Raw genomic sequence first — 60,853 nt, forward strand, 5'->3', positions numbered from 1 at the left:
CGCCACTGCGGATTTCCAAGGACCCAAGTCCTGAACACCAGGGCTTGGGTTTGCCGGAGCCACCCTGACTTGTTTCTGCTGATGGCAGGAGAAATAAATTGAAACTCAGTGATTTGAAGATTCAGCTATTAGAGTAAATTATTATGGGATTGAGGTCATCAAGCGAGAGAAAAATCTGCTCCCTTAGAACGCTAGAACTGAAGTCATATTTTCTAAGAAACAAACGGGCGGTGTTTGTAACCAAGTTTTTCCGAAACGAAGCCCGGCTAATGTTCACGGAGGAGATGTATAAGCGATGGGGCGTGCAGTATCTAGGTAAAGGCTGAGAATGACAGAGGGTGGGAATGTACCATCTGAGCACTGCTGCACACAATCTGTGGTGTTCTGTCCCTTCCATCAGGTGAGCAATTTCTAGAACCCCATCTCTGTTCTCTCCACACTGTGTGGTGATCACGAACAGACTGTCATTGAGGGCAGTGATTCTCAAACTATAATGCACATGTGAATTGTCTGGGGAATCTTGTTAGAATAAAGAATCTGGCTCAGCAGTGCTGGGCTGGGCCTCAGATTCTGCATTTCTAACAAGCTCCCAGGTGATGCTGATGCTCCTAGTCCCTAGACCACACCTTGAGGATCAAGTGTCTAGACCAGTCTGGACAATAAAGAAATGCTTCCCCTTTTAACACTCATGTTCCCAAAGACAGCCAAATGAGAGGCTCTGGTACCATAGGAACCTGGACCTGTACAGACTCCTCCTATTGGCCTTTTAGGCTCAGCTGAAATATCTCCCCTCCACCAGGAAGCCTTCCTTGATTCCTCTGAGGGGAATCAGTGCACCCTCAGGGCTTCATGCGAGACTTTGTTGCAGAGCATGTTGCTTTAAGTACACGTGTGCATTTTTCTCTCCCTCCCAGACCATGCGACCCTGGAATGCTGGATCATCTTTGCATCTCTGCTGGCTGGCTCAGTGCCTGGCTCATAGAAAGTTTTAGTTTTCTATTGCTGCTGCGATAAATTGCCACAAATGTAGTGGCTTAAAACAACACAAACTTAGTACCTTATAGTTCTGTAGGTTAGAAGTCTAACACAGGTCTGAGAATCTCCTTTTCCAACAACTAGAGGCTACCCACATTCCTTGGCTTGTAGCCCCTTCCTCTATCATCAGTTGGTGTGTTAAGTTCTTCTCACATTGCTTCACTCCAACCTCTCCTTCACCTGCTTCCACTTTTAAGGACCCTTGTCATTATGTTGGACCCATCTGGATAATCCAGGATAATCTCCTTATCTTACAGTGATTAGCAACCAATTCCATCTGCCACCTTAATTTCCCTTTGCCAGGTAAGGTGACCTATTCACAGGTTCTTGGCATTAGGACATGGACACCTCTTGGGGGGGGTGGTGGTCGTTATTCTGTCTCCAACAATGCTGGGCTAATGTTTACCGAGTGAATTTATGCCTATGGTTGGCCCTATGGGCACGGCTCTCAGCAGAGGGGTTTTGAAGGGCAGAGAAGTCTACAGCTCTGGACGTCCAGTGGCCCCTTGTGTGGCATTTTTTGGTTATTTTTCATTCAGCCAGAATCACGTCTGACCACTGACATCTCAGAAAACATTGGCAGCCTCTTGATTCTAGGCATACACACGTGGGCAAGGTCTACGCAAAACCAAAGAATTCAGTTCACCTCAGTGAGCGTTATGTGGGTTTTGGTTTCCATTCTGGGTCAAGACCCAGGAATGGGAAGATGGTTACTCTCTCGGGGCTCGCTGTGAGTATCTTTCTGGTGGCGGAGGATGGATCCCTAGGCAAGCGATGGGCTCAGCTGGGGCGTGCGCCTGGCTGTGTAGGACGTCCAAGGCAGCTGTCTGGAGAACCAGTGGTCTCGTTACATAGATGGTCTCCGTAGAAGACGTTTGTAGCACTGCTAACGGTGTATGCACTTTACCCAGGATTTAAGCCAAATTTGAGCTGATACACGCTTTAGCTTGTGACCAGGACGGAGAAGTGTGTTGAGAGAAGCACATTTATTTATTTGCTTTTTTAGTTTAATTTTTTATTTTTCAGTTGTGGTAAAATATACACCATAAACTTTACCATCTTAGCCATTTGTAAGTGTAGAGCTCAGCAGTGTTCAGTCTATTCACATGGTCGTGCAGCCACACTCCAGAGCTCTAAGGAAGCACATTTCTTAAAGGCCACCCTCTCAAATGATTGAAGTTCTAAGTTGACTTCCTAAGGGGCTAGCTCGAACCTTATCCCAGCAGGTAATGAAAACAAAGCCCAGTATCAACACCCCTCAACTTTCCCAGATGTAATGTCTCTGGCTGTAAATTTGAGTGAAAATTGTAAAATACAACAACCAAGTACCCAAAGATGCTTGTTTGCACCATGAGCAAGTGTCCAAAGACTACTTGTCAAAACTATCCCCTGGTAGTGCAGTGGTTGAGTTTGCATCCTCCACTTCAGCGGCCTGGGATTTTCAGGTTTCAGATAAACATAGATCTACACATCGCTTATCAAGCCATGCTGTGGTGGCATCCCACATAGAAGAACTAGAAGGATATACAACTAGGATATACAACTATGCGCTGGGGCTGTGGGGAGAAGAAAAAAGAGGAAGATTGGCAACAGATGTTAGCTCATGGCGAATCTTCCTCACCAAAAAAAACAAAAACAAAAACCCTAATCTGGGTAATATCTGGGGGTCCCTGCAAACAGCTTTCCAGTAAATAAAAATGTGAGCAGTAAAAGTTTACCATGTGTTTTTGTCTCACAGTCATCCTCAAAGCAGGCTGATGACTCCTTTTGTGGAGTCTCCTGAAGGCATTTCAAAAAAGAGATTTCTTTGAAACTGATTTGCGTCTATGAAAACTTTAAATTTCAAAAGTTGGTTTGCTTGTGAAAGATTCTTTATATACATGCGAAGTTCTAAAGTGCTGCAAAAATGTATAATTTGTACAGTTTTTGGAAAGAGTTCTGTTCCTTGAGCTAAAATGTAGACTCTGACAGCGTTACTGTCTTTTGTTCCCGTTATGCCTCCACTCTCTCAACCCCACCTCCAAGTGTCAGAGCAGGCGCCGACACCCTCATGCTCACCTCAGTCTTCTTGACTTGTGTGTCTGGGGCCTGGGGTTGATTGACCAGAATCAGCCTGCCACTGATCATGCAAAATGATGACAATGACCAGGACAGAGGACTTTTCAGCCTGGTTGTCTGTCAAGAGACAGAACCAGTTGGAGCATTTTCCAAAATGGCTCTTTATGGGAATCACGTTCTGGCTAACTCCATTTATATCCATGTTTCAGATTTGCTAGATTTCTCTAGGAAATATCTGCACCCACTCTTATCACATTTGCCAATTAAGGACGATACAGATCAGATTTCCAAGGGCTTCTCTGATTTCAGCCTATGGGCCACCTCCTATAAAAGAGGACCTCCCTCCACGTTGAAAAAATTTCTGAGCAGGCTTCTGAGCCAAATTAAATGATTGGAACTATGAGCTGCAGAGATCAAGGACCCCATCTAGTGGGAAAATATGAAGCTGCTACTGCCGTTACTGAGTGAAATTAGTAGGATGGTTGAAATTCCTGCCCAGCTCTTCCTGTAGGGCCCAAGGTGGCCTCTGCAGAAGCCTCGGTTCAGGATCTCAAAGATATTAGCCTTTCTCTATAACTGTGTGGGGCAGAGGTGGGCAGTCCAGGAAATGTTTTGTCAAGGGCAGGAAAAGAGGCTTCTATGACTCTGTGGGGCATGGAAGATGCAACCTGTTCCCCTGTCGGAGTAAAGGGAATCCTGATCCTGAGTCAGGAGCAGTCAGCTAGCAGAGGAACCCGGGCCATTGGAAGATTCCTGAACCCTAACAGCCTCCACATCAGGCAGCTACAGCTTGCGGGCAGCTAGCCTGAAACCATCAAGGCCTGTCTGGCTGGAGCCCAGGGGAGGGGGTGTAACTGAGGACCCTCCAAGACCAGTTCAGCTGACCCCATCTCTTATCAACAGAGTCATTAAGAATTGTCTTTCAGAAAATTTGCAAAGTCATGTAGCCAGAGCATGTGCAGAAGAAAAAATCTTGACCTGAAATGACCGTGAAACTAAAGATTCTCCTCCCCATGGAGCCAAAGGACCAGGACACGACCGGAGCTTAAAGGAAGCTCGGGGTCTGTCACTCAGGAAGATCTGGTGTTAAAATTCCTCCCCCTCCTTACCGTAAATGTTTAGAACCTCATCACAAATGTTTAGACCCTCATTATAAATGTTTAGAACTTTACCATAAACATTTAGAACCTTACAGTAAAAGCTTGAAGCCCACCAATCAAAACCTGTCAAATGCTGTCCCACCAGCGTTTCCGTGCGCCAGGCTGTTCTCCCGCCCTCTTAAATTTCTCCCCAAATCCTGAATCAGGGAGACATACCCCTCCTCACCCCCATCTCCCTGCAGATCAATCTCACAGAATAAAGCTGATTTCTCCCCCTAAAAGTTGAAGCCATAATTAATTGCCTTGTTTATGCACATCAGGTAGGAGAACCCCATTTTTGTACAGCAACAAATTTTGGCAACCATGAAGGGTCTATGGCCAGTGACCGCACACCCAGGCTCTTGGGATGGGGTCTTTTCACTGACCCTAAGCGGCCACCTAGAAATTTTTGTCTGGAGGCTCAGCTGGTTGGATTCCCATGTCCCTCCATGGCGTCCCAGGCCCCCTTGGAACTTTTTTTCTTTTCAAAGAAGAAACAGCTCCAAGATCAGATGTCTTTTGGGTGCGTGACCTTGTGAAAATGCACCTGTGCCTAAAATTGTCTCATATCTCATCAGGATTGTGGGTTACAGTCTCCACTGGTGAGATTTTTTGCTGAGTTAAAGTCCCGAGGCTGGAACTGTGGACTCACGGGACATCATATGAAAGGGTTACAGCCACTGGGGCACTCAAAGGATAGAGTTTGAGAGTCCCGAACTCTGGGGGAGGGTTGCAGCGTACCCTGGGTTAGGGTCCCAGGGTACTGGATTTCAGCGTCTGTTTGTGTTCGTCTACATTTGACTGTTTTGTTTGTTAAAATTGGCTGTTTGAGGACTGAGTTTCTCGGTAACCATAACAAACTCTCTTTAGAAATTACCTTGTTTGCTGTGGCCGCCTTGGGAAAAGCTCCCTAGAATGGGGATAACGGTAAACAGCTGGCAAGATAACCGAGGATAATTTAAAATTACAGTGGCCATTTTGGTCTTCTTTTGAGCTTTCAAACGGAGAAACAAAGACATCTTTAAAGAGTTAACTGCTCCACCTTCCAGGACAATTGTTCAAGATCTAAAGTTTCCAGAAGCTGTAAATTTTTACAAAGAACTGCAGAATCCTACCGGGCTTGCTTTTTGACCTAAGGGCTTGGCTGGGTAGTCCTCAAGGTGGGGCATCCCCAAAATACAGTCAGACAAAAATGAAGCTGCAGCCCATTTTGCGGTCAGAGATGGCTGGACAGAAACGCCAGTTGCACTCCCTTTTGTGGCTAAGGGTCCTACTACACTGCCATCAGCATCAGGGAAATTACACTGGCCATTAGAAGGAACGCTCCAATTAGATAAGATCGTTTAAAAGTGCGCTTAAAAATGTAGACTTCAAAATTCCAAAGTAACCTTACTGAAAGTTTTGTTGCGAAAAGCTAATAAAAATTATGAAAGGTACCTAAAAGAAAGCATATTAGGTCATGGCTTTACAGACACCCACATAATCTACTTCCAGAGTAAATGAGACTCTGAGGCATTTTCCAGGAAACTGCTGTTCAATACTGCCATGTATAGTTACTGTTTGTCCTGGCAGAAACCTGACAGATATTTGAAAGAATTTAGCAATTTATGGACAGAAGTGCAGCCAAAGTGGAAGCTGATATTCAGAGCCTGATAGGAACTTTCTTTCCTTCTTCCCTAAGTTAGAATAAAACTAAGCATCTAGAGGGAAAGTAGCCAATTGTGAATGACATAATTGTACAAGCAGATCAACCTATAATATGATTTAAGTTACAACCCAATTTCTGAAGAATTAAGAACAACTATCCTTAAAAAAATATCCTTTGGGCTGGCTCAGTGGTGTAGTGGTTAAGTTTGTGCACTCCGCTTTGGCAGCCCAGGGTTTATGGGGGTTTGGATCACAGGCGCGGACCTACACACTGCTCATCAAGCCATGCTTTGATGGTGTCCTATTTACAAAATAGAGGAATACTGGTGCAGATGTTAGCACAGGGCCACTCTTCCTCAAGAAAAAAGAGGAAGATTGGCAACAGATGTTAGCTCAGGGCCAATTTTCCTCACCAAAAACAAACAAACAAACAAAAATCCTTGCAGGACTGGAAATGCAGCTCAGATTCCACTCATTTGCCTTATCTCAAAGAGCTTGCAAACTCTCCAGGAACTATCCAGCCCATCAGCAATTCCTAAAACTGAAGAGAAAAAAAGGAAAGAAGAAAGAAAAAACGGCCATAAAAGCACCCATGCCAAAAATCTAGCATCTTGAGTGTCTTCTTCACAAATATTAGTAAAAATACTTAAAACAAAATTTGGATTCATAACTAGGAAGCCTTGTATTACTGTACCTGATTCATGGCAGTAATTTTAAAACAATAGCTGTGGAGTCTCTGTGTATGTATGTCTATATATATGTGTGTGTGATCTCTTACCTTCAGATGGTACACTTTCTAAGAGCTCCATTCAATTGGCTTAAAGCAAGCACTTACATAAATTATTTCTAAATGGAATGGAAGCTAATCAAAATGTGTTTCAAGCTAACATGATATAAAATAATGTTCAGTAAATAAAAACTTGTTTGAGTTTGTCGGTTTAATTAAAATAGACCTGTCCTCAGGGTCGTCAACATAGGATATGATGTAAACATACACCCCTTACTGCTTCTTGCTGGTGGGTTTGCTAACAGAGCTAACATGAGCCAAATAAACTCATGTTGTCTCTGTTGCAGAATTTGTCAGCATGAATAATAACTTAAAATAATAGCTGACTTTGTCTGATGTCTCATAAAGTCTTCATAGGCAATCTCAATAATTATTGGAAACAGCTAAACTAGATTTATGTAAAAAAGGCAACAGTTTTGGGGAAACTTTTTTACAATGATTGTGCAGTATGATGTATATAGTTAAAGCAACTTAAGATGATGGCTAACTGCTTTAGTGTCACATAAAGTTTTTGTGACTAATCTAAATATGAATTGTTACAAACAAATGGTCTACATATAAGTGAGATAAGAGTTAATCAATAAACTTTTAACAATAAATATAGTTTACGACATGTGTACTTAAAATAGCTTCCAAAATCTCTTTGGTAACTTGAAACTTTGAAGTTTTGCTCAGTTAAATTAAATGATGGAAAATTCATTGAACATTTTGAATATTTCCAAATAAAATAAAATATTAGATGTTAATTATTAAAGATAAGTTTATCTACTTTTGGCTTCTTATTATAGAGAAACCAAAAGATGTTTTATCTATTAGTAAACATGTTCTATTTTATTAAAAGATTATACTATGAAGTAGCATGTTTCTAGAAATTATAAAATGTATTTATAAATTTGCCAAGCCACAGAATGCTAATGTAAAAGACATTTCATAATTGCTTACTTTTCAGTTTTCACTGAAAATTAAGGTCTGTAAGGGTTAAGAAGTCTAATTAATATATTTGATTAAGCTACTAAAAATTAATAAGGAAAACATCTTTGTATTCAAGGAAAGTAAGATGTATATTCTCAGTAAAGAAGGTATAAAGAATGGGAATATTTTTGTTTGTTTTATTAAGAAAGATAAATTTGCCTCAAAGTACTATCAGGGATGAAAGAAAGCATGGGACAAATTCTGAATGTAAAACGAAGTTATAAACGGTTTGTGGGAGAGGAACCCTGAGGAAATAATTGTGTGCGTGGTCAAGTTGGCTAAGATTAAAATAAATTTAATTAAGTGAATGAGTTTTAATATCATAAGTAAGCTGGTGTGAAATTAAAATTTGGTTTTCTCTCTCTTAAAAGGGACAATTCTCTTGAACGTTTAGTCTGTTCTTGATGAAGAGATTATAAAAGGTTTTCTTTACTTTTGAGTGAGTCTCACTTTGGTTAAATAGATAACTAAGCATTGTTTCACAGTGAGCATTCTTTCCTATTTGACCAAGTGCTTTAAAACCTTTTGATATTTTTGACAAGCTCCCCAAAATTCAAAACCTAAATGAAGTCTTTCTTTTTTTGATTTTTCTTAAAGATTGGCACCTGAGCTAAAAACTGTTGCCAATCTTATTTTTTTTTCTGCTTTTTCTCCCCAAATCCCTCCAGTATGCAGTTGCATACATTTTAGTTGTGGGTCCTTCTAGTTGTGGCATGGGGGATGCCACCTCAACATGGCCTGATGAGCGGTGCCATGTCTGCACCCAGGATCCAAACCAGCAAAACCCTGGGCCGCCAAAGCAGAGCATGTGAACTTAACCACTTGGCCACAGGGCCGGCCCCCTGAAGTCTTTCTTTTGACTTGAAAATTTCTGAGGATTTTCAGAGGGCCCCTAGGACTACTCAAAGAAATTTGTTCTTTCTTCCCATAAAGAAGAAGATACTAAACTAATTAGGCTAATTTGGTATGTTAAATTACATAGGAATCATTGTCAGATAAGTGATGATAAACCTCCTTAGGTTATATTACGTGGGCAAATGTTACTGATATAAGTGTTTAAAAAATTATATAACATTTCTAAAATTCTGATCTGTCTCAGTTGTCAGCCATAATTCGAGTTATTATCTTGAAGTGCTGTGTGTCACAGAAATAGCCAAGTTTCTTTGTCAATTGCCCTTTTTGAGTTTTTTGTCATTTGACGATAGTTGTTGTTTTACTCTGATGTTTTTGTAGATGTGTTTCATCTTCAGAGAGATTCGTGGAAAGGACTCTGACACTTACTCTAGAATACAGGTTTCTGATAAACTTTCAGATCATAGAGCTGCACGGGGTAAGAAATTACAGAACTCTAATGGATAAACTGATGACATCATGAAACTGCTAACAAAAGATCAAGATTTGGTTACATGAAACTGAAGTCACTGATGAGGATGATTTTAATTTTTATGACTTTTCATTTGAAATATTGCTAATTTTTTTAATGTTTTGTTTTTCCAGACTTAAGGAAAGCTTTTTCTCTTTTTTCTTAAGCTAACTATGTCTTATAGCAAGTTAGTAAATTATACCTCTGTAAGCAGAATTGAAACATTTACCTTTTTCTCCCTACCTGATCACTCCAGAATTTGGAAACCTGATGAGTGTGATTTCTTATTTTCATAGCAATACAGTTATTTGAATTAGCTCAGTAAGAATCTGATCTCCTTATAGCAGGATACAACTGGAAACATTGGTTATATTACCAAGGCTTTGACTGGAATGTCATATTTGAGACAAACATGCATAGACTCAAATATGATCAGATGGTTTTTGAGGGACAAGGATTGCCTTTAAGAAATAAAGCCACTTGGAAATATTGGCCTGGTGCCTTACTTAGAGGGTTCCCAGCAACCTTACCAGGTGAGTAAATAAGGTCACTTCCCTGGCAGGTGCAAAGAACATCAGGATGTTTTGGGGAACCTCAAGAGAAGAAAGGAATTCACCCAAGTCCATAGGTATTGCAGGAAGAGACTGATGACAAGTCCTTGGTTTGGATTTCCTGGCCTCAAGAGGCCTTTAAAGCTCAATCTGAGATTCCTTATGAAAATTTCCAGCAGAGCAGATTTAAAAGAGCCTATATGATTGCTATTCTTGCTGTACGTGTATAAATAATTGGGCAAAGTTTATTGAAACTAGATATTTTGAAAACTAATGAGTCAATTTGGCAATCTTTGGTAAAAATTATGAAAAATTATCTTCCAATAAAAACTATAGTACACGTTCATGGATAGTAGATTCAAGTTCTGTTAACTGTCTTTGAGTTTTTTGTTTTCTATCTGTAAACTGGACTGGATCCTGAATTCTTCTAGTCTTCTGAAATATCTGGCTACAAATCACCAAACTAATATTTTCATTTTTTTCCATCATTTTCACTTGGAATCACTGACAACTGAAACCACCCTTTTTCCTGAAGCCTTGGAAACTGATGTAAGGTTGATATAAACTTAAGAGAGAGTCATGCCTGTTGCTGTGTAAGCCACTCAGAAAGATACCTGAACACCCAATGACATCATCAGAGACATTTCAAACTGCAAAAGATCCTTCAACTCTGAATTCTAGAAATCTTGTTGACTGGCTGGCCCCTGGGCTCAGAAACTGGTTTATAATTTTCTCCAACCATTAACCTTGTTTTTCTTTTTGTTTCTCTACAAGTGCTTCTTATTAAATACCTGGTTACTTACTTACACAATATAGGCCTAACTGCAGGAACCCACCTGCCTCACTGTCTTACTAAGAGACTGGTTCAACAAGATGGAACAACCTATGCTCCTTATCTGCAGGAAGAAGCTAGAGCAGTCATCACTCTATCCCTCAACATTGAGGGATGAACAACAAAAAGGAGGGATTTATAACTATGGGTCCTCCAGGACCAGTTCAACTGACCCCATCTCGTATCAACAGAGCCATTAAGAAATATCCTTCATGAAATTTGTAAAGTCATGTAGCCAAAGCATGTGCAGAAGAAGAAATCTTTACCTGAAATGACCACAGAACCAAAGATTCTCCTTGCCATGGAATCAAAGGACCAGGAAATGACCAGAACTTAAAAGTCAGACTCTTGGGGCCAGCCCAGTGGTGTAGCGCTTAGGTTTGCATGCTCTGCTTCATTGGTCCAGGGTTCACAGGTTCAGATTCTGGGTGCAGACCTGTGCACCACTCATCAAGCCATGCTGTGGCAGCATCCCACAGATAAAATAAAGAAAAATTGGCACAGATGTTAGCTCAGGGACAATCTTCCTCACTAAAAAAAAAAGAGAGAGAGAATTGGACTTTTATCAGAAGGGAGATGCCTGTCATTCAGGAAGATCTGGTATTAACGCCCCCCCAACACACCTTACCATAAATGTTTAGAACCTCATCGTAAATGTTTAGAACCTTACTATAAATGTTTAGAACATTACCACAAATGCTGGAAGCCCACTAATCAAAACCTGTCCTGCCAGAATTTCTGTGTGCCAACCTGTTCTCTGTAATCTGTTAAATTTCACCCCAAATCCTGAATCAGGGAGACAGATCTGTGGGCACAAGTCCCCTGTCTCCCTGCAGATCAATTTCACAGAATAAAACTGATTTCTCTCCCAAAAGCTGATGCCATAATTAATTGGCTTGTTTATGTGCGTTTGGTAGGAGAACCCCATTTTTGTGCAGTAACAGGTGCATTTGCACAGAACCCTGGTTCCTGAGGCCCACAGGGAACTTGTACCCTCAGCAGGTGAAGAGGTTTTACTTTTCTGTTTCCTAAAGCATGTCCTGCCCCATGGGAGTGGATTTTGGTCAATTAACAAGAAGGTTCACCATGTGGTGGAGGGAAATGGTTTCTGTCCTTCTCATACACCACAGACCTAGTCCCTAGTTGGTCATTTCACACTTGAGTGGGGCATCTGGTGAATCCATACAGGCTGTTGTCCATTTCTGAGTCTCCTGGCTCTTTACAGTGCTGTCTCCCTTTTAGTTTATTGCTCTCAACTTAAATGCCACCTCCTCTGGGGGACTTTCACTGCATTTCAGAAGCCTTTACTCCTGGTCACCATTGTTCTCTCATGGCACCTGATGCATTTCCTTCACAGTGCTTCTCATGACTTGCCATAATTTAACATGACTCCATGTTTGTTGTTATCACCCCACTGGGGCAAGGACTGTGTCTGTGTGAGTGCCTGGCATCAAGTAGGTGCTCCCAGGTTTGTATGAAGGAATGAGGAGATCTGAGACAGGCGGCTGCATGGTGGGGTGGTAGAAAACATCCATGAAGACCCCTTCCGCTGGCCCCTGGCCTGTTTCCTGCCTCTTCACTAGAAGTAATAATAGCAGTGCAATTTACCACAGGTTGCTAAGGAAATCGAATGAGTCCAAAGTGCTTTGCAAATGCGAATCATTATCAAGTGCTGTTTCATTCCCATTTGCTTAGTTCCATTTACTGTAAATGCATCTGCTTCCTAGGTCCCTTTATAAGGGGTAAAGAGGTGTGAGGCGGGAGAGGGCCCACCATCTCCTGGAGCCAAGGGTCATGCTGGGAATGACAAACATCAGAGATCAGGGGCCCTTAGAGATCCCCCAATCCAGGGCTTCTAACTTGTCTGCATGTTGGAATCAACTGAGCAGTTTGTAGCCGCAGGTCCAGGCCTTACCCCAGAGGTTCAGATTTCATTGGTCTGTGAGGAGGTGCAGGCGCAGGTATGAACCAGCTCTCCAGGTGACTCTCACGTGCACGTGAAGCTGGGGCCCCTGATGGGCCCAGCCACTGCTCACAGGTGAGTAAGCAGAGACCAGGAGGACATCCTTTCCCAAGGGAGTCTGCCTTCCAGCCCTGTTCCTTCACCTGCCATGCAGAGAGGGACTGGCCACAGACACCTGGTGGGATTTTACTCAGCAGGACTGAGTCTGAGAGGTTAGTCTCTTGCATTTAGGATAAGGAAGGGCATCCACACCACACCCAGCCAAAGGTCTGAGAGCAGTCTGCAGACGCCACGTAGACATGGAGGAGGAAGTGGTACAGCATCAACTTCTGGGCAGACATGGGGGCAGGCATTCAGGACCTGGAACTTCCCTGGGATGAAGTCCCTTTGCGGACCCTGGGCCTGTTGCCAAAGCTCTTTGGAGCCCCTTCCTGTTGCAGCTGCAGCTGTTTCACTGCTTCCAGCAAGGGCATTAGAAGACTGATATAAGCCAAGGATAGGCTGAGAGCTTTCACACTGGGCCGAGGATCAAAGTGGGCTACTGCCGGGAGAGAAAACTGGTCAGGTGATGGATGCAGGCCAGACACTGAGACGAAGGAGAAACCCGGAGCCATTGGCAAGTGGTGCTTTAGTTTACATTTGAGGAGACACAGGTGGCTTGTCTTGTAGAAAGAGGTGAGAAATCCTTCAATGCATGAATCAGAGTCCCGTGTTATCTCAGATGGCCGCAGGGTTCTCGAAGGTCTTGATTCTGCAGACACCCATTTATTAGAAGCCCTGGGGATGTCAAAGGAGGAACAGGCCACTTCTAGTTTTTGAAACACCTACTATATAAACAATTTAGAAATTCCAAAACAGATGAACAAATCAGGGTATATTCTACATGTTTACATTTAACAAACAAATGCTTTCAACACACATCCAACTGTGCAGTGCAAGATAATTGTTCTGTTTAAATGTAATCATAGGATTTATAAAAGTATGGAATCAAAATACACTACAAGTGACATGGTCTGATAATGGGCCACAAGTTTAAAGTTAGGTAGTGAGCATCTTTCAATTTATTTTTGGTGAGGAAGATTGACCCTGAGCTCATCTCTTGCCAATCTTCCTCTTTTTGCTTGAGGAAGATTGTTGCTGGGCTAACATCTGTGCCCATCTTCCTCTATTTTGTATGTGGGACACCACCACAACATGGCTTGATGAGTGTTGTGCAGGACTGCTCCCAGGATCCAAACCTATGAAACCTGGGCCCCAGAAGTGGAGCACATGAACTTAACCACTACTCCACTGGGCTGGCCCTGAGCATCTTTCAGTTTTGTAGGTATAGCTCTGACTGGGTGTCTTGGTCAGCCTGGGCTGCTGTAACAAAACAACATTGATGGAGTGGCTTAAACAATGGACATTTGCTTCTCACAGTTCTGGAGGCTGGAAGTCCATGATCAAGGTGCTGGCTATGTGGCTCCCAGTGAGATCCCTTGTCCTGGCTTGCAGATGGCTGCCATTTTGCTGAGTCCTCACATGGTGGAGAGGGAGAGATCCTTCTGGTGTCTCTTCTTATAAGGACGCTGATCCCATTCATGAGGTCCCACCCTCATGACCTAATCACCTCCCAAAGGCCTCATCTCCAGATGCTAGCACACCGGGGTTAGGGTTAGGGTTTTCCATACGAATTTTCGGAGAACACAATTCAGTCCGTAGCACTGGGTATTTCACAGCATTTGGGAATCCTGTCAACTGCCTTTATTTTGAGACCCTTTGTGAACGTGAAGCTTGAGTCAAAGTGTCCCCTGCCCCCTCCTCCTCTCCAGGGCCTGACCTCAGCTTACTTACTTTCTATAAGAACACAGGCCAGAAAGCAGGGCAGGAGAGAGGGAGCCAGGGTGCGAGGTGTCGGGACACTTGATTACATAAATCCTGATACTTCTATACCACAGAACACTCTGTAACCATTAAAAGTGAAGTTGAAGAAAAACATGCAATGATATAAGAAAAGGCACAGTCCATGGAATATTGTTAAGTAACAAAAGCAAGCTTCAAAACTATATGCAAAGCATGGCGTGCTACTGTAGTAGGTGTGTATAGGCCAAAGCACAGAGATGGACACTGGTAGACTGTGCACCCATGGTGGGATTATGTGGGATTTTTAGTTTCTTCGTTGTGCTTTTCTGAAATTTTTAGAGTTTCCATAATGAATATGTATTACTTTTGTAATCAGATAAGAAATATATATTTATGTTATTTTAAAGTACTAATTTGAAAGAAAAGAAGAAAGGGGAAGAAAGGAAAGAAGGAGGGAGGAGAGGAAGGAAGGAAAAGGAGCCCCCCCCCACCTTTGTGCTTGGTTGGTTGGCTGTGCTGCAGTCCAGGGGCATCAAGAGGTGGGGGACAGAAAAGAACGGAGAAGCCAGGGGTGGGGCTGGGTCAGAGGCCAGCCCGGGTGACAGAGGGGACATATAGTCCTCAGAGAAGTCCTGTCTCTCTTCCCCTCCCTAGCGAGGGGCGGCACAGACACAGTGCATGCCCCTCGTGGCACTGGCCACAGCCCTGTTCAGGTGTGCAGGACCCTGGAATCGATGCAGACTGTGGCCTGTGTGTGGCCTGCCAAGTGTCGGGGGTCTGCGCGGTCTCCACATCCCAGAGGGCTGTTCAGGGTTTGATTCTAATGCTAAAACTTCCATTATTAGTTATGGAGCATTGTTTAGAAGTTTAGCACAAGGCATAATTTTGGTTAATCAATCTGTATAAACACATACGACATTTATCAACATAAATAATTTGCATAATGTGTTTGTTTATTTCCATATGCACTCTCTTTAGTTTTCAGGGTAACCAAGAGCCGCACACGTATATGGCTGTACTATACACACACACAGAGACACACAGACACACAGACACACAGAGAGACACACATGGACACACACATATAGACACACACACACGTACACACGCACACACACAGCTCTTCTCTTTTATGGGGCCAGATGCCCAACTCTTGCTGCTCTAACCCCCTCCCATCCCTCCCCTCTGTTTTCCCCATCATGTACCTGAGGGGTCACTTGCCACCACGCAGCTCTCAAAGGAGGAGTGAGGGCAGCAAGGAACTGACATCAAGTTTTACGAGGACCAGGGCCACACCGTCTCAGTCACCACTGTCTTCCCAGTACCCAGCCTATTGTTTTGGGTGCTGGCTGCATGTTTCCTGGGTGAATGAATGACTGCATGGATGCATTCTCAGCACCTCTGGCTCGCTCACGGCCCCAGGGACCCAGCCCTGGGCAGGCACCCTCCTGGCCTCACACCATTCCTGGTGTCACCAGGGTTAAGGCCCTGGGACGTGCCCTGTAATCTTGCACCTTGGCGCTCCTGCATGAGACGTCCCTTCTGGGAAACGGTGTCTTATTGCTTAGCTTCTCTTGACAGCTCTTAGGAAGGGAACTGACCACACCCTTCACTCCTAAGGCTGAAGGACTGAAATCGGATTGGCTCAATAACTGTTTATTGAGGCTCTGGTTCTGGGTCCCAGAATACAACGATGAGTGAGAAGCAGCTGGGTTCTCTGGAGGACACATATAGCTTGGGTTTGGGATCCAAACTGACCTGGGTGCACCTCACCTCTTATTTGGGGCCCAGGGCAGAGTGTTATCCAGGTCCCCCCATCAGTAGAGTGAAAATAATACACCCACGGCTGGTTGTGAGGATTAGATGAGGTCGTAGAAGAAAAGTGCCCAGCACACACCAGAATTCCAGAGCCAACTGGATCCTAGTGGGCTGACCCTGGGGCTGGGTGGGCAGACGGCAGCCTGGGGGAGACCAGAGGGTGGGGCGGTGGATGCATCTCCTCTAGCTCCTCGCCGGCCTGGTGACCCTGGGCCAGGTTTCAGTGACACGGGTCCTCTCTGTCCCTCCACCCTAGGAGTGGAGGTGGCTCCTGCTAACGCTAATCTCTGCTTTACCCTAGTCACCCACTTGCCTTCTTGCCCCTTCCATCACCTGCGTAACCAATCCCCTGTATTCAAGTCCCTTTGTTTCAAATACACAAGTAGTTCCTATTTTTTGGTTAGATCCTGACTGACACAGAGAGAGAAAGTGCTACAGAAAGAAAGGAGTGTGAGGAATGGGCTCTGACCAGGGCTAGGCTAGGGACGGAGGTGGAGGCGGGCCTCTCAGAACCTTGCCAAGACTAGAGCGAAGGATTCGAGGAAGAAGAAACTGTTGGGCCAAGGATGGGGGCCATTTAAGCAAGGGCTGGAGGTTTGCGAATGGTGAGGAAGCTGAGGCTGCTGAGGGAGCATCGGATCGGCCTCAGCGCCGGCTTGAACCCCTCGCCTCGCCTCTCTCCAGGCTCCAGGCTGCTCTCAGCCTCAGTCGCTGCTGCAGCTGCACCACCGCCTCCTGGGCCCTAAGGCTCCGGGCCCGAGGCGGAGGCGGAGCAGCCACACGCAGGGCAGCCGCGGTCCTCCCGCTCTTCCAGCCCCGGACTGCCCCAGCGCCTTACTGCGCTCTGGCTTCCCGACGCCGCCAGAGGGCTCCAGGAGGTTGGGCGAGGTCTGACCGGTGGACGCAGGAGGCAGGAAAGGCTGGCCGCGCACGCACCCTCCCTCCCCCAGCAAAGGGGCCGGTCTGTTTGAGTTTGCTGAGGAGCTGGGGCCAGCTCAGCCTCTGCATCTCCCACCTGCCCCCACTCTCCATCTCTTCCTTCGCTCTCGCTGCTCTGGGGCACGTGGGCCTGGTCGTATCCTGTGTGAGCAACAGGGTTGGAAAAGCCGATGGGGACCAAATCACCAAGACTTCTACATGGCATTTTAAGGAGCTTGGGCTTTATCCCAAAGGCAACGTGGGATCCTTGAAGTGTTTTAAGGAAGAAAGCCATCAGATTCACTTTTTTAAATGTTTAAGGAGCCCATACTGGGTGCCAGGAACTGAGTGAGGTTCAGGCTGGGGGTTGAGTGGGGAACAAAAGGAGTCTGGTTTGAGGACCAGACCAGAGCCAACTTCTAAGGAAGTTTTGCATTTTAGCCGAAGATTGGTCATGGTGGGGTGTAACGGGGCCGGGGAGGACTTCCTAGGAGCCCGTGAGGTCACACCTGTGACATTAACTCTGGCCTGTTAACCATTCCTCTGCCACGTCAAGAGTGTGGGGTGGGGCTCTCCTGGCTGTCCTCCCGCGGGTCTCAGCTCCCTGATGCTCTCATGGCTCTGCCTGTATCTGTGATAATGATGATGACAATATTCTAACAAAAATGACATACCTGTGCTAGGTGTCACATCTAATCCCTCCAGCAATGCTAACCAAGTAGGTATTTGGGGTCTCACTGACAAGGAAGTTGAGGCACAGAGAGGTTCCATGACTTGCTCAAGGTCACACAGCTACAAAGAAGCAGAGCTAAGATAGTGGAAAAAGTAAGGATTTTTCCAAGAGAATCCCAGAGAACTCTGCTGGCCCCTGGCCCCAGCCTTGACTGACTGAGATCCTGGACCCCTTCCTTACCTCTTCTGGCTCTCAACTTTCTCACCTGTAAAATGCCGGGGGCTGTTGTGGGGATTACATGAGATGGGTATAAAACACCTAGCACGGTCCCTGGAAAATATTAAGTGTGCAGTGAAGGTTAGCAATGGCAATGATTACTGTCTTCCTGTGCTTACTGTTATACCATGTAGAAGTCCCTGCCTGACATGGGAGCCCTGGGCTTCAGCTGCTCCAGCTGCTCCCAGGGCCCCTCCCTTCCCTGTGGCCTCGTCAGCCCCCGGAGGATCTGTAGGAGCCTCTGGTGCTCACGCTGGGGAGTATTCCCGCTCAGTTAAGGAGTGCCTCAATGTCTTTATTGGACACCTCTTCGATCCCTTTTGCAGGACTCGGGAAGGAGCTCATCTCTGCTCTTCTCTGCAGAGTACAGACTCTCCTGCTGTGTCTTTAGAGGTGAACTCTGGGCCTGCAGATAGATCAACTGATTAGAATTTGACAGTTGGGGTGGGAAGGACCTTGGAGAATCCAGTTCCTCTCATTGTACAACAGGAAGCTCAGAATGGGGAAGGGAGCTGCCTAGCCCTTTGTAACGGAGCCCTTTTCTCCTCCCACATTGGGCATCTCAATAAGTCTCTATTTTTCTGTCCAAATTATACTTGAACCAGCCCCCCACTCCCCTTCCTCCTGCCCACAGCCCCAGTGTCACAGCTTTATCTATATGAGCATAATTCTTTTGGTTCGGATCGCTCCCTTTTACTCACGCTCTTAAAGTCAGCCTAGCTGAGTGCCCCAGGGACGGTGGTGGAGACCATCCCTGATGGAGTTGCTCACTCACAGGGGCCAGGAGGAAGCGAGTGGGCTGTCCCAGGACACCTTACCGGCTGACCTGGGGCCTAGTCCCAAGTGTCTCTCCCTCCTGATTTCTGTCCATGTCTTCTCCCTTGCTTAGGGTATCTTCCCAACCTGCCCCATGGCCCTGTGGACTCTCAGAGGTCCGCCGTGCCATTCGTGGCTCCCTCCAGGTTGGAGAGGAGGCCTTGCAGGCAAACCAGTGGCTCAGACCATCAGATCTGCACTCAGTGGAGAGGCAGCCTCGCCAGGCCCGGGGCTTCCGCATTGCTGTGCTGAGTCTCTCCCTCCCACCCTTGGCGTGGAGCTTCAAGGGGCCTCTTCCCTCATGCCAGGTGGATCTGGGCCTATTGACAAGAAAGGTTTATGGTTCACATACACAGAGAAGCAGAACAAGAAAGGGGAGAGGAGAACCCCAAGCAGCCACGTAAACCCCTCCAGGATGGAGAGGTCAGCCACAGGCTGCTGATACTGGCGATTAAATTAACTTCACATAGTAGGAATGTCCTGGCTCGCTCGTTTTCTTAATAAAGGAACAGGAATTGTAAAACCAGTTTAGTTGGAGAAATGAGCATATTTTCGATCTTTTATATTAACCGTCATAAATTCCAAGAGAGTTAGGAGTTTGGAGAAGATAATCGCACTCCACACCTCATAATGGCCCCTCTGCTGAGAGCCTGTCTGTCCAGCAGAGACAGGGGATGGGATGATGATTCCCCCGGACACCACCGAAATAGTGGGATGACCAGGCAAAGCCAAGTTTATTGTACACCTGGTGAGAGAAATTCTGAGATTTCAGAGTCTCGGAGGGGAGAAGCCAAAGAGGGGAGATCATGGAGTGTTTGGGTTCTGATTCCAGTAAGCCTGTTGACATGGGGCTGGCTTACAATTGGGAGAGTTGGGATGTCATAGTTGAGGATTGGGGGACACAGGGAGAAGAGGATTTGGGCTAGGTTGCTGCTATCTATGGTCCTGAAAAGGGGATAAATTGACTAGACTTGTGGGAAATTTCACAAACAAACAAAAAAGTGATTTGCAGCTTCATCTTCCAGGCCGAGTGCCCTGGAGTTGGGGCTCAGGCCAGGACAGCTGGTGGAGAGCAGCCTTGCGAACCCCACAGTGCACCGTCAGGTGTGGTCCAGCTCTCGAAAGAGGGTGCAGAGACCCCAGGATGCTTCACTGGGGTTTTGCGCCTTGTCCTCAAGACTGGCTTCTTCTCTTGTCAGTCTCTTGTTGAGGATGGACCTTGTTGGGTCCAGAGTTTCCAAATGTCCTGTATTATAAAGTCCTGCTTTTCCTGTTCATTTTCACTCTTGGACACACAGTGGCAGAGTTTGAGATGCAGAAGGCAAAAGTGCTCACCGCCACCTGGGAGGACCCTGTGCACCAGACCTTCAGTCTACATGGAGGAGCCCCCAGACCAAGTGACAGGCATCCGGCACCCGCTGCCTCCCTAGGACCTCAGCTCCTGGGCTCTGCTGGGGGGTGGGGTCCAGCCCAGAGGAGGACTGGAGCATTTATGAAATTGCCAAATTTAATTTAAAATATATATTTAATGAATTAAAAATATATATGTTTATATAATCGGTAGAGAAAATTTCCTCTATGTGTAGTATTTTTTGCTGTGATAAAATATACGTAACATAAAATAGACCATTTTAAGCCTTTCAGATGTACAATTCAGTGGCGTTAAGCACATTCACGTTGTTGTGCAGACATCACCACCACCCATCTCCAGAACTTCTCCATCACCCCAAAGAGAAACACTATACCTAGGAAACAACAACGTCCCGTTCCCTCCCCCAGCCCCTGGTAACCTCTATGCTACTTTCTGTCTCTCGAATTTGACCATCTAGGACCTCACATAAATGGAATCATACAATATTTGTCCTTTCATGTCTGGTTTATTTCACTTAGCATAATGTTTTCAAGTATGCATAGTTTTTTAAAGTATAAATTTCATAAAACATTGTCTTGTAAGCAATTAAACTTTAAAATTATTAGACTATTTCAAATATTCAGAAAATAATATATCAGACACTTGCAACCCCCCACCACCTGGATTTAATAGAAAGTAACATTTTGCTGTATTTGTCTCATAATTATTTTCATAAATGTTTAACTAAGTCACATTCCACTGAGTAACGAGCCAGTTTTACTTGGCCATTACTCCACGTACGTAGGTTCACATATGCGGAGATGCAGTATAATGTACAGGTTAATAAGCAGCCACTTGCCTGAATTCAAACCCAACTTTACCGCTAGCTGTGTGACTATAGGCAAGTTAGACAACCTTTCTGTGAGTTAGCTTCCTTTCCAAAAGTGGGGAAGAGAATAAGAGTATCTATCTCATCGCTAATATCAGGATAGAATGAGTCAATAAATTGCCCACACTGATGCCTGGCAGATGGTTAGACTCTGGAACTGCTGGTTGTTACTCCTTCAAGATGTGTCTACAATTTCCCTGGAGCCTCTTTCCTTTTCCTTCCTCTCCTCTCATCTTTTAAAATTCCTCATACACCTGGCACTTGACCCCTGCTGAATTCTTCATTTGTCATAACAATCAGATATGGTCTTGATCTTTGTCCATCAAAAACAACAACAACAACTAGCAGAAGCTGACTCCAATCTTGGACTGGAACCCCTTGGCAATCCATTCCCGTCCTTTCCTCTTGTCCCCTGGGAGGCCACTCCCGAGGCCAGGACAACGAAGTCAACATTCTCACAAGCCTCTCCTTTGGACCTGGTGAGGGGCTCCCATTTTGTACAACACCTCCCCTTTGCAAATGCATTACTATTTGCAAATAAAGCACCACAGAACTCTGGGTGCATGTGGGCAATTTAACAAACAGATCATAAGGTAATGCTTTTTAAATTTATAGCTCAATTCGGTAATATCTTAACTTCAAGAAAATAATTCTAATATTCTCTCCTGCATCCCTCTTTCATCCTCAGATGATTAAAATAGAGTTTTGCCTGAATGCAATTACTCTATTTTTTCATGTTTTTATTAACAGGAAAGATGCTTTATAAGCCAATTAAATGGCAGTCAACAGGATTAGAGGGAAATGCTTATTTTATTTGTGTTAAGACAAATGCATTTCCTTGGCACTTCTCTTCATGTAAAGTACAATTACAAATAATTCCTTATTAAAAGAAACAGTTAAGCAAGAAGCATAATTTCTGGTATGCAGTAGGTGCTCAATAGTGACCGTAACTTTGCCACAATTTATAAGATGTGAATATACACTTGTAGCTCCAGCCGTCCATACACATACACACACAGACACACACATGAAATCTGGACGCTCTCACTGGTTCGGACAGGTTTCCTTTCCCTCCAACCACGGTCAGCCTTTATTACCACGGTGTGGGTTGTCCTTGCTGTGCTCTCCGCGCTGACCAGAGCAGGGGCTGCTCGTGGGCAGGTACTGCCCTCTGGTGGAAGCTAGAAGACTTGCATGCTCTGCCAAATGGAAGAAATGACAGTCACCACCCTAAGAGCTCAGTAAATATTAGCTCATCACATTTTGGTTGTATTTGTCCAACGACTGACAGAACAGGAGGAAACTATGAAGGAGGCAGAGAAGCAGCAGCCAGAGGAAAACCCCATAAGCCTGGGACAGTGATGAACACAGAATAGCCTCCAGTGAATATTTGCTGATTGATCAAGAGGATAAACCTGGGCTGTCGCTGATGTGGATACATAGATGGGGGTGGGGTTCAGCGCTGGCAATTGAGGTGACCTGAGTAACTCTACGTAAGCACTGAGAATTCTGCTGAATCTTGAAATTTTTCAGTATTCACTTCCACCCAGCACTGTCACAGAGGTGTGGGGCTTCTCTCCATCAGCTCTTTGAGTCACAGCATTGAAATGGCCAACCATTTTCCACTTAAAGAGAGTTAAATGGCTTAGAGATGAAATATACATTCTCAAAAAGCACGGTCTATGCCCCGGAAACCTCAATTCAACCAGATCAATATTCGATGCACAGTAGCAGTTTCACTCAGATTCCAAGAACAGAGAAGTAACATGTTTTGCTGGAAGGGGAAAGCTGGAGATCTGAGAATTTAGTCGGAAGATAATGCAATTACAGGTCAGGATGGACAGGCCCCTGGCACATTTGCCAATTTTCTTGCAAACCTTGAAAGATTGAGCGCCTCTAGCTACACCTGTTCCTAATTTACTTGTCACAAATAAGGCTGGCACCTCTGCCCAGGAGAGAGGCCGTTACTGAGTGGAGCGACAAGGCAGGTCCTCTTCAGAATCTGAGGCAACCCTTCAGGCCCCCTTTCCAGTCGAGACTTGAGGAGGAAAAGCAGAGCAAAACTTACATAGAGGTTTTCCTACAGAGTGAGAGTAACAGGTTTCCTTGGAGTATGACCAGGAGGAAGAATTCCCATTGAACCCTGGGAAAAATAAAGGGAGGCCTTGGAGTAAAGCCACTCTGCGTGTTATGGGAACAGAGGTTTAACATAGGAAGTAGGGCTTACATGAGCTGAGAAGAGCTGGGAGACTGAAAGCGGCTAGAAGCTCGAGGAACCAGCTGGAAGAGCGGCCTGAAACACGTGAGTGGGTGATTCATTAAAGTCTGATGGCAAACTGCCACAATTCTCAAGAATCCCTGGGAACCAGCCCACCAAATCTGGTTCTTGCCAAGAAGCCTAGAAACTGCCATGAACCTTGTGTCTGCTCTGGTCCCTGTAACCTCCTGAGGATGATTCCTCTCTTCACCTCCACCTTCCACAGCTCGGGCAAGATCCTCTCCCTGGAAAACTAAGCCCACACTGTACAAGGCAGGGGATTCTGGGAGAGGAAGGTGCACTACGAAGTGGATGGTAGTGTGGCAAAGTTGACAACATAACACAACCCTAAAACCCCTAAACTCCTTGATTTGCTTCCTAGTTATGTGAGACAAGTCATTAATTCATTCATTCAATAAACATTAAGTACTTTCTAAGTGCCAGGCACTGGGGGGGTGGGTGATGGAGGCAGAATTAGCCATGTGGAAGAAGGGATTCCCACCCTGCACGAGCTTGCCTTGTACTAAAAGGGGAGACCGGAGGTGTAAACAAACCATTAGAATGCACAGAAGTTGTTAGGGCTGTTCGCAAATATTCCAGCTCTCCTCCAGGCATGTGCTGGATTGTACTTCCTCACCTGCTTGGGAGTTGGGAGAGACCATGTGACTTGCTTTGGTCAATGAAGTGTGAGCAGAAGGGACGTGTCTGGCATGCACTGGGAAGGTCTAGGAACGCTGCACCTCTCCCCGTGCTGGCTTCCCCCCGCCACAGTAAAGTTGTCTGGATGGAGCTTCTGTCAGTCTGAGTTCCCCAGAGACTAACAGAGCAGAGCCCCAGCCAACCAGCGGTGGACGTGCAGTGTGCTGGAGAAGTCTGTGTAACAAGCCAATAGGAGTTTGGGGGTTTATTATTACCATGGCAAAACTAGCCCACGCTGCAAGACCTGTGACACATGAGTGAGAACCACTCGCAGTGCGAGGGTGGCCAGGGAGAGGGAGAGATTCTTGCTTCTAGATTGTGGCTTTGATTTAGCTTCCTCTCTGGGGAAGATCGGAGAGAACTGACTAACAAAGCAGAGACAGCAGTAAACAAAACAGACCTCAAAGCCAGCCCTCCTTTCTCCCCGTTGTATTCCGCACGCACGGCCCCTTCCCCTGGTTTGGCTTTGGATGGTGGTGAACTAATCCATACGCGATTAGTGCAGATCAAGTAAGGGTGGGTTCTTTAAAAAGTTGAAATGTTTCTTTAAATCTTTAAATGGTTCTTTTAAGTCTTTAAAATGATAATCAGAAACAAGAGCAGAACTGAAAAATGATCAAAATAGAGATCCACAAGTTCCCAAGGAATTATGTCCAAATTTAAGACTGGCCAGGAAGGAAGATACATCACAGACTATTTTGGGGAGTTGATAAGCCTCTAGCTTGGAGCACCAGTAAAACCCAGGTGTAGCAGGCATGGGTCAGATAGAGCCCAAAACTGCTGAACTGGACTTTACAGCAAGATGATGACGGTATAAAGAAATTTTTTTAAGTTTATAAGTGCCTTCATTTTTTGGTCATATATTCTGGTAATATATATATTTCTGGTATTTATTCTTAAAATAAATATGTAAATATATATTCAACATTTGTATTTTACTGCATTTACTATTTTACACATTATTTTCTAACCTTTTTCTCTTAATATACTATAAATATTTCTTATATATTTAAATATTCTTTCTCTACAGGACATAGAAATAACACATTTTTACTTATAACAAGAATAGCACATGAGATATTTATTATACGGACATACACAAAAAGGAGGCTATTGCAACAATGTTTCACATGGGACTTCTCGCACTTGTTACATTGTGAACCTCTTTTCATATTATTAACTGTTGTTCAAGGGCATCATTTTTAATAACTGTGCTGTTCCATCATGTGACCATAATGTATTTAGCTAATTCTCAATTATTGGAAATTTGTGACCAAGTATTTGGGCACATCCGTGGTTATTTATTTTTTAAATTTTTTAGGATACATTGCTAGAAGTGGAATGGCTGGATCAAAGTGAATACGCAATTTTGAGGATTTTGATATATGTTTCCAAACTACCCCCATAAATTTATTCCAATGTGGACCCTTCCTAACTGGGTATTAGAGTATGTTTTTTTCTTCATCAGCTTTTCCAACCCTCACAACACAGGGTACTATTTTTCTAAAAATTTTTTCCAACAAGGGATAAATGTCAGCTTTTGGTAATTTAAGTGTGCTTGATCCCAGTGAGGTAGGCACTGTGGAATAATCTGTACTTTCATTGCACCATTCTAGGTCTCTGGCTTTGGCTCTGCCTGGTTGAATCCTTTGTCGCATCTCTCAGGACAGCTCCAGGCCCTTGAGAGTGCCGGCGGGTGACTCCTCATCTTGCCCTCAACCCTGAGCTCGGCCACCATCACTACAGCTGGTGATGCATGGGAATCTTTGAAACCCTCCCACGAAGGGCAGGAGAGGGCAGGGTTTGTTATGACTGGCATTCTCCTGAAGAAGAAACCAAAGGCTTTCCCAAGATCGCACAGCAATAATTGACAGATCTGAAAAACAGAACCCAGGTTTTTAATCTCCATCCGCAACTAGTGCTTTTTTAGGACCTGTTAAGACAGAGGCAAATGAAAGAGGTCGTTGGAGTAGTAGAAACGGGGTGTCACGTGGAGGGACACAGCATCTCACTCCAAATGGAAAAAGAACACTCCACTGGCCTCAAGGTGTTTCTCCTTTGAGAAATCTCCAGATAATGATTTCTGATGACCACAGAAAGGTTGAATCATTCATTCAACACATATTTATTGAGAACCTACTATGTACCTAGAATGGCAGTGTGGATACAGCAGTGAGCAAGAGAGGCAGAAATATCTGCTCTCCTAGAGCTTATTAAAACCTGGTGAGTATCCCAGTTTCCAGTAGCATGGTTTCTGGAGTTCAAATCTCCGCTCCACCATGCAACAGATACATAGATACGGGATGCTGGGCCATTCCTTAAGCTGTCTGTTCTGATATGTCCTCATCTCTTCCACAAGGATAATAATCATGCCTAATAGTGAGGTTGTGAGGATTAAATGACATGACATATGGAAAAGCCCAGCATAGTAGTCAGTGCTTGCCAATGTTAACCATGATAGTTATTGTAACTTTCATATGGAACCTCTATGGGTGAAATAACTTACATTATTAATAATAGTAGTGATTATTACTGAGTGGTCATTTATTGAGTGTCTATAAATCAAGCGTGGACTTAGATGCCTTACATCTGTTATCTCGTTATGAAGCAGCAATGTTTCCTAAACTTCCATGATGATAACAACCTTCTGAGATGCCTCTTAAAAAAATAAATCAGAACTCTGTACCCATTAAACACTAACTCCCCATTCTCCCTACTCCCCAGCCCCTGGCAACCACCACTCTACTTTCCGTTTCTGAATCTGACTACTCCAGTACCTCACAGAAATGGAATCATACAGCATTGGTCTTTTTCTGTCTGGCTTAATTTCACTTAGCATAGTGTCCTCAAGCTTCATCCATGTTCCAACATCCATGTGTCAGAACATCATTCCTCTTTAGGCTGGCTAGCATTCCATTGTATGTATGTGCTACGTTTTGTTTAGGCACTCATCTGTTGATGGACGTTTGGGTTGTTTCCATCTTTTGGCTATTTCACTTCTGACTCCGTATACCATAGCAACAGGAAAGAGTTCATTTCTGGCTCTGCCAGGGGCAAGCAGTCAGACCAGACTCTTCTTGTGCATTTTGCGCCTGTTGACCTTGCCTGTGACTAGAATAACTCACCAGGTGAGTGAAGAATACTTAATTGACATCAAACAATCCTTTCCCAGTGCATACAGGTCCTATTGACGGAAACGGTTCTGAGAACTGCTTCACCTTCCTCTTGATGACTTGAGGCTCTGTATCCTCCACACTTGGGAGCCATAGGACACACCATACGTCTCAGCATGTGAATCCAAGGGCTGCCGGCAGCTGTGGTTTTGTGGAGGTTACAAGACCTTCCCTTTTGGCATGCTATTCATGTTATGCCAGAGACAAGTAATAGCCAAACTGGATATATTGTCACCTTATGTGCGGGAATATTTTCACGTAAGTATTTTCTAAGTTACTGCCACTGCCTTAAGGAGAGAGTCACCGCTTCTAATCAATGCACTGAGGCTGCCTTGAAAGCCACCTTGAACATCCCATCAGGGCAGCTGCTGTTTTTTGTACCTTTCTTCGCTCATTCCTGCTTCTAGGAGAGACTTACTGAGGCTCATCCAACAGCGAATGCCTGCCGCTCCAACGCTGGGGAGCCCCGTGAAGCACTCAACACTGGGATGGGAGGAGATAAGGAGCTGCGAGGAAGCATGAGGTGGGAGGACGGCTGGGCTCTCTTTCTGGCTTCCTCTGGAGGAATGTTGTGAAAGAGGCAGCTAGAGACCAGTTTTGGGGAAGGAAAAGTCAGAAATACTTTCATCTTCTTGTGAAAACCTGCAAGGTAGTTTTTTCTCTCTACATCTCTACTCGAGGTCCAGAAGAAGAAATTTTCTTCTTTGTCTGCTTTTATCTTTTCCTTTCCTAACACCGTGAATGAAACCAAGCCATTCATGCAGAGACTGCAGGTCATCCCCCTGCAGCTGCTATGGCAACAGAAGGTAGAGCCGGACACAAGTCCACTGAGTGAAGAACCACATTTCTCAGCTTCCCGTGCAGCTACAGGTAGCCATGTGGGTAGATTCTGGTCAATGAGAGGCGAATAAAAGTGAAGGAAGTTGCACACGCTTTTCTTGCCTACATTCTTGTTGACTAAAACAAGGGTCCCTTTCTTTGGGCCACCTTCGCCCACGCAGGCAAGAGCAACAAGCTCAAAACAAAATGAGCAGCAACAAGAAGGGAGGGGCCTGGGCCCCTGATGGGCACGTGGAGCAGCGGCATATACCTGGATTACCTTCCTCCACACTGTTACACCAGAGAGAAAAACATGGGTACATTGTATCTCTGTTATGGAAGCCAAACTGGTACTCTAACTAATATAATACCCTCCAGTTGGAGAGAAAAGGGAATGAAAAAAGTGGGGGGGGGGGAGATTGTGGAAAGGAAGAAGGTAGAAGGAGATGAGGTGCAGGAGCAGATGAGAAAGACTGGATAGGCAGATATTTCATCTCATTCCAACTCCCAAAGCACTGTCAGGCTTAGCCTTTCTCTTGGGCTTTGGAAAAATCACATCCAATTTTTCTGTTGATAGTCATGTAAATGTTTGATAAAGAAACATAAACGTTCATGAGAAGACTGTATCCTTTTTCTGAGAGTCCTGACACATGCTGCAGTATTTCACTATGAAAATAATTAAGAATAAGATTGTGTCCCTAAATTCATCTTTCCAAGTGCTATGTAATCTACTCCTAATTATCTACATTTCTTTTTGGGAAAAATGAGACTTGTTCCTATAGTGATTTATGACATTTGATTTTGGGTAATGTAATCTATTTTACCATCAATCTGAATGTACTTAGAAAGATAAACTGATTGGGGTACATAATACGCCCCAAGTCCAATATAAATATTTTGGAGTTTCTCCTTAAAAAGGAAAATCTATTCACTGTCTGCCCCCCAATGAGGTCCTCACCCCTCCACCTGGCCGGCCACCATAGCTCCCAACAGACTGTGGTGATCCATTACACTTGTGGCCCAATACGCCATGCCTTCCCTCTCTTGTGTAGTCCCCCCCTCCTTAATCTGAGCTGGTCCTGTGATTTTACTAAATCAATAGAATGCAGCAGAAGGAACATGGTACTAATTCCCAGCTTAAGGCTTAAGGCTTCTTTATATATTTTGGATATTAACTGCTTATAACTGTAATTCATACAACTCAGCAATAAAAAAACAAACAACTTAATCAAAAAATGATCAAAGGAGTGGTTGGCCCTGTGGCCAAGTGGTTAAGTTCACACATTCTGCTTTGGTGGCCCAGGGTTTTGCTGGTTCTGATCCTGGGTGAGGACATGGCACCACTCATCAAGCCATGCTGAGGCAGCATCCTACACAGCACAACCAGAAGGACCTACAATTAGAATATACAACTATGTACTAGGGAGCTTTGGGGAGAAGAAAAAAAAAGAGAAAGATTGGCAGCAGGTGTTAGCTCAGGGCCAATCTTTAAAAAAAAATGGGTAGAGGATCTGAAGAGACATTTTTCCAAAGATATAAAGATGGCCAACAGGCACATGAAGAGATGTTCAACATCATTAATTACTAGGGAAATGCAAATCAAAACTACAATGAGATATCACTTCATGTCCATCAGAATGGCTATTAATGAAAAAACAAGAAATAACAGTGCTGGAGAGGATGTGGAGAAAAGGAAACCCTCATACACTGCTGGTGGGAATGCAAACTGGTGCAGCCACTATGGAAAAGAGTATGGAGACTTCTCAGAAAATTAAAAATAGAACTACCATATGTTTCAACTATTCCACTTCTGGGTGTTTATCCACAGAACATGAAAATGCAAATTTGAAAAGCTGTATGTAATCCTATGTTCATTGCAGCATTATTCACAATAGCCAATACTTAGAAGTAACCTAGCTGCCAATCAATGGATGAATGGATAAAGAAGATGTGGTATATATACATAATGGAATACTACTCAGCCATAAAAAAGATGAAATATTGCCATTTGTGACAACATGGATGGAACTCAAGGGCATTGTCAGAGGGAGAAATAAGTCAGAGGGAGAAAGACAGTTACCATATGACTTCACTCATATGTGGAAGATAAAAAAACAAACACACAGATATGGGGAAAAGATTGGTGGTTACCAGAGGGGCAGGGAGTGGGGGGAGGGTGAAAGGGGTAAAAAGGCACATGTGTATGGTGATGAGTGGCAACTAGACTTTTGGGGGTGAACGTGATGCAGTCTATACAGAGCATAATGATGCACACCTGAAATTAGCATAATGTTATAAACCAACGTTACCACAACTGAAAAAGAAGACTTACGGCTTGGCGGTTTCTGCCTTTACACTGTGCGAAGCCCTGAGCAGCCACGTTAGAATTCTGGCTACTCTGCTGGAAAGATCACGTGGAAGAGGAGGGCCCAGCCGTCCCAGCTCCTCAGCTGAGCCCAGCCCCAGCCAACACACCAGATGAAGGCAGTCACAGGAGTGCCACTGAAATGCTCATCAAAAGCCCAGCTGAATTGTAGAATTGTGAGCAAATGAAATGCTTGTTGTTTTAAGCCACTAGGTCTTGGGATGGCTTGTACACAGCAATAGAGAAATGAAGGACTAACTAATGAGTCTTGTGGAGCTCCTATTTACGGTTCCTAAATGGAATTTTCTCACAATCTCATTTGCCACACCATTTTCTGCTCTAAGTTCTTAGCCAGTCAGGGTGGCCATGTACAGTTAGATGGGCTGTGCACTGCACCAGGGCATCCTGCCAAGGGAGCCAGTGGTGATCATTTGCCTGACCTTTGCCTAAACAGGGCACTTTCTCCGAATCGCATGAATATGCCTTATGAGCTCCCAGAGCTCTGACAAAGATGACTTGGTTGAATCAAATGCAAAATTGTTGACCTGGCCTCCGAGCTCCTTTGTTAACTGCCTGCTGTCGCCTCTGAACTCTTCTCCAACTTTCTCTGGCCAGTCTCCCTTTTCTCGTCTCCAGTCTTGGCTTGGCAGAGTTACGCTACCTCCCACCCTCAGACACGTCCATCTGTCTTCAGTCTGCAGCAGTTCCCAGATTGGGGCCGTGCCTTCCAGGGGAGGGTACAGTGAGGCCACCAACCCTCTGGGTACCCAGGCGCCAGGATATTTTCATCCTGTAAACGTCAGAGGACCAGATGTTTGCCCCCAGGCACATTTTTTAGGGATTTCCAAGCATGGTAAGGTAAGAAGGGATGGCGAAGCCACGTGGTATTCTGGTTTCCATCTTCCCACATGGAGGGCCAAGCCCAGGGGACACGAGTTTCTCTGACCCGGGGAGGGCTGTGCTTCCTTGGAGAAAGGTCCACAGGTACAGCACCCTTACCTGTGCCAGGGAAGCAGGTCTCCAGGGGGAAGTCTTTCCCTCACAATTCACAGCCCAACCAGAAAGCGAAATGTTCCCACACGCTGTGCAAATGGACCATTGTGACACAGGAGACACGTTGTCGAACTTTGTAATCTTACCCTTCGTTAAATATTCAGCACAGACGATTTGATCTCTTCCTCCGCTCAGCTCCCCCTTCTTCCTTGGCGTCCCCTCCTCCTTTCATCCCCCCTCTCTGTTTTACCTGCCTTCCGGGAAGGGCTGACTCAGAGTCGCTCTCCTGGTAGGGACGCAGCAGAGGGGGTTTCTAGACATGAGACGAATGTACAGGTTGTTTTCTTTGACTTGAGAAGCTTTATAGGAAGTGCAGTCACAGCCTGGAGGAAACTGAGATGCATGTCCCACTATGACTACCCAGATCATACCACAGGAATGGTCAACGTGCCAACTGTGGGAGGGGAAGTGCTGGGTGCTCAGCTGGCCTCATGCCAGAAGGGGATGGAGTCCTGGCCATGTGCCCTCTGCTCAGGACTGCTTAGGATGACTAGCGTTTCAGGGAAACTCAGCATCCTTCAGGGCAGTGAGCTAAACTAGCAATTTCTAAGCTGCTCCTTATTAAGGCTGGCCCACCTGAGCCAGTGATCTCCACAAATTTTGAAGGATGAGAGGCCTCTATGCAAAATATTCGCCTGGGACAATAGTTTGGCAACTGTAGGCTGGCAGCTGCAAAATAGAAGTAGTCGTAATAATTTTTTATATTATTATAAAGTAATAATTGCTACTTTTGATTGAGCAAATATGACAAGTGCTCTCTCTATATTACCTCATTTAATCATTACAACAACTCTATGAAATAGGTAATATCTATTTTTGAAAATGAAGGCACCAAAGCTCAGAGTTTTAATAACTTTCCTGAGCTGGTAGGTGGCAGACCTGTGACTCAAACCTGATCGGAGTGAGGCCCATGCTCACATTCCTTCCCTCCACCCTCCCCTGCCCAGCAGCCGTGAGCATTGTTGCACCTTCAGCAGCACAGACTAGGCTGGCCCAGGAGCAGACAAGCTTGGTCACCCTCCTCCACACCTCCTGCCCACATTTGCCGTCACCCGGCTACAGAGCAAATCCTCTGGTCTGCTCCGCCACTGCCCTGGGGTTCAGCCCTTTGAATTTGAGAAATTGTGGAATAAAGCAAGCTTTGTTACACTGGGTCACCTTATGTTGATTCGCCAGAGTCCTGGTCAAGCCTCAAGTCTCTTGATGCCTATATGAAGAGCAGGTGTGATCTGTACCAAGTGAGGAGCTCAGTTCTAAGAGCAGCCAGCTCCTTTCCGGTCCATGGCAGGACTGGCATGGATGGGCCAGGCTGGGGGCAAGGACGCAGGCCCTTCTCCCTTCCCCACTGGGTGCTTGCCCAGCATTCTCCATGATGCAAAGGAAGAGTCAAGCCTGGGTGCCTGATTTGGGATTTAATGGGCATTTGTAGTGTCCTTGAAGCACATTTTTTTTTTTTTTTTTTTTTACTGAGGAAGATTTGCCCTGAGCTAATGTCCATTGCCAATCTTCCTCTTTTTTTTGCTTGAGGAAGATTAGCCCTGAGCTAACATCTGTGCCAATCTTCCTCTATCCTGTATGTGGGTAGCCACCACAGCACAGCTGTCAATGAGTGGTGTAGGTCCATGCCCAGGATCTGAACCCATGAACCTAGGCTGCTGAAGTGGAGTGCACCAAACTTAACCACTAGGCCACAAGGATGACCCCCGAAACACACCTTTTAAGACCCCATGGTGATTTCACACCCATTTCTTCTAGCTGAGGTCTGAGAAGATCTAAATAAGGTACAGAGGCAGTCACCATTCGGGGTGAATTCTCTTGAGCAGAGATGACAAATATTTTTGTGGAGAGAAAGTACTCTCTTCCCTCAACTCCCTCAGTAGGAGCTGCAGACAGAGGGGTGGCTTTGGGGCTTGGCTAGTGCAGGAGGCGAGAGAGTCAGCTAGCTGGGCCGTGGCTGGTGCTGACGTCCTTTCCATAGTATTTATGAAGTGCTCTGCAAGTGAGGTCGCTATAATTTTCCCTCAATTTTCTTCATGAGTCTGGCCCTCAGGAAGAATTTAGCGAGGGGATAGAAGTAGAGAAGAGGAGAATATAGGAAGATAGTTTTACTGTGACATTCTGGATATGAGATAGGTTAGACTTTTTTTTATCTACTTAAACTTTTCTAAATCTGTGTAGAATAAGTATCATGATAAGCCCCCTTGTGCAAGCTACTGAGGAAGGCTGGGTGGTCGCAGCCCCTGGATTGCTCTGGGAAGAAATTCTGTCAGCACTTGTTCAGCCTGGGTGCTTGGATATTGTGCCTGTGTGAAACCAGAAAAATGGGCTGGATAGAGACCGCCCCCACAAGACCTCGGAGTCCGTGACTTTATGTGTTCAGGGCACCGAGGGGGCGGTGGGACCAGCATACCAGCTTGAAGCTGGGGTGTTGCATTTGAGGACCAGTTTCTCCCTCGCCCGATTTAGACCTTAGATAAGTCTCCTAACCTGTCCAGGCTCACCTTCTTCCTCTGTGAATTGGGGATGAATAATGAGGGTAACGGAAATGATGCTTCTCTCCCAAGGAAGCCATAACAATTCAAAAAATTAATATATTAATACATGTGGAAATGCTTCATCAGCCCTAAAACACTCTGCAAATGTGAGTGTAAATGCTTCCACTTATTTGGGGTCTTCTCACCACAGCACCTAGGAGAACGCCACCCCCAGAGGATGCCCTCAACACAGATACATTTATGATGTCCTTTTATAGCTACATTGCAAAAAGCAAGTTATTCTAGAGCAGGATATAAACATTAAGTTTTTTTTTTTAAATCACAGACCTGTTTGAATATCTGATAAAAGCATGAACACTTTATCTCTCAAAAAAAAAAAAAAAACCCCCAGCAAAATAAACCATGCTGATACATACATCCAATAACATTTTACATACAATTTCTGGGGGCTCCTAGTCTCCTAGAATGCCCATCTCAGCTTAAGAAAATGCCTCTGCTAGAGATTTACATGCTTCAGCTCTCTGAGAGGAGTCTGGGAGAGAAATAGACTGTGTGGAAAATGAATGCAATAATGATGTTTAGCATTTGCCTGAGAAAAATCCTAGGGGGAACAGCCCTGAGATTCTAATGTACTCAAACGATGCTCTTAAAAAAGTAGTTTGTGTCTGATTACAAACAGTGTATTTAAATGAAAATGAGCTCAAGCTAAAGGATGGGTCTGCCCGGATATGTGGCCACCCTCAGCTCGCTGAGGCTTTGTGCAGAAAGTTGTGGTCCAGACATCTGAATCCTCCGGCCCCACAATGGGCGGCTATCTGGTATCGGCTGCGAGGTCTCGTTACTGCAGGGTGAGGTGCCTCCAGGACGCTCGAATGCCTACTCAGAGCCCAGCTTATCGGGGATCTGAGAGCCTCCTGCCAACCCCCCTCGCCCTGTCCTATCTCGGGGGACCGGATTTGACCTCAAGCAACACACTATTTTTGGCTTAGTGGTGTCCTTGCACAGCAGGATTTCATTTCGGATACAGAGAGTTCAGGACCAGGGCCAGCTCAGCCAAGAAGGACAGGTAAAAATCCATACCAAGATCAAGTCAAACTGAGCGAGACCACCTCCAGAAACAGAAAAGGAAAAAGAAAGAAAATAGCTGAGCAGGAGAAGCATTGTCACACTTTCCCCATCCACCTGGGGCCTTCGATGGAAGAGCACAGAAGGAATTTGCCTGAAATGGTGCTTAAAGCCAGCCAGGGCGCTTGCTGTTAAGCTCACGGTGCACTACCTCATATCTTCGGGTGGCTTATGACATCTTGGTTATTGGACGTAAATGTCGACCCCATGAGAGATGCCCAGGTCGCCCGCCTGACCGAGCCCACAGCTGCTGGGATTCCAGAGATCGGAGGCCTCCTGGCAGGCAGATGGCGGCACGCCTGCGTGTTGCCTCCTCGACCCCCAGCTAGATTAGGTGGTGCCGCGCAGGCAGCTGGAAGGCACCCACAGAGAGAAATCGAGCACCATGTTCAGAAAGATCCACTCCATCTTTAACTCCAGCCCGCAGAGGAAGGCGGAGGTGGCGGAGAGTTCCCGCTACGTCGGAGCCAGCCCCTCGGTGAGGCTGATCCGCAGCAGCTCCATGTATGTGGTCGGCGACCACGGGGAGAAATTCAGCGAGTCCTTAAAGAAATACAAAAGCGCCAGCAGCATGGACACCAGCCTGTATTACCTGCAGCGGGAGGGGGACCGGGCCTGGATGTATTCGCGCACCCAGGACTGCCTGCAGTACTTACAGGAGCTGCTCGCCTTGCGCAAGAAGTATCTGAGCAGCCTCAACGACCTGAAGCCCAGCCGCGCCCGGGGCGCCTCCTCGACGTCCTCCAAATCCTCCAAGGGAGGAAAAAAGGCCCTTGGCCAGTCCACCTCCAAAGAGATGAAGGTAAGTGCAGCTGAGAAGTGCAGTTCAGAGTTCTTCCAGGAGCCTCGGAGGCCAGTTTGAAACCTGGCTCAGCCCCCTTCTCATCCACACGCAGTTTAATTAATGTGCACGTTCTGAGCAATGGCTCAGCTGTCTCTCAGAGGCTCTCCATTGCCTCGTCCCCGGCCTGGGGAAGGGTGGCCAGCCCCATGTTGATTTTTCCGGGCAGAGGCAACGGGGAGGAGCCGTTAACGGTGTCCCCAGAGCAGCCTGCGGGGAGGGCCTCGTCTTCAGTATCAGGGGGCACCGCTTCCCCTCATCCATCTGTCGCTTACCGCCCGCTTCATGGATGAGATAACGCTTACAGGGCATCTAAAAATCCCAGTGAAAAGTGACGTCTTCATGTGAACTAGATGTTTTAAAATCTATAAGTGTTTTGCCCCACGTGAGCCAAACAGATAGAGGATTTGCTCTGCCTGTACCTTGGGCCCGGGTATTTTGGAAAAACCTGCACAGTCTCAGAGAGAGTCTGTGACTCCAAGGAGATGGCATGACAGCCTCGATGGGCTCTGGAGGCTTCAAGCCCAGGTAGACCAAGCAGGAAATGAGTGCAAGAAGTAACTTGCATTTATCTCATTGTTTGTGCTTATCACAGTGTTTGTGCACATTATCTTTCTTTGAGCGTTCCAATAGTGCTGTGGGAGGCCGTGGCAGGACCTCCCTCTGTATCACAGAAGAGCAAGCCGAGGCTCGGTGACCTGATTCCAATAGGACCCCCGATTCATTCAGCTACTTGTTCCTTCATTTCCCTAGAGCAGGCCTGTCTCCCCCACATCCTAGCTGTCTCCCCAGAGGGCCCTGCAGGCAGTGCAAGCCCCCATTAACGCTGAATGACTGATTGGCCTGCTACCCAGTCTCTGAGGCTCGGCCTCGCCCACCTGGTTTCTACTGTCTGCATTTTATCCCAGGTGGGAGCAGCTTAAATAATCATTTCAACTCCCAAACTATGGCAGTGTTGGGGCTCATACAGAGGGTCCCCGCCTTAGGTCCCAGTACTGACCCTGTGGCCAGGCAGCTGTAGATTTGTGGGCCGGTCACCTATCCTTTGGGGCCACCTCCGATGACAGGGAGTTGAGGGGTTTCTGGCCTCCCTTCCAGCTTCAGAGCCCTGGGGTTCTAGGTTCTGCTTGGATGCCCTCCAGGCACGACATTCTCCTGCAAAATGCCGTCCTCTCTTGTAGAACCCTGCTCCCTGCCTGCCTGCTCCCTTCCTAGTTGAGTTGCCTGAAGACAGAGGGAGGACTTAGAGGCAGGATAACCGGCTGTGGCCCCTACAGGAATGGCCGTGAAGAGGGTCACAGACATGACACAGTGGATGGATTTCCTCAGGGGGCACCTCCTACCTGCTGTAACCAGGAAAGAGTTTTAAAATGACTTTGAAGTCAGTCAGACCAAGGCCTGAATTTTAGATCTGTGTTTACCACCTGTGTGTCTTTGTCAAGTTCAGTTGACCTCTCTGGGCCTCTCTTTCTGTAGCATACAAGTGGAAATGAGACTATCCCTTATGAGGAGGAAGCAAGATCCTGCCTGTGATAGGACCTGGCACACCTTGCGTCGTCCGGGGTTTACTGACTCTGAAATGCGGTGTCAGGGCAGCCTGTAGATCAGCTGCTCTCCTTCCTCATCACACCTGAAGAAAGAGCCGTGTGCTGGGTGTGCCTGAGAAATAATAGATGCGGTCTCTCTGGCTAGCAAGGTGGCCTGTGGTAGCCTCGCTCTCTGTGCACAGCAGGGGCAGGGGACCAGGAGAGCGCCTTCCTTCTGGAATGCCATCACCTTCCCGCTCTGGTAGAAAATGCCTGCTGATATTCAGGTTTAGGGCCAAAACATTTTTTCCCCTGAACTCCGGTTATGTACTGAATTGTGTCTCCCCAAAATCTTATGTTTAAGTACTGTCCCCCATCACCTCAGAAGGGGACCTTCTTTGGAAATAGGGTAATTACAGATATAATTAATTAGTTAGGGTGATTGCAGGTTATTAAGGTGGACATTTAATGCAATATCACTGGTGTCTTTATAAAAAGGGGAGTTGGGGCACAGGCATGCACACACAGAGAATGCTGGTGAAGATTGGGGTTATTCCGCCACAAGCCAAGGAACTCCCAGAAGTTAGGAGAGAGGCCTGGAACAGACTCTTCCCTAGGCTTTCAAAGACAGCATGGCCCTGCTGACACCTTGATCTCAGACTTCCAGCCTCCAGAACTATGAGACAAGAAATTTCTGTTGCTCTAAGCTGCCCAGCTTATGGTTCTTTATTATGGCAGCCCCAGGAAATGCATACACCCCTCTACAGAATTAGTCTTTTCTCTTCTCTGATGTTAATCTAAACAATTCTCTGTCCTGGTGTTTACCATGTCCTATTGTGGTTTGCTAACATGTGTGTCTCCCCTGGTGGACCACAGGAAGAGTGGTAAGTTTGATGATGCTGAAACAATATCTTTGTCATTGTTCTATCCCCAGAGCATAGCAGTGAATACTTATTGGTCACTGATGGATGCTTTATAAACTTTAAAGTCGGTTGTTTTTCCAGGAAAGCTGGCCTCAGGTAGCGGGGAGCAGTGTTCCCTGGGCAACAGAGCACCACGGCAGCCCCTTCCTCCCTCCCCACAATTCCAGTCCCTGGCCTGGTCATAGAACCTAAGTTCCTCTGCCTGTCTCTCTTTTGGGGAAAGATAATGGCTTTTAAACTGTTCTGTTTAAAACTCTCAGTAAGAAGTATGTTTTAGATATTGACTCAGTTTACCCAAACACACAACCGAAACGAAAGTGTCATGAAATAGACTTATTCTTGTTCTCTGTTATATAATCTGATGTTTTTCAAAGTATTCGATACCATTCTTTTTTATTTTTTAACCTTAGTCATGAAATGCTAAATTTATTTCACAAGCCACTACTGGGTTAAGACCCACAGTTTCTCACACCCTGGAGTAAGGCATTCCAATAGGTCCCCTTGAAATGCTAACGTGTCTAAGGCGTGAAGTGCCAGGGTGCCAAGTGGTCTGTTATCCCAGGCCTCTGGAGATACTAATTGCCTAGAAGGGCATCTCTGTGGGTCCATGGGAGGAGGAAGCGAGGACGGGCCAGAGGGGAGGTGAGCCTGGGGTGAGTGTGGGAAGCCGTCCTGGGCCCCCATATGGTGGAGGTCCTGGCCAGGCCCTCTGACAATCTGCTTCTCCCTCAGAATAGGAGGTCATTACAAAAATGAATGAAACACACTTTTTGCAACATTTTTAAATCAAAACAAACAAAAATCCATATCTCAGGTTTTTGTGTCAGTGTTGAGCATAAGCTGCAGTTTGGGACTCATCATATTTGGATGCTCAAATGTTAAAATTTCCAACAGAGTGCAAAATTCATGTGGCGGAGGGACAGCATATTTGAAAGTGTCCTGTCCTGGAACATAGTGTTTCTGAACTGTTGGGGCAAGGCCACCTGATACCCCTGCCCTGGGCACCTCATGTGTTTCTGTGAGGGAAGAGGGGCAGTGATGGTCTCTTCCACACCCGCCTCCCCTGGCTCCTGTGCCACAGCCCAGGCTCCATCAGGACCAATCAGCAGTTATTCCTGACTTTTAATCACCCTCCAAACCCCACAGTTTGAGTATTAGCCCCATTCTACAGATGAGAAAACCGGGGCTCAGAGACGTTAAGCAATTCATGTAAGTCTGTGCACCTGATAAAGAGAGAGCCGGGATTTAAACCTAGTCTGTATCACGTTAGAACTCACAGTCCTGTCAGTGTATCCACAGCAGCTTTTAACTGGAAAGCACATTTTGAGCTTGTCTAATCTGTATCAGATGTGGGAGTGTGCCCCTCAGGACGAGGCGAGGAGGCTGCTTACTCCTGCACATCTGGGCCAGGGAAAATTGTCAGCCAGGTTCCTGTCTCCTACCCTGTGTGGATTCTGTGCGAGGGTGGAATTCTCCCAGGCGACCACATGGCCCATGCTTTCTTTATCCAGGAGAAACTTGGCTGGAAGCATGACTCAAAGGCATGCTTTACACTCTCCTCTCCACAATCCATGAGTAAAATTTCCCTCTGGACAGCTTCTCTTCACATGGCTGCCTCTGATTCCAATTTTACTCTTGGTCTCCGCAGCATCAAAACATTTAGTTGTATTATCTGCTTTTGCCCTTCTCAACACGCATGAGGGAGAAGCTGGGGAAACAGTGTGAGCACAGCTACAGTAAGAACTTCACAATGGGTAGGTACTGTGTCCTCAAATCATTTCAGCAGAAATACTCTCAGATTTCCCAACTCCTTCTTCAAAGTCTCTGAGATGATCCACACACCAGCAGAATAACGTAGCAACAGAAACTGGAAAATCAGGAGAGAAAAAACATCAACATAAAATCAAGACCGCTCAAAAGAATATGCAGATCATACAGGCTAAATCAGCTGCCAAAAATGAGCTTTATTGACTCTGCACTTTCTGGAAGCTGCAATAAAAAGGGAGCTGGATTCACTTAAAAATTTTGGCTCTCTGAGAGGAAGAACCATACCCATTGCTTAGGGGAAGCGAGATTTTACCTGGCTTTAAATTCCAAAATTTCTCGTATGGGACTTGATACAGGGTATTGTATGTGATGTAATTTGTAATGCCCTCAATAATATTTTAGTAACAATTCATCAATAGATATATCATTCATTCATTCCTTCATTCCTTCACCAACACATATTTATTGTGCGCGTGCTGCATGTCAGGAACTAGTCTAGATACTTGTAAGCAAGTCGAAATCCCTGTGCTCATGGGACAGTCTCTCTTGGGGGAGAGCAAGCTATAAACCAGCACACAGATTTCTGGTGGCGATTTCTCAGAGGCCCTGCTGTGACAACCAAGGGCGCAGCATTGCCTTGCCTCTTAGCGAGGGCCTAGGGAATGCCTGAGTACGAGGCATCTGCTGGTCCCTTCTGAACCCAGTGGAGAATTCAGACGTCAGAGGCATGGATGGACCACACAACCCTCCAAAGACTTTTTTCAAAATCTTCTGTCGATGTGGCTCACCCTATGAGAGAAAAATGTCTGTAAAAAGTAAGAAGTTGTCCTATTGAGTTTCTTGCAATGTTCCTCCTCTTTCTAGCATCTTGAAGAGCAAATTGCTTCCTCTGCAATCTGTTCAAGGGACGTGACTGGCACTGGCCTCTGCGTGTTCCTCTCCTCACCTTCTTGTTATCTTGGTAATTTCTTCAAGCTGCTGGGAGGGGCTCTGGCTTATTTGAGTTTTCTCTTTTCACTCCTTCTCACAAACAACACTTCTCTCAGCCTAGGCTTTTTTTTTTTTTTTTAAATAACAGCTTTAATTCACATATCATAAAATTATACAATTATATATACATTTATATACAATTATACCCATAAAAGTGTATAATTGAGTGGTTTCTAGAATATTCAGAGTTGTGTAACCCATCATCACTATCTAATTCCTGGACATTTTCATAACCCATTTCAGCTCTTTTTTTTTTTTGGTGGTAAAATAAACATAACATAAAAATGACTATATTCAACATAGTACTTCATAGCTCCTTAAATGAGCACTTTTTAGGATAATGAAGTCTATCACAGCTAAGGAATTCTTAAGTGCTTTTCTTTGAATAATTTTATATAGATTTCTTTTAAAGAAAAATGTATAACACTGGATACCTTTCAACTTGTTAATTGTCAGATAATATCCAGAGTTCTTCACACTAGACCTCCATGAACTTTTCCAAATTGTCATTTATATAAACCCATAATAACTCATCCAAAAGACTATTAAGTCTTAATTAATATATTTTTAGAAAACTTTACCAAAGTATATTAATATTGTACTAGAAAATGAATTCCTTAAAAGGTCATGGAAGCTCTAAAAATACTTTATTTAGGAATTAGGGGAATGTTTTAATGAAAGATTTGACAATTATCTCTTAATTTCTTAAAATATATAATAGACTTTTTAAGTAAAATATTTAAAACTTAAAAAAATTTACCATTTTAACCATTTTTAAGTGTATAACTAGTGGCATTAAGTGCATTTACAAGGTTGTGTGTAGCTTACCACTATCCATTTCCAGAACTTTTTCATCGTCCCAAGCAGGTCGTCTGTATCCATTAAACAGGAACTCCTCATACCTTTGGTAACCTGGATGCTACTTTCTGTCTCCATGAATTTGTCTATTGTAGGAACCTCGTGTAAATGGGATCATCCCATATTCGTCCTCTGTGACTGGCTTTTTTCACCTAGCATAATGTTTTCAAGGTTCACCTATGCTGTAGCATGTGTCAGAACTTCCTTTATAAAGCTGATCAGCTTGAGTTTTGATGGGAGGTGAAGAGGAAAAGTTTGAGATTATGCTCTGATTCTGACCAGAGTGCTTGCCAGCATTTGGCATCCTCACTGAGGGCTGTTCCACACACTTTCAGCACCAAATGAACAGGTAAACAGCCAGCATCCCACTAGGAGGACTGGCCATGTAAGTGGACACTGGCCTGGATGGACCACAGAGAAGAGCCTCGGGGAGGCTGGCCACTGAGCCAGGGCTGGCCCAGCGAGGCCGTTTGGGGTTGGGTGCACTGCCCCATGGAACGTTGCCCAGGTGGTTTGGGATGGACATTTTTTTGAGACTGGGGTTACCAGTCACCTACCACAGCCAGAAGAAACCTCATGAATTCCCCTGTGGATCATCTAGTTCCAAGCAGCTTGGGTACCTGATGTATCTACCTGGATGAACCAGCTGCAAAATGTGCATCCTCCCTGCACACTCCCCACCTCTCCCTCACTAAAGAAATTCACCTGCTACAAGAATGATTGAAAAAGAACCAATAGGATTCTGGAGAATGCCTGCCAAAAGTGATTGATTTTTATTTAAAATAGTTTTATTCTGACAATAGTTAGCTTTCGGAATCAATTTTCTATGGAGGCTATTCAATCCTGGTTCATAAAATAAGACCATATGAACAGCAAATGGAAGATGCTTCCTCCTCTGTGGCAGGAGGGTCTGAATCCAATTCATCTGAAACAGTTCCAAACCATCCATATATAAATTGCATATGGGATGGGAAACAGGTTCTGGCTCTGTTTTATGCCACTGGGAGTTATTTTTCAGATCTGTTGGGGAGACTTTCTGCAAACACAGTAATACTAAAATGCAGGTTTTCTGTGAGCATCAATTACTGGGGGTCTATATCTGATTTGCAGAGTTGAAAGGCAGTAAAAATTCATTATGAGCTGCAAAGAATATTCCATTATGCTTGGCAGAGCTCTCCACAAGATGACAGACAGTATAATAATGACTGATAACAGAGCGTATAATTCCTGCAGCCCCTCTCAGTCAGGCCACAAGATGGGTAATTGTATTTCCCAATCCATCTTCCAGGCACCTGCTGTTTGCTCAGCCTGGAAACAATTCCTGTTCTCTTTATCCTCTCCACCACACCTTGGTCACCTGGCTAGCTTCTTGCCTTTTATGACAGCAGGGAAAGCACTTCCCCGGAAGCTTTTTCTCCCAGCTGCGGGCTAACGCAGTGGGTTCTCTTCCTCACGGTGTCTGACGCCTGTCTCAGCACTCAGCACTCAGCATTGTAACTGTCTCTTCATTTGCTATTTCTGCTGTGAGCTCATCGTGTGGAGGCACCATGTCTTATTTATCTTCTTAACTCTAGCCTTTAGCACGTGTCCAGGCACAGAGAAGATGTCCAATAAGCCAGTCAGCTGAGAAACTCCAACTGTAATTTAAGAAGGAAATTGTTCCAAAGTTTAATGGAAGATCTGCAAAAGTAATAGGTCTGTGGTGTTTAATGAATGAACAACTATGTTTTGTTTTTAATGGAGTAGAATATAGTTTGAGTGTATTCATATGGAATCATATTCTAACAATTTAAATATCCAGTGTGCGATGGATCAGAGCTCACCATCAAAAGGACAGTATCTTAGGTAAACATTTTTTTCTGATGATAAAGTTATATTTGCTCCATTAGATGAAATTTATAAAACACAGAAAAGTGTAAAGAGGAATAGAAACATAACAGAATCCTACCATCCAGAGATAAGCACCGTAAAATGTTTAGGTATATTTTCTTTCAATCATTTATTTCCTATATATTTGCTTATATGTATATTAGGATTGCCAGAGAAAGTAAAGGATGCCTAGTTAAATTTGAATTTCAGTTAAACAATGAATAATTTTTTCGTATAAGTATGTTCCATGCAATATTTAGTATATGTTTATACTAAAAACTTATTCATTATTTATATGAAATTTAACTGCCATTCTGTATTTTTATTTGCGAAATTTGGCAACCTTAATGTATATCTATGTATAAATTTACTAAATTTGGTTCATACCATATGCTTTTTTATAATCTCTTTTTTCAGTTAATATTATATATTGTGGGTTCTTTCCCATCTCATTAACTAGTTTTTGAAAACAAAAGTTTAATGGCAAAAAATTTAACAACTCACATTCTTGAAACAATTATTAAAAATTGTAGATAAATACATCTTACTCCATGTCAATAAAGCATTTTTGAGCAGTGATTCCCAGAAGTGTAATTTATGGGTCAAAGGTTAAAAGTCATTCATTTTTAAAGATTCTTTTACATACTGCTTTCCGGAAACATTTTACAATTTATACTTTCATTAACAATGAGTTAGAAAGTCATTCTTATTGCACTTTATCAGCACCAAGTATTGTCATTAATTTAAAAAGTTTACTGATACAATAGATAAATTGCAGTATTTTATGGTACTTTTCTCTGATTATTGCTTGAGCAAAGAATGACCATTTTATTTTATCAAACCAATGGGTACTTCTTGTTTCATGGATTGCCCATGCATATCTTTATAAATTTTTCTTTTGACTGTATTAAAGATTTGTTATTTATTTATATGCACTCTTCTTATATTAAGGATATAAACACATCATCTGCTATGTTTGTTAGAAATATTTTCTCCAAGTTATGATGTATCTTTTAATTTTATTTGACATTTTTGGATGTACAAATGCTACTGATTTTTATGTAGGCAAATATGTCCATTTTTGTTTTTGATATTTCTTCCATTGTTTTCATGCTTTGAAAGTCCTTGTATGTCTTTAGGTCAATTACATATTTGCCATTTTTCCCCTTTTTTATAGTTCCACTTTTAAATATTAAACCCTTTTATCTATCAGCAATTTATTTTGTTATGTAGTGGCAAATGAGAATTCAAGTTGAATTTTTCACAAACAGCATAATTTCCCAACACCATTTGACACATCCATCCCTTCTCTCCTTGGATTGTCATGTTTCACTTATCATATGTGATGATTTTTTACTGTGTTTCAAAGATATTAATTCAATTCCATCAGTTGGGCTTCTAACAGTTTGATAAATGTCAGTAAAAATTTTTCATTCAGTGTTTTGTTAAAGCAAGATGACCATTTAGATGACGTATAAGGTGAAGAGTTACCGGATGCTAACGACAGAAATAATGGTCTTATGTTTACAAAACTGGGAGAGAAAAGACTAAACCTATCAGCCTAAGAGTCTGCAACCTCTGATACCAAAGACAGAGGGTGTGCAGCTATGCTCCCACAGCGATTGTAAGATTTAGTTATAATAGGTGATATCAAGGTTTAGTTAGCCTAGAATTCCTGACAAAACTCTTCCTTCTTTTTATCTTTGAGCTGATTTTCTCAGCTCTGTTGTCTCTTTCACTGATTTTTTTTAGCTCTGGTCGGTCTACCACTTAGCTTAACTATTGAAAATCTGTACACAGGTATGCGTATGGTTGTATTTAAATTTCAGTGACTATCCTTTTCTCAAGTTGTTTCTTTCTTGCATCTATAGTTCTTGTTTTGTAAACTCCCACTTTTTTTCACAAACCCCTATTCAATAATTGGTTCACATTTCTCAGGTGCTGTAGTATAAAGGGAGAAAATAAGCATCACTTTGGACTTGATCTTGGATAGCCATCCTGAGGATGGCAGAAGGCAAAGAGGATGAATCAGTTAGAGCTCATAAGGTTTATCCTGAAAAGCTTCTTTTGAGGATATTAAATTGCTTGTGGCTAAATTTGAACTGTTTTTCATTTAATTTCACCCAGCTGAATGATCCAAGGGAAAAATCTTCTCAATCCAGACCAATTCCACATTTGATCCTGGAAGTTTCATTACCGACATTGACATTCATATTTCTAGGTATTATTAGCTCAAAAGATTATTATCATCAGTACTTCATAAAAATAAGTATAAAGTTCTTAAATTTGCTAGGTTAAATCCAAAAGTATACGCTAGCAGCATGCAAACTGGTTGGAGAATATAAACATTAGGTAAGGGTGTGTAGAGAGCATACATTCATTCACTCAACAAATAGTTATGACTCGATGCCAGGCACTGAAATAGGTGCTCCACATTCACAGATGAAAAGACAGTTTGTCTGTCCTGATGCAACCCAAAGTCTGAAGCTGCAACTCTCAGCATCATTGCCTGAACCACACTAGGGTGTGGAGTTTCCTTGGAAGAGAAACAGGTAAAATTACAACCAGAATGTTGGGAGTTTCGTATATTGTACAACCTGTCTCATGTATGCAGAGGCTGGCAGTGAGTATCTATCAAAAGGGAGTCATATCCGTGAGTGCTATTTGCCAAAGCTATGTCAAAGAAGAGGTTAAGACCATTGGTCTAGTGTGAAGCGACGAGGGTATATTACAAGGTGCTAGAATGGACTCTCCACACAAGGCAGAACATGAGCCTAGCAAAGAGGGCCTATGTCTGTCTGCTGCCACGAGTGAAAGCTTCAGAGAAGAGGTGACATGTAAGCTGGCCCTGGAGGAGGTGAGGGGGAATTGCCAAGTATGGGAGATGAGAAGGAGGCTAGATGTTCAGGGGTGGTCCTCTTGGCTTTGGATGGGTTTAGAATGCCCCCCTACCCTAACGTCTGACCAAATATTGCTATTTACAACTGGAAGTTCATTTCGTAGACTCCAGATTCCTTGTGGAAAATACTGACAGAATCCGGAAGAAAATGAACAGATCGGCGAAGGGACAGCCCAGGGAAACAGAGGGCAGGTGAAGTCAGGCAGGATGGCAGCTGATGAAAAGGCAGGAAAATATCATAAGCGGCCGCAGGGAACTTGGAGTTTGGTTTGGAAAAATACAAAGGGGTCCATCCGGGAAAAGTAATCTGGGACCCAGGCCTGGTGTGAGGAGGTGGGACAGGAGGTTCGGAAAACGATAACCCTAGAGCCCTTGAAGGTCAGATGTGAAAGGCAAGCTGGAGCAGAGTCGGCAGCGCAATGCAGATGCTTTCAGAGAAAGTTCCTTCTCCCTGGGGCTGCTATGAGGTTGATGGCAAAAGAACATGAGCCCTGTGAAACGCAGGCCTGACCAGGTGCAGGAAGCAGGCTGCATTACATGCAGTCTTTCCAAGGACATAGTTAAAAGTTCTGGGCTAGAAAAAGGTCGAGACTGGGAGGGAAGCAATCCACTTTTTCCTGGAGTTCGGAATTCAGAGAGGGCAGATTATTTCAGATCTCACCCAGAGGTGCTGATGATTGACGTCCTATTTTCTACAACCACCTCTTTGTAAAGTAGATTTTTCCGTGACTTTAGCCTGAGCCCGGATCCCTGAGCCTCAGCGGATGCAGCTCTTGTGCTAGTGGTCTCTGCCGGAGACCCAGAGAACATCGAGGAGAGACAAGACAGGCCCATGGAAGCTGTGGGAAGGCAGAAAAAGCTAGAATCAGCCTGGGTTTAAACTAGGACCTGAAAAGGCCCAGAGAGCAGGGTCTCGTAGCTTAGCCTAGGTAGTCAGAAACATCATCATGAAATTCATTTGGAGACATTTAAAAGTGTACTTTATAAAGTACAATAGAAGCTCTGTTGATCAAATCCTGCTTGACTGACTTTCCAGATCACTTGATGTTCACCATTCTCTCTACAAAACATACTCATGGCAAGCTGAATCCTTAAAACTGGATGCCAATCCAAACTAAGGTTTTATTGGCAAAATGCAAAATGACATATATGTAAGCACTAATCGTAGTAGCAAAAGACTAACAAGCTAAAGATCTGCCAGTGGGGCCTGTGGTTTGTTCCTACAGCGTGTCTGTGCAGTGGAGACTCTGCAGCTATTACAGGGGACCAGGAGGATCTCTAGTCACTGCTAGGAAGTAATCCGAGGACACACTGAGTGAAGAAAGTGATGTTCATAGGTGGATATTGCATGCTACCATTTGTTTTTTAAAAATGTCAGTAGATACAAGTAGAAATATACATTTACTTATGTTTTCATACAACAACGATGGAGAGAGAGATAAACAAAAAACTTGGTGTCTAACCAGAATGCAGTCTAGCAGAGTTGAATGCCGAACATTAAACCCAGGAAGCAAACCAAACTGCATCAATGCAAGCAGAGGGAGCGCCTCCCAGGAAGGGATTTAGGTCAAGTTTGGGGGCTGGGATAGAAAGACGGATGTTGGGTGCACCCCCGTGGATGGGATGCTCTCATACCCTCTGGCTAGTGAGGAGGCAGGTTCAGAGGATGGATGGAGTCCCCTTACCTGGCCTCTCTGTGTGCCAAGCCATAGGAAGGACACAAGGAGCCTGGGCCCTGAAATTCAGGAGCTCTAATCCTCTTTCTTCAGGGACCTGAGTCCTTCCTCTTGGGTTCTGTCCCAGGTGTCCTTGGCTTCATGGAGATGCTCCTGTCTGTTCTTGCAAAGCCAGGGAGTAAGACTGGCACTCAGGATTTGCATCCTAAACCAGACCCTGAGGTGGGGATTTGTGGGTGCTCTTGCTGCCTCCCTCATGCCCGGGCCCTGTAGAGTGGAGGTTCTCAACTGCTGTGTATTAGAATCACTTGATTCTCTCAATTAGTTGGCCTGAGAAAGGGCCAGGTATAAATATTCTCTAAGAGCAGCCCAGGAGATCCTGACGTCCAGCTGGGATTGGGGAGCGCTGTCACAAAATCTCCCCGATGGGGAGGAGGGAGAGGCAGACCACTCCTGCCTCCCGAGCTGGGCTCCCAGACTCCGTCAAGGGGCGGTGCTTTCACGTGCAGGGAAGGAAGGCAGAGCGAAGTATGGAAGGAAAGCGATTGTTTATTCGTTTACGTTTATGTCCCTACCTCATTGCATGAAGGGTTTGGAGGGAACTGATGAAGGTAATAGCAGCTGGCGGGGGAAGCTCTCTTTTGGGATGAGACTTGGTCACACAGGTATGTTTGGGTCAGCCACAAACAATGTCACCAGTGTGTCACCAATGTCTCACTCTCCAGCCACACCAGGATCCAAAAGCTCTCCTAACAGAAACAAGTTTTATAATACTAAGGTATTGAATGACCAGCTAGAGACCCTGGAGGTGGGGCCTGGAAGGGGGCATTCCTCAGTGTCGGCTAGGGAGCGTACCAGTCCGTGTCTGTGCATGTGCCCAGGATGGCAGTCACTGCCAAACACAGTAGAAAGGGAATGTTATGGGAGCGACACCTGAATCCTGAATCATCAAGCTTCAAGACTGGGAAACTAACATGTTTGGCTATTTGGACTAACCAACAAGTGTGCAGCTGAAAGTGCTGTGATCCGTTAGCTTCTGTGGACCGCGAGTTCAGTGGTTAAGGTGGTGACGCATATGCTAGTGGTTTATTTTTTTATTTTGTAAGTGTTACCCTCAGAGGATAATACGTGAGGAGATTTGGGAACTTCACAAGAGGCCACAGCATAAAGGATTCGCGTTAACCTAACTAATGGTAGGATACTCACTGTTTTCTTAGCTTGAATAGTTAAGACACTGAAGTAGACTCTTTTCTAAACTCTTTAATAAATGAAAGCGATTCATTCAGGCTGCTCTGAGCTGAGGGCCAAAGCCTGCTTCCCAGAGACACGGAGGCGTGAATAGCTAGATCAAATTGTAGGGTGACCCAGACAAAAAAGACGATGTCCACAGGCAAGACTAAGACTCTAGCATTAAGCCAAACACTGATGGCAGTTGCTGCTAGAGATGGGGTCGTCCCCTCCGTGTAGAGATGGGGTCATCCCCTCCGTGTAGAGATGGGGTCGTCCCCTCCGTGTAGAGATAGGGTCGTCCCCTCCGTGTAGAGATGGGTTTTGAGATGCAAAAACCTATGGATCTTGCATTCTTGTTAGATGATATGCATCCTTCCTTTGGGGCTCATTCCAGATTGTAAGGCTTTCTCTATTCTTTGTTTCTCTCTCTTCCACTTCACAAACAAAAAGCTCTAAAATGATATAAATGTCCTAATGGAATTAGGTTAGATTACGGAGGACCACAGAGTCTAGAGGAGGGAAACAACCCAGGAAAGGGGTGTCTTCCTGGAGAAGGAGCTGCCTCAGCCAAGTCTTACTGGATGAATAGGAGTCAGCCAGATGAGGCGTTCAAGCTAGAGGGACCAGCCAGAGAAAACGCAAGGAGAATAAAAAAGTATGGACTTGTCTCCAGGGCTGAGCCCTCTTGTCATCTGCCTGATGTGCTCACACGGACCTTCAGCCAGCCTCTCGGTTTTTCGGTCCTGCATCCCGTTCCCAGTTGGTGGCATACTTGGTGTTGCCAAGTCTGGAGCATTTCTGGTTCCCAAGCATCAAATAGTCCCGGGTCTCGGCTGCTTCCCCCACTTACGATGCTCTGGGTGGTCAGTCCTCTGCTCTGTTACGTCAATTACCCCGCTGTTACATCAATTACCCCTCTGTTACTTCAATGACCCCTCTTCAACCGCTTTCCAACTGCCAGAAGCTTTTGGAAATCTCTGTTTCACTCATGGCCGCTCTCTTGTTCTCTTTGTCATTGGGGTTTTACTTTCCCTCCTCCTCGCTTTCATTTTAGTGGGCTCTTTGAAGGGGGAGGGGTATGATGACACGTGGATAGTTTTCCACTTTTCGCAGAAAAGATTCAGGTGTATGTTGTCATTCTTCAATATTTTCTCTAAGAAATCTCCTTACAAATATAAAAGGAAAAAAGCCTTCGTTTAAAAATGTTTTCTAGTAGTACAAAATGCATGTATTTCACCAAAATCTTGCACATACATAGAGATGTCATCCTTTTATTTCCCAACATGCCAGTCTGTAATTTAATCATATTCCTTTTTAATACCATCCTACTTTCAAAATGCTCACATAGAATAAAAGAACTCCACGCACAGTCAAAATAGCTCGGGTTAACACACATTGTCCCCTTTTGTTTTCTCTCTGACTTCTCTCATTTCCTAAATTCCTCAGAGAGCTTTTTATTAGCCCACATATTGACTCTATGCCTTTCATCGTGAGTTCTCCATCCAAGTCCACCATGGTGTTTGAACTTCCATGTCAGTCACTTGTGGGCCCTTGTGAAGAGGAAAATGATGAATGAGGTCGTGAAGGAGAACAAGACAGGATGGAGTCCCGGAACCTAGTTAGGCACTCGGTAGATTTTCTGTAACTCTATATTTTATAATTCTTTATATTTTTCAAACAATCACACTAATTTCTCTTGAGTTTATTCCATGACTTGAGCCCAAATTTGGCCACTTTAGCTACTGACAATTCTTAGGGAGCATTTCCAACGTATCTTGTCCTTTCTTTCCTGCTGTGGGCATCTTATCACCCGCCTAAAGAACTGTACAATCCTTATTGGGTGTTTGGCCGGAAAACAAGGCCAAAGAAAGTCTGAGCATTTTGCCTAATGGTCAATAACAATCCCTGACCAAGAAAGAAGCAGTTCTTATCACCCTTTCTCTCTCCCCCCTTGAGGTAATTGGAAGTCCATTGACCCACAGCAATTGTGGGTCTGGAGTATCTATCTGCCTTCCACAGGGCACTTACTCAAATTTACCTTTTAAACTCTGCAACTTTATAACTTCACATACATTTAGTTTCAGTACATTTAATCCTTTTTGGTGGTTATAACTTATTCGTGTGAGAGCGCTCTGAGGCTGGCTCAGGCAACTCTCCTCCCCTTCACATCTAGCAGAAAACAGCCCCAAAGAAGTACTCGCAGTTCAGCGCAGATGTGGCCGAGGCCATTGCCTTCTTTGACTCCATCATTGCAGAGCTGGACACAGAGAAACGGCCGCGGGCTGCTGAGGCAGACCAGCCCAATGAAGACGTGGACTTTGATGGTGAGTGCCGTCCCCCAGGGCAGGGGGTGGGTGGGTTGGGGGTCTCTGGAGTGGACTTATAAGATGGGCTATCAGGAATGCCACCTCCTGATTACAAGGAAACTCACGTCTACAAGCCGGAGCCTGGCTCTGAGCTTGTTCTTGTCCTTGGGGCCCTTGCTTTAGTTGTCGCTCCTGCCACCACCCCAGCCTACCCCTCCAACACTCGGGGCCATATTTGGACAAAAACTCCTTCCCTGTGGTTCACTTGCCACAGCTGAGACAGGGTAGGACTTCTGTAAGACTCCATGAGGGACACGATTAAAGAAAGGTGTTAGATGGGGAGTTGTTGTTACACAGATGTAGAGACAGAGTTTCAGTTTTGCAAGGTGAAAATGTTCTGGAGATCTGTCACTCAACAAGGTGAATACATTCAACACTACTGAACTGCACACAAAAGGATGGCTAAGATAGTAAATTTTATGTTATGTATATTTTACCAAAATTTAAAAAAGAAGAAAAAGGAATAAACTGTATTTAAAAATCCAGCTTCTGACCCTACCTGAGCGAGCCTCGCCCTGGGGCAGCACTGTCTGCTATACTTGACTCTGACACTTCACCCACTTTGTCACCCCTCCCTCTAGCACTCCGTCTGTGGCTTTCACAGGCCACCACTCTGCAAGGATGTACAGAGCAGAAGAGGGCCAGGGTGCCTGCCCAGGCCCAGCCTGATTGCTAGAGAAGGAGTGAAGTGAGGGCTGAGGGCGATGCTTTCCTCCTTAGCAAGGTGTATCACTGGCTTTCTCCTGGTGGAGAGCGAAGAACTCAACACTGTTCATGAGTGGAGCCCACTTTTAAATTCCATTACTTGACTGTCAGTTTCTCTAATCTTTGACTTGATCCCCATTGTGTAATTATTGATGATTTTATCCGGGGGTTACTGACTCCTGGTTACTGAGGTAACAGGTTTTGGTACCTATACTAAATGATTCTTGAATGTTTTATCTAATTCTCAAAAGACTACGTTTGGGTGGCTTGTTGTTCTGGCCTTGATAGACATGTATCTGTGACCTTCTGGTTCTCATTGGGTTTGGTGGAATTTCGCAGAAGGTTGCTCCCATTTCGAAAGCTCATTGTACCCTGCAGGTACCTGCCCTCCTCCCCCACCACAGCCTTTCAGTCTCTGACAAAGAACAGCCCTCTCCTCGGGAGTCGAACCTGGGGAAACCCAGGACGTTTGTGAAGGGACAACAAAATCCACTGTGGATGCAAGTGTCATCTTCACAGTTATAATTTTTTAATGAAAATGACTATATGGTTTTTCTTCTGATAACAACAGTAAGGTATGTTCATTGTAAATCATATAGTCAAACAACACACCAAAACATAAAGAAGAAAGTAAAGAATATGACCTGTAACACCACCACCCAGAGATAATAATCACTGTTAACATTTTGGTAGACGTTCTTTCAAAAAGACATTTGTTGTGAGTTCTCAACCTGATTCACCCTCTCCATTGCCTTCTGCTCCTCCCAATGGCAATGGCGAGATCTCCTTTCCAGGTCCCTGCTTCTCTCTTCCAGTGGCCACCAGCTCCCGGGAGCATAGCTTGCACTCCAACTGGATCCTGCGGGCGCCACGCCGGCACTCGGAGGACATTGCTGTGCACACCGTGCACATGACAGATGGCCAGTTTCGAAGGAGCACAGAGCGCAGGACCATCAGCACTCAGAGGAGACTCGAGAGGCACCCCATTTATTTGCCCAAGGCTGTGGAAGGAGCATTCAACACCTTGAAATTTAAGCCCAAAGCCTGCAAAAAAGAGTAAGTGCTTCAGCCAAATAGTATAACCAAGATGTTCTCATGTGCTCCTGATGCTGGTGGTGGTTCTTATGGTACCTTGAGCCCCCATCCTACATGGAAAAATTATTCTTGGGCATTTTTTGGGATGGAGGTCTTAGTTAAAAAAAATTTTTTTTGATGGTCTATCCACAAAGTCTAGCCTGGTTCACTGCTGCCACCACACCTAACTGTTGCTTCAGCTCTGCATCTGCCCCCCTTTCTTTCTGGCCCACTTGGTCCTCATGCTTTGTGTCATCCTCTCTCACTGTTTCCCCCAAGTGCCACTGTCACACTGTGTGCCACAGGTTTTTAATGAGAGTTTGGAGTTGAAGAGGGCTTAGTACCAGGAGGAAACAACATCAAACCAATTAGACACCCTGCCTTAGAAAGGCATTAGCCAGGCTAGGTGGAGAACTTCTTGCTGGCTGGGCCCCTCCTCACCATCTTGCCACCATCTATTGGCTTCTCTCCCTCTAGATTCTCCTCTCCCAAAACCAGTTACTGTCTCTAACCTCCAAATTCCTGTGACCTACTCATTCAGAGCAGTAAGTGCTCTCTTGCTTTGGCCAACCCAGGGCATGCCACCAGGACCTTACCTGTCATAACACAAAGGGCTGTCTAGGCTTACCTACCTGTTTTTCTTTGTTTCTACATGAGCCACTCAACTCTGATGGATTCAGGGGTTTTCTAAAGAGCATTTTCCTCCTATAATAGTGGACCATGCACTGAACATTCCAAAACCAGGACCCAGTCCTCATCACCCATCTTTCACCTATGATGACACTGCTCTGTCCTCCCCAAGGCCCAGCCCTGGGGGAGCATCTAATGTTCTCCATTTGAATGGCAAATCAGAGCATCCCTTTTCTCTGCAGCTGGCCAAGCCAAACTTAAACCCTCTGCCTCGTTCCTCCCTTCCAGCCTGGGGAGCTCCAGACAGATCCTCTTCAACTTCTCTGGAGAAGACATGGAATGGGATGTGGAGCCCTTTGCGCTGGAGCCCCTGGCATCTCTGGGGGAGGACTACTGTGAGACAGAGAACCCCAAAGGTCAGTGGCTGCTTCGAGAGCGACTCTGGGAGCGAACGGTGCCCTGATGCCCTCGGTCCTTCAGCCTGGCCAAGGCAGGGGCCTTCACAAGGTGTCTGCTTTCAGCCCAGCATGAGGTGTTTGGCAGAGTTAAAAACGGAAATCGTAACAAAGTCAAGCCTGTGAGCACACTGCCTACTGGTGCCCAGTTAGTGCCAAACACACCTGCGGCTTCCCAGAGGACCTGCCTTAGGAGACTTCTGGGGCCTGGCTCTCCCTGCAAGGGCAGGCTAGCAGGTAGTTACAGCCTACCTGGTCTTCAACAGCAGAAGGTAACGGCAGGCCTTGAGGGGAGTGTCCAGGCTCCCTCCCTCGCCTCCCCTGGCCTGTTCCTAGCTCTTCGTGCATCTGTCCAAGTGGCTGCTAGTATGGTGCTTGGTACAGGAAATGAACCCACTCATGAATCTCTGGGCCAAAGTTTTTACAGAGGCAGCTCCTCTCTCTCCAGGGCTCAGAAACTCTCTTATATACTGAGGTTGCCTTCTTTTTGTGCAGAACTCAGTTCAGGAAGCAGCCCCTTTTGCCCTAACCTTTTTCACAATGTTCTGGAAACTTTCACTGGATTAGGCTGAAGAAGAGACCAGTGCCTTGGCAATGGGATGGTAGAAGGAGGGTGTGGAGACCCTGCCTCAGGACCACGCTATCTCCCCCAGGCCCAAAGCTCAGCTCCACTCCGCACAGGCAGTTGGCTGGGGAAGGAGGGAGATGCAGTGGTGCTTGTACTCTGGGTCTCACCCAGAAGATCCTGATGGACCCCATGCAACTGGTTTATGACGGGCTATGCCTCACCTTTGCCCCACTGAAGAGGGCAATCAGAATCATTAAGTTCCTTTGAACTAGAAAGGATTTCGGTATTTCAGTAGCTATCTGAACCAGAATTACATTTTTAAGGTATTCTTTGCATCCTCATGTGCTTTTTGCATTTTTGCTTATAGTTGTGCAGGCTCAAGTTTGAGAACCACTGGTTTGGAGAATACACTGCATTTTGTCCATCCTCACGTGTTTATTCTGGCGTTTTCTTGTAAAAAAGATGTCACCTGAGGGGTGCATGCCCATGAATGCAAGAGCGCTAGGGAACATCATGAAGGGAGACATACTAGGAAAACCCAACAGTCCAAGGGCCAGCCCGGTGGCATAGTGGTTGAGTTCATGCACTCTGCTTTGGCGGCCCAGGGTTTGCAGGTTCAGATCCTGGGTGTGGACCTACACACTGCACATCAAGCCATGCTGTGGCAGTATCCCACATACAAAACAGAGGAAGGTGGGGACAGATGTTAGGTCAGTGACAAGCAAAGCTTTCCTTAAGCAAAAGGAGGAAGATTGGCAACAGATGTTAGCTCAGGGCCAATCTTCTTCACACAAAAGCAGAAAACAAACCAATAGTCCAAATTAAGCCAAGGATGCTCTAAGCTAAAGTCACTCTGAGAGCTGAATAAAGCTGCCTTTCTGCCAGGCCCGTGGATACATGATATTCTTATTGTTCAGTTTTTTAGAAAGAACCTTTTATTTACGTGAACCCAACTGTTTGCATCTAAGTATTGTCTTGTGAAAAAAAAAACCCTAATAATTATGTGGCATTCTTAGGAATTTTAGATCAACACATTTTCAGAATGAACATATGCTGGAAATGTTTTAATACTTGCCCTTCTTATTTTTTGAGTGCCAATGTCAATGTTTGGGAGATTTCTTTCATTTTGTTTCTTATACTAAACCCACTACAGCCAGAAGCTTGACTGAAAAATAAATGTTTGGGAGGTTTGTTTTATAAACTTCACTAGAGCACACCAAGTTGACATCACCACATATCTTTCTTTTCCCAAAATGTGGCCTTGATTTGAAGCCCCACAAATGAAAGTCCACTGCTGAGGATAAACTCAGAACGAAGGTCTCTTTTCTCTGCCTCTTATCAAACTACAGTTTATCGTAGAGCGACCCTGACATTATGTGGTGAAGACGCTGTGTACATTTTGCTTTTACAGATAAGAAAAAGATAAACATGCCAGAGAGGATGTTTGGAGTCTGGATTTCTTTTTAGCCTTTGTTGCGTATGGGGCATGAAGCTGTGCTTTTCTCTTTTGCTTCATGTTTTGTATATTTTTGTCTTTAATGAGACTATGCACAGACTGTTTGAAAAATTCTGTGATTCAGAAACATAAGGCTGGCTCGTCTTTGGATGATTTTAGGTCTTTCAAATTGGTGATAAACCCCAGGATCTGGGCTCTACCTGGGGAATCCTGAGGTGGTATCTGCTGGGATCTTGAAATAAATAAAATGAGACAATAAAAGTCAATTCAGTAAAATCAGTTGACGTGATTGATTCTTTTCTTCTTTGAATTGACCAGTTATTCAGTCAGCTGGTCCATGGGGTGCTAGGTTAGTGGTCCTGGTTTTCCCAGGACTGTCTCAGTTTTGATATATGAAAATCTACCTATCCTTAGACAGAATATCCAAAAGAAGATGTGAGTCCCTGGCATCTGGCTTGTTCTTTAGCTCTTGGTTTCTGGCTCCCACCACAAAATGTCTTCTCCTTCACAGAGGAGATACACGGGGCTTTTAGTTTGGATGTGTATGCCCAGGCCTTTGCCTGGTTGCTAGGCAACTGAGAACACGGCTTCCAGGACAGAGCTTTCTGGTGCCCACTCTTAGACACAGAGTGGTTCTGACGGGAGGCTGCATTCCCCTCATCACTGATGGCCTTTTCATGGTGGATTAGTTCCCTGTTGCTGCTGTGACAAATTACCACAATTTTAGGGCCTTAACACAACACAAATTTATTCTCTTCGAGCCTGGAGGACAGAAGAACCAAAATCAGTCTCACTGGAAGAAGTCAAGGTGTGGGCAGCGTTGGCTCCTTCTGGAGGCTTTGAAGGGAGAGTCCATTTCCTTCCCTTTCCAGCTCCCGGAGGCTGCCTGCATTCCTTGGCTTGTGACTCCTTCCCTGTATCACCTCAATCTTTGCTTCTGCCATCACACCTCCAACTAGTCACTCTGATCTCCTGCCCCTCTCTTATAAGGATCTCTTTGATTACATCAGTCCCACCTGGATAGTCCAGAGTCATCTTTCTACCTCAAGATCCTCAACTTAATCAAATCTGCAAAGTCCCCTTTGCCATATAAGGTAACATTCACATGTGCCAGAGATGAGGATGCAGACTTCTTTGGGAAGCCATTTTTCAGCCTACTACACATAGTATCAGGAGATGTTCTAGTCCTTCTTATCAACCTAGCCCAATTTCTTTTTAAAACTTGACTATAACAGCCCAACATTCATGGCTAACTCCAACTTAGTCGTCATTTTCGAATTCCTTTGGTTGTAGCTGCTACCTGGTTATTTTGGGACAGTGAAATTCTGCCTTGTCTGACAGATTCCTCTTTCAATTGTACAAAATTTCCAAGTGGAAGAACCTAGCGCTTCACTCCCGTAGGGTGAGGAGCGGACAGCAGTTCGACACAAACACTGCTGCTGGTCAAGAGTGATGTCTTCCTTCAGTCAATCCATCAAGTCTTTATTAAGCAACTGCAACGTGCCGAGCAGAATTACATACAATGCACTTTCTGCCCTTCAACAACTGGCGATCTAAAAGGGGGAAGCTAGGACAGACACAGATAAAGCTGTGCTGAGCACCTGCTGCTCCCTCAAGAGCCTCTGTCTACCTACGAGAGGAGTTCTGCGAAGAGCGAGAGCCCACTTAGCTTGGAGTGTCTGGGAAGAACTTCACGGCAGATGTAGAGCCTTGAAAGATAGATTTAGACTTGAGCAGAGGATTGCTGAAAGTTGGCAATCCACAAGGAGGAATAGCATGCCAAAGGACAGTCGTCAGGAAGTCACGGAAAGGGTGGTAGGTGGTAAGGGGACACCTGTGGCTGAAGGGCAGGCTTTCTATTGAGCAGCCATGGGAAGCCAGATTGGATAGACTGGGGGAAGTCAAAAGCGGAGTATAGAGTTGATCAGTGGGGATCTTGAATTGAGCATTAGTCAGTCCTGAGTTGAAGCGTGGAGAGCAGAACCCTCAGAAGATGCAGTACAGTTGTGGGGGGCAAATCTGGAGGAGGGCCCCCTAAACGTTGTGGGGTTAAACCAATCCAAGCTTCCCATAGCCTCGGAAGAGAGGCTCTCAAGCCCCTGATCTGACTTCTGTGGTAGATGTCGCCCGCAGTCCCCATGTGGTTCACATGCATCCTCCATGACATCTGCTTTCAGCTATTCCAGGCATCCACCCCCTGATCAAACACAGGGTGCCCGGGACCCCCAGTTCTTTACCAACAGCTTTGGTCTGGGCAGCTCTCCTTGAAAGGGGCAGGAGGTGTGTGGTGGCGGTGAGGGGACGGGTTGGGCAGACACACTTTGTAAATCAATTCATGCAGCCATTTTGATAGACCACTCAGGCCATGGAGGATGCCAGAGCCTGCCGGACATTCTCTTGGGAGATTGCCCATGTTTGTTTACCCATTTATTTGTCATTTGACAAAGAATGTTGAGCATGTACTGTGTCCCAGCCCTGTGTCTGGGGACACGACAGAAACAGAGCCTCTCATGGAGATTCCAGTCTGGTGGGAGTGACAGATGTTAAGCAGAGGATTACACCAACACACATGAATCGGAACTGTGGTAAGTGCTGTGAGGGAGGCCTGTGGTGTCACGGGGAACTAGTATGAGGGGTGTCTGAGCTAGTCGGGCAGGGTGCTTGGGGAGGACTTTCTAGATCCTGCATGGCTTCATTTGTCACACACCAATACTCAAATGTCACCTCCTCAGAGAGGCCTTTCCTGACCACCCTATCTCAACCACCACTGCTCCTAATCTCTACCGTGCTTTAGCTGTCTACACTGCGCTTACTGCAATCTAACAGCTGACTACACACATGCACACACACATCCATGCCCCCGTTAGACGGTGAGCTCCACAAGGACAGTAGCGAAGTCTGTTCTGTCCACGCTCCACCCCCAGTGCTGAGAACAATTCCTGCACCAGCAACTACTTACTGACTGAGTGACTGATGGACAGAGTGCCTAAATGAATGAAATGACAGAGAGCTGAGATCTGTAGGGGAATATGAGGCATCAAAATGTCGGGCGCTGCAGAGAGAGATTCGGGCTGAGGACATCTCCCAGGCTAGGGACCCATGCTGGAGGGAGAAGCCCCACTGGAGGGAGTTCAAGTTTAACTTATTCCTTAGGTTTTATTGAGCACCCATGTTTGTCCAGAGCTCTTCTCCAGGCCCTGAGAGTAGAACAAGACAAGATCCCAGCCTTCAGGGCTTATAAGTCTGAGGGGGAGAGGTGTACAGGCAGGAAGCAATCAGACATTATATCACATATATTTAAATATAATAAAGCGTCAGGTAAGGATAAATGCTGTGGAGTGAAATGGAGGAGAGAGAGAGTGGAGAGCCGGGAGGTGGGGTTTGAGTCAGGGGAAGCCTCTCAGAGGAGGTGATCCTTGGACGGAGACCTGAATGAGTGAGGGATTAAGTGAGACCAGGGGAAGAACTGGCAAAGGAAGGGGGCAGCTGAACACACCGAGGCAGGACTGCAGAAGGACCTTGAGGATGCAGAGGGACTGTGCTGGGTTGTCCTTGGAGGGTCCTGAGTAACGTAATCTGAGTTAGTTTCTAAAAGATGATTCTGGCTGTCGGGTGGGTCAAAAGAAGAAGGTGGAAAACCAGTTGGGTGGCTCTGTAGTGGTCCAGACAAGACATGGTGCCAGCTGGGGCCTGGGTGGAGGAATGGGGCCATTTAAGATGATTGGCTTTAGTATAAACTGTGAAGCAGAACTTATAGACACAGAGATACAGGGTTTAGCTGGTATCAGTTATTGAATTGAGTAAGGGAAGGGTTGGTTAGTAGGGGTGTTTTGGGGGCAGTGGGGAGGGAAATCAAAAGTTCTATTTCAGAGGCATTAACTTGGAGCTTTCTATAGACTTCCAAGTGGGGGCTGCTGTCAAATGGGAAATTAGACATCTGTCGAGCTCAGGGGAGTGGTTGGATCCAGAAGTAGAGAACTGGGAGCCGTCCACGTGGAGACAGCATCAGAAGCCCTGGGGAGATGTGCTCACTAGGTACTGAGTGGAGGGAGCTCTAAGAGGTGAGTGAGGCGGAGGACCAAGTCTGGGTGCCCTGACATTTAG

General features: G+C 45.2%; 1 protein-coding gene across 1 annotated transcript; it reads left to right on the plus strand.

The window, feature by feature from the left end:
- Positions 1 to 35,154: 35,154 nt before the first annotated feature.
- Positions 35,155 to 57,021, plus strand: C11H13orf42 (chromosome 11 C13orf42 homolog). Its single transcript, XM_044777212.2, has 4 exons — positions 35,155 to 35,718; positions 51,672 to 51,819; positions 53,382 to 53,622; positions 54,559 to 57,021. The coding sequence occupies exons 1-4, from the start codon at positions 35,302 to 35,304 to the stop codon at positions 54,731 to 54,733; spliced, it is 981 nt and encodes a 326-aa protein (XP_044633147.2). The 5' UTR covers positions 35,155 to 35,301; the 3' UTR covers positions 54,734 to 57,021.
- Positions 57,022 to 60,853: the final 3,832 nt, after the last annotated feature.

The sequence above is a fragment of the Equus asinus genome, chromosome 11 (assembly GCF_041296235.1).
Source record: "Equus asinus isolate D_3611 breed Donkey chromosome 11, EquAss-T2T_v2, whole genome shotgun sequence".
Lineage (NCBI taxonomy): Eukaryota > Metazoa > Chordata > Mammalia > Perissodactyla > Equidae > Equus > Equus asinus.

What these genes read in the sequence shown, in the direction of transcription:
- C11H13orf42 (XM_044777212.2), top strand. Translation starts at nt 35,302, where the DNA reads ATGTTCAGAAAGATCCACTCCATCTTTAACTCCAGCCCGCAGAGGAAG. An exon ending in CCACCTCCAAAGAGATGAAG is followed by an intron (nt 35,719 to 51,671) that starts GTAAGTGCAGCT and finishes CACATCTAGCAG; the next exon opens with AAAACAGCCCCAAAGAAGTA. An exon ending in CCCAAAGCCTGCAAAAAAGA is followed by an intron (nt 53,623 to 54,558) that starts GTAAGTGCTTCA and finishes CCTCCCTTCCAG; the next exon opens with CCTGGGGAGCTCCAGACAGA.